The sequence below is a fragment of the Quercus robur genome, chromosome 6 (assembly GCF_932294415.1).
Source record: "Quercus robur chromosome 6, dhQueRobu3.1, whole genome shotgun sequence".
Taxonomy (NCBI): domain Eukaryota; kingdom Viridiplantae; phylum Streptophyta; class Magnoliopsida; order Fagales; family Fagaceae; genus Quercus; species Quercus robur.
The window spans coordinates 24,854,006-24,926,094 of record NC_065539.1 but is presented as its reverse complement, the minus strand read 5'-3'; the positions used below and the strand labels follow the sequence as shown (position 1 = coordinate 24,926,094).

Sequence of the window (72,089 nt, the reverse complement as noted above, 5' to 3'; positions counted from 1 at the left end):
CCCTTTGTTCACCTCCGATCTGTTACTCTCACTCTCAATCTCTCTTCATCACCACATTCTCCGCTCTCCTTGAACTTGATCTTCTTCCCTTTTTAGCTTTGATTTCCTGCTCGACCAATCCGATTCAGTTGTCACAGGTTTAATCACGAACTAGGAGCTTCAAGGCTGAAATATGCACTACGAGATGCTCAAGAGTTTCTCTACCGAGCTCCTTTCCACTCGGAGGAACTTCAATCCATTGTTCGAGAAGCGCCTGAAGCAGTTTGGGATCGGTGGGGCTTTGCCACAGAAGAGAGATCTGACCCGATTCGTCAAATGGCCTAAGATTGTTCAGATTCAGAGGAAGAAGAGGATCCTCAAGCAGAGGCTCGAGGTCCCTCCAGCTCTCAACTAGTTCACCAAAACCCTCAACAAGAACCTTGGTATGTATACTATTTGATTCTTACATTTTTTGTTTTTTTTTTTTACTGCTCCAATTATTTGAGATTTAAGGAATCATATTGTTGTAACATGATGGAGGTTTTATGTTTGGTTTGGCCACTTCGAATTAATTCATGAGATTTATGAGTTATTATATCATTGATTGGAGTTCTTCAATGTCTCTGTTTAAAATGGGCTTATTTTTAAGTGCTTCATAAGTACCATAGATTAGTTTAAATAATTTGGGGCATATATATATATATATATATATATATATATATATCCGTTCATATATTGTATGAGGCTTTTGGGGTTTGCTTTAATGGTTCATTGAGTCTGAGTTCTGAGGTCTTGCAAAAGGTGTGTCGTTTTAATGTATCAATTCCAGAAATTTTTAGTATTGAGAAAATTTCGCATGTATTCCTTATTTGATCTTCATGTTTATGCTGTAATATTAGGTGCAAATCCAATTTATTCTCTTCCAAAATGTACAGTTGAGCTTCTTCCTAACGATATTATCAACTATTCTACACAATAATGGTTTGAGCTACTTTTTTAGGTGTTGAAGATATTGGAGTTTCTTCTTCTTAGTTCGATGATTTTTCTGTTGCTCTCACGAGTACTAGTAAGGGTAGAGAACTAAAGGTATGCTAGAATGTGTGAGGGTGTTTTTTCTTTAGCACACAGGCCCAAGGATCCTGGGCCAAATGATTATAGTTTGGTGGACTGGGCTTTGGTTCACCGCAACTAAAGGGCTGTTTAAGAACCAAGTGGTGCACAGGGCATACTTTCTACAATACACATAAACTAGCAAACGAGGATATTTGTATTGAGCAACAATTAAAACAGCAAAAGTAAGGTAAAGCAATCAGTAAATGTACAAAGTAATGGTTAAGGATCCTCAAATTAATAAGAAATACTTCATTAAATTTTCTTTATTATGATTACAGTGTGCTCACTAAGACGTGATACAAGATTTAAATAAGCTCAAAAATTACAGACTTAGATGGCAATTCAAGTCTCTAAGACTTGTAAAGTTTGAATCTTTTTGAATTCGAGTATGTGCTATAGTGGCTATTTTTTGGATACCGGGAGATGGTTTACTAATTTCTTTGAGTTTTTCTCGACAGAGCTTTCTCAATGATTCTGTTGTAATTTCTCTTGCTTTCTTCACAATCCTTCCCCCCTTTTTATAGTGTTATTTTTAGGGTCCCGGGGAACTATTGATTCTCCTGTTTTGCCCCCTTGGGTACCAGAGCCCATTTTGTGCCCATCACCCAGAAGGTTGAGTTTTCCCTATTTCTCATTTTTTTTCTTCCTTTTGGTGCTGTTTCCCCGAAAGCCCATGGCTGACTATCTATTTCGGAGTGCACTGGTTTCTAATGTCACGTTCCTCATGGTTCAGATTTTGGCCGTCCTTCCTCTTTATCTTTTTCCTCAAATGGGCGGAATCCCACTCTACCGGTTCGAAAGTTCTTTGCTACTACTTTTGTTTTTATAGCCCTTCATTCTGGTTCCCCGAGGTACCGTCCACTTGCACTGTGAGAGGTCACTCCAGGCTTTCTTTTTTTTCTTGCTGGATCTCTGGTACCTGAGAAGGACGTATCTATCCTCTGTTTCTTGTGTTCTTTTGGCTTTTCCTTTGAGCTGTCTTAATCCTCTCTTGACTGTGCTACACGCCTCGGGGATCCCGAGGCTTTGGTAGCCTTTGGGGATCCTAACTCAGCTTTCTTTTTATGCTGGTTCTTCTCTAATCTTCTAACCTGGGCTTCTTTTCTTTTTCTTCTTTCTTTTCTCATAGGCTTTTGGGCTTGTCCTTTTTTTATGGTTTTTTGGGCTTCAAGCCTTTTGGGCTTACCACCTCTTTTCATTTTCTATGGCCCCTTGTGTTTATTTCTTTGGGCCTGGGTGCTATGATTTTTTGGACCTCAACAGAATGTTTTTATTTTTGGTAGTTAGTGGTATTAATGATGATTTGAAGAAAGCTATTCCCATATTGTTATAAAGATCACCTTTGTTCTGTTTAGTTGTTTTTTTGGTGGATTGACAAAATTGTAATGCATATGTTCATAAATAGTCTTTGCAATTTGCAATTATTAAATTTTGGCAACAAATGGTATTTGTAAATTTTACTACCAGATAAGTGTTGAGGTGTTGACCACAAATTATATTTGTAATTTTTGCCACCAGATAACTGTTGAGATTTTTGGTGCCAAAACTCAAGCAATTTTTGACAATGTTTTTGACAAAATGGTTGCTACAGCACAGCCAATACTCGGCTTTCGAAGAGTAAAAGGAGGTAAGATTTTCAATTTGATGTATATTTTATCATGGAAAAGCTCATTTCTTTTGTCTTTTGTTTTTATTTTCTAACTGCATATGGTCATCTATGAAGAGTTACAGTAGTCAAATAGAAGTGGCTCCCAATCATCTAATGACTATTTAACTATCCTTTGTTGTGGTTGACTAGTTTAGAGCAGCACTCCATGTACTTGTGGTTTTTATGGAGGGGCCTCCACATTCTCTAACCATGCAAGTAATCAAGGAGGTGATTAACTCTACCATAGTTGAATATGTAGAAAAGGTAGGTATGATATTTTATTTTATTTATATATTTATTTAAATTACATGATTTTTTACTTATTTTTCTTTTGTCTCCTTCATCTAGACAATGCTCTCTATTTACTTCAATATGTTAGCTTCATTAATGTGCTCGATAATAGTAGGTGAATGCTTTCAAATGCCTGCATTTGATGGTAGGAAATTGAAATCATGGTTTCAAATGCTCTCTTATTTTTTCCAACAAATAAATGATTTGTGGGTGTGCTGTTAATGCTACATATGGGCCAAGACAGAAGCAATTGTGTGTAAGTTCCATGCAAATGGTAGCATGTCCAAGGCCACAATTTTAATAGAACCCTTTATATATTTATAATATTTATTAAATCATATTATTTAACTTTCTTTTAATATATTTTTTTCAATCACTTAAAATTTATTTTTCTTGCCTTTTGAAAAGCAAAATTATTAATTGCTAGCTTTTGTTAAAATTTATTTATTAGCTTTTGTCAAAAATGATAATTTGGTTCATTTGTCAATGTGTTTATTTGGTTGAGGTATAGAGAGGTGTCATCATTTATTGTTCTGAAACACACTCTCTCTAGCCATGTGAGAGGGACAGATTGTTTAGGGCTAGTTTAGGAGTGCTGTAGCTTAGGGCTAATAGGTTGAGTGTTAAATCTCAACAAAGATGACCAGAGTAAGCCTTTCTTTGAGTTGGGAAATTTTGTTGGGTTGTTGTTTTTCTTTGAGGAAAATGAAAAACGGTAGAGATTTTAGTGTTTTTGGGTTGTTTTGGTTATAGTTGTGGTAAAAAGTTAACAGTTTTGGGTTGTTTGGTTTGTGAGAAAAGGTTGGGGGAAACGAAGTGATGCATTTTTGTGTTGTTGGCTGTTTTGCATTGTTAAGAAATTGAAAAGGGTATCAAAATTTATGTCTTTGATAAACAAAGTGATTTAGCTATGTTTTGGCATAGAAGTTAGGAATTTAACTTGAGAGAATTTCAGTAAGTTAAAGATTTTTTATTTTAAAGAGTGGGTTAACTTTGGAACTGTGTGATGTGCTTCAAATGGTTGATGACAGAATGGAGGAAAAGAAAAGGAATGGAATTTCTGGGTCGTGTGTGTTTTGCTGCAATTTGGGTCATGTTTGTTGCTTCAACCAATCCAAATAGTATGTGAGCTGGGTTGAGTGTTAAATCTTGAAAATGGGAAAATTAAGAAGAATTTATAAGGGGGAAAAAATAAATAAAAAGAAGCTTAAATGTCTGTAGAATATGCTATTTTGATGTTCCAAAATTGTTATGCATTAATGTGGTTCAGTTAATCTGCTAAATCTTCATTGGGGTTTTAGGAAATCTGAGGAGGATAAAATCTCTAACTTGATGAACTTTCATGCCTTATGCTGATTTGACTTCCTTGAACTTAAGTGTTGAAGAGAGACTACTACTTTTCCCAGAAGTGCATAATTTTAGAGAATCACAAGTTAAAGTTTTTCTTTTTTTACTTTTCTGAACACCCAGGCTAAGAAAAATGGTGGTAGGTTTATACGATCTTGTTGCTATGCGTTGCTAGTACACTACCTGCGTACTAGGTGTTGTTTCCTTTTCTTTCTTTTGGTGTTCTAGTGAAATTTACTTGTAAAAAAAGGTTTATATGATCATAGTTGTCACATTAGTTTTTTTTACTTATTGCTTTAGTCATGTTTCACTCGATTTGTTGTAGGTCCTGTTTAGGGCTAATAGGTTTATGAAATTCAAGGATTTTTTTTCCCCTAAGGATTTATTAGTGTTTTGTATTGTTTACATCATTTTTTCAGGGAAAAGTCCCACTGTTATCTCTTACTACACTGCATCATCTTCACATATTTATCTTTGTGTTAGTTGTTGGGCATGTGACAAAGGTTAGTTGTCCCTATTCTTATAATTATTTGTATATTGTTTTTTTTTTTTTTTTTTTTTGAATTATAACCAAGAATTTTTATTCTTTAACCTTGGATTCAATTTTCTTCTATAATATGTTTTAATGGCGTACATACGTCAATAGAAACATTGGGAGGATTCTATCTTTAAAAAGGAAAACCATCCAGAAGAAGGTAATGCTCAATTTCTCATTAAAAGTTAAAGTCTACATACTTTCCTATGTTATGTTTCCTTTCATCAGAAGACTAAAGATTCATGTTTTCATTATCACTTCTTTCTTATATTAAAATTTTTTGTGTCTTAAACGTGGAAAATGGAATGAGCAATCATCTTTCCTCATTGTCCCATCACTGATACCATTTTTATTATACATTAATCATGACATGCCACCTCAACAGTTTTGAAAATTCTTGTATTACTTGACTTATTGAAATTGAATAGGGTTGACATTTTATAAGCACTTTAAAATGTTTAGCACTGGATAAGTTATCTATGCTGGCCTAGGAATTGTGCTATGTGAAATTATAAGTCTAGGCTAAATATTATCATGTGCCTAATGTATGTGTGTATGAATCCCTTTTTCTTTTAACTTGTTCGAGAATATGTGTCCTTAAGATATATTTGTATGTATTTATGTGTGTTTTTTTTTAAATTTTTTTATGTGTTTATATATCCAATATTTTTTGGGGGGAATGTTTGTTTTGCTAAGAATGTATGAATTCTTGGTTGTAATTATGTTGAGATTAGAACTTTTACCATTTAGCTCCGATTGTATGTTTGAGGAATTTTAATTTTATGTCTTTGCGAAGGATCTTTTATTTTGGAGAATTATGGATGTAATAAAAGTTTATGAGAAATTTAGACTCAATGGAAATGGGCTGACTTGCAAGCAAAATTAAACAATGAGTTGCTAAATAACTTGGGCAACTTTATAGAGTTTTGAGTTTCATTTTTAAACCTCCAGGTTGGTTGGCCATGTACCTCCAATGCATTTTCCATCTAGCCAAAAAAAAAAAAAACTATAGCCGCGTTTTTAGAAAGCGGCTATAGCCAATTAAAAAAAAAAAAAAAAAAAAAAAAAAAAACCAAAAGGGTTATAGTTGCATTTTTAAGATGTGGCTATAGTTGTCCCCTCTAGCCACATTTGAAAAATGCGGCTAGAGTATGTCCTATAGCCGCGTTTGCAAACATGGCTATAGACCCTTCAGGACTATAGTTACAGGTTTTAGGTTACAACTGAAAAAGCAGCTTAAAAAAATGCGGCTATAGGATGTTTTTTTTTTTTTTTGTAGTGTACTCACAAAAAGGAAGATAGTGACTTTCTAAGGTTAGAGGCTGTGAGAGTGCTTTTTTCTTTAGCATACAGGCATAAGGATCCTGGGCCAAATAGTTGTAGTTTGGTGGACTGGGCTTGGTTCACCGCAGCTAAATGGGGGCTGATTACGAACCAAGTTGTGCGCAAGTCACATAAATCTCCTCAAGGCAAAAATGTGATTCCTCCTAAGCAATAAAATACCATTATAAGTGTTTTAGTATCATAAAATGACCCTTTACTCTTACAAAATAAATAAAATAAAAATTCATAACATTCACAAAGGAAAAAAGATTGAAATAGAATATTTAAGGCTTATCTTTTATCGTATAAACATTTAAAAGAATTTCTTCACTTGGTACCCTGGGCGTACTGTCGTGGGATCTCAGGGCGTATTAGGCTTGTAAGAACCCAGAATACTGATTCTCTGCACTATACAATCTTTCTCCATGCTTGTTATGCAATGGAGTTTTGTCCTTTCCCTTTACCTCTATAGGTCCTACACAAGAACAACTATACAATACACATATCTTCAAATAATTGTTAGTTTCTTAGATTAGGATATATATTTTAATACATATACATATATGTAAATGAATTTCATGAGAATGATTCAGCCACGAGGATCCTGGCCCCAATTCTCACAGATTTAGTGCTTTTGCACAAGACTTGTGGGATTTGGAACTCAAGTCCGAGTGGCTTTGCTTGGGCATTACCTTCCAAGATGGTTAGGTGAGAAGGATTTTTGTGGGAGAGAGAGATATCTGATGTGTGTATGTTTTGGTATATATTTCTTTGGAGGCTAAGTGTGTCCAAGGCCCAAGTTGAAGTGAGGACCCCGGTAAAAGGACTCAGCTTTTGGCTGAGTAAAAGGAAAAACTAACAAGCAAAAATATATGTATTGAGCAGCAAGAAACAGTAAAAGAAGATAATATAATAAATAAATACTCGAAGTAGTTGTTAGAAATCCTTAAATCAATATGAGATATTTCATTATTTTTCTTAATTGTGAATTACAAATGTGCACACTAAGACATGATACAAGGTTCAAATAAGCTCAAAAATTACAGACTTTGATGGCTATCCAAGCCTCTAAGACTTGCAAAGTTTGAATCCTTTTGAATCCAAGTATGTGCTATAGTGGTTGTTTCTGGGATACCGGGAGATATTTCACTGTTTTCCCTTGAATTTGACAGAGTTTTCTCAACGATTTTGTTGTGATTTTCTATTTCCGAATCCCTTTTACTTGTTGGCTGTCTTCCCCTTTTATAGTGTCATTTTAGGGTTTGGATACCTCTGATTCTCCCCCCTTGGCTCCCTAGGTACCAGAGCCATTGTTATGTCAGCCACTTAAATGGCTGGTTCTTTCTCTATTTCTGATAGTTTTCATCTTTTAGTGCTATTTCTCTAAAAGTCACTTGCTGACTTTCCATTCTGGGGCGTCCTTGGGCAGCTAACCTTCAATCCCTCTTTTTTTTAAGGTTTCTTACTTTTCAGACTCAGCTTTTGGTTGTCTTTCCTTGCTGTGATTTTTCCCAGGTGAGTGGAATCCATTTCTGCTGGGTTGAAGATTTTCCCAGCCACTTCCCCTTATAGTTCTTCATTCTGGATTCCCCGAGGTACCAGCCTTTTGTTCATGAATTGTCACTCTCCAAACTCTCTGGTTCTTAACTACACCACTGGGTGCTTGAGAAGGACATATCTGTTCTTCGTTTCTTGTAATTCGTGGTACCCCTCTTGAGCTGTCTCAATCCCACGTTAGCTGTGCTGCACGTCCCGAGGATCCCGAGCCTCTAGCAGCTTCTAGGTATCCCGGCCCAATTCTTTTATTGGACTTTGCTGGGTTTTTTAATGGCCTTTTTGCTAGAAATCTGAACATACATAGGGCCTTGATGTTGATTCTTCTTGCTGCTTGAATTGGGCCTTCTTAACTTCCTGAATTGGGCATTCTTTTGTTAAGACCCATGGTCTTTCCTTACTTTTCATGGAATGGGCTTTCTTGTGAAATTTTGGCCCTCAACAGAGGCTATGAGAACACCCCTTATTGGTTGAATGCACAATGAGTCATCTCAGAGACATGTGTACCAATCACAGTACTCCTGATGTCCCTCTCAATGTCCAAGACTTGTCTCCTAAGTAGTGGCAAAGCTACCTACTTACAGGTCCTAGTGCCACGTTGGCGTAGTTCTAATCCCCTAGTCAGTAGATAATATCATAGCTGTGAAAATGTTCAAAATAGAAAATGATGACTTGACACCTGTCCTTGTACTCAACCACATTCCTTAGAGTATAAAAGGAACATGTAGCTATGCTATTAGGGCAAGAACCCAAGTAGATATTTTGAGATGAAAGTGGAGAGTTGGTAGGAAAGAAAGACAACCTAATTGTAAACTGATCTTTTCACACATAATACAAGCAGAGCCAAGCAAGAATGTTACCTTCTTGCTCAAACCGTGGTTTTTTATCCCTTCTTTAGAGTTCTCCACATACATCTGGTGTCTCTTTAGCAATCAGTTTCTTCTTTTTGTTTAAATATGCATCTTTTTCATGTCCTATTATCACTTTCTTTTTCTTGTTTGAGTGTCATGTCAAAACTTGAATCTTTTCGAGCTTTCTCATATAGATGTACTGTTAGATAACTTATTTCACTTCTCTATATAAGCTTAAATCTAACTTGCACTATTAAATGTACTGGTCCCATTATTTATTTATTTATTGTTTTGTTTTGCTGAGAAGTAAGATTTGAGCTTTGAACCATTTATGTGAAGTAGTAAAAGTTGGGCTTTAAACTCATTTCATGAAGTGAGAAAAAATAATAGTCCATGAGTCTAATATATGATCTAGAGAAAATAAAGATTTTATGCCCGATTTGTGAATTTTTTTTTTTTTAAATACTGAGTATTTAACCTACATACGGAGAGAGGAGAGAAGGTCTTAAAAAAATTGATAATGGTGTATATCCAAAATATAGATAAGTAATGTGGGCATTGAATCCATTATGTGATATGGAGAAAATATTGGTAGTGAGCCTGTCCCTTGAAGTGAAGAGAGTTTATATGGTATGAGAGCCCAATCCAAAAAAATATATGAAATTCTTGGCAAGAAAGCCAACCTGTGTAGTTCGATCAAATTTGGGCATTTTTGGGCTTTAACGGAATTTAATGCAAGATCCATTATTCTTTAGTTGTGTTAAATAATGATGATGTCGTAGGGTCGTCCAATAAAATTGTGCCATGTGACATAAGGAAAAAAAAATATTTGACATTGAACATATTCTATATTTGATACGTTTCCAATTTATCAAATTAAATATTTATTGATGTATTATTGACTCTAGGCCTAGTCCTGTTGCCCTTTTTATCATAACGCCCACTTAAGTAGATTTACTATTATTCATTGAATAAGGAATTTCAACAAAATTTAAACACAAAACTTAATTAGTAATTTTTCATCTCAAGCTAGAAAATTGATTTTAAGTTTAAAAATTTATAATCTGAAATATTAAATAAATGTTATTTATAATATTTAAATATTAAAAAAATTCACTTAAATTTGTGGTTTAAGGCCTCAAATCATATTGGACTACTCATGTATTCATGAGAAATAAATTAATAATTTAGGAATTCAATAATTGTCCTTTTAGTGACCCATTAAAATAATAAACTTTACTACCGTGTATTCTTGATGTAATGATCTATACTTATAGAGTGGGGAGAGGTAAAGGTCGGAATTCAAGTTTATAAGAGGGAGTTTCACATACATATACACTTAGATTAGATTAAAGAGTAAAATTTATATTTTGTACAAAAAAATTTAATACTAATAATCAATTTTAAACCTATGCTGCTATGCATTCATGTTTATTTTGAATAACTTAAAATCGTTCATTCTCAAAAAAAAAAAAAAACATAATTTATTAAAAAAATCCTTGATTTTCATTTAGAAAAAGAGCAAAGCGAACAAACTAACTGTGGGTGGATCTTCCCCCACAAAAATTTGCTTTTGAGGGCAGTGCCCATCAAAGGTATTGTCCGCTTTGGGTGGCAGTTTTTAAGACTTGCTCCGACCGCACAGGTTTGTTACCTCGAAGGGCACGCCTCTACCACTACAACACGTGTTGTAATGGTACACTCTTGTCTTTAGCTAAGGCTTATAAAGCATGAGTGGGGCGCATCTTTCTTTGATGTAGGAGCAAGTCTCGAAAATTGCTCACGTCGCTTGCAAAGAACAAAGCCGTGCGGGTCCTTCAGCCCCAAAACGGACAAACTGACTGCGAGTGGATCTTCCCACACAATTGTGATGTCCAATCCTACTCCTTTATTTATTTTATTAGTATGTCTTTAATATAAAAAGGCACATTGACATCATAAATAAATAAATATATATATATATATATATATATATATATATTTGTAAATTTAGAATATATGAATTGAACAGGTAGCTCCTAAAAAAAAAGAAAAGAAAAATAAAAGAGAGAGATAGGACGTTTCCAATTCTTCCACCAAAATCTAGGAATTTCATTTCACAATAACCTCTTTTGCCAAATCAAAAGCTGCATGATTACACATTTACACCTGGTTCTTTTTTTTTTTTTTTTTTTTTATACAAGATAAAAATTCCACTTTAGCCTAATCTAAGTGTATATGTATGTGAAGCTCCCTCCTAGAGACTTGAACCCCAGTCCTTGCCCCCCACACCTTACAAGCACTTATACTTGTAGAGTGACCATCGCACTAAGGATGTGCGGTGGTCATTTACACCTAGTTCTAATATGCCAAAACCTGATTACACATTTACACCTAGTTCTAATGTGCACAACCTCGCTTAAAGATTAATGTTTCTCCTAGTTTTGTCATAGCATTGCAACATTAATCTTGAAGTATTTTACACCTAGGATGTGCGGTGGTCATTTACACCTAGTTCTAATATGCCAAAACCTGATTACACATTTACACCTAGTTCTAATGTGCACAACCTCGCTTAAAGATTAATGTTTCTCCTAGTTTTGTCATAGCATTGCAACATTAATCTTGAAGTATTTTATATTGTAATTGGCTTCCTTTGAATATTTTATAACATCTAATACTTTGTGTTGGTTATATATAACCAAAAAAATATTTTATTTATTTATTTATTTTAAATTTTGTTTTCTAGTAAGATTTTTATAATTCAACTGACACCTTTTAGTACATTCCATAAAGCGTCAACGATTTAAATCTCTCTCCTCCATTTTAACTATATAATTAAAAAAATTATAAATCTCTTTCAAAACTAGTAGTTAAAAATTTTGCCATTTTCATTCTAAATTTTTGAAAAGAGAAAACATGTTTTTTTTTTTTTTTTTTTTTGAGAAGATAAAGAGAAAACATGTTAAACCCTACAATTTAGGTATAAAAACATAGTGTTAATAGTTGCAAATCTAAAAAAAAAAAATTAGAAGAAGTTACAAATTAAAACTTAAAATTTCAAAAATAATAAATTAATTATTACAGTTTTAAATGCGACAAATAAAACTTGAGGTTACAAAGGTAATAAATTAAACAGTTAATTGACATCAAATTTCAAACACAATTCATTTTTAACTGAGATTTAATATGTTACTTTTGCAATGTTTAAGTTGTTACTTTTTTAAACCTTAGAATTTAATTTATTACTTTTGGAATTTAATTTATTACTTTTGAAAGTACATGGTTTATTTTAGATTTTAATCTATTTCTTTGGATACCACATTTTATTTGTTACAACCCTAAACTATAGGTTTAGAATGTAATTTAAGCAATTGTTTTTTATTTAGAAAAAAACACAAACACACACAAGGGAGAGGAAAGGGAGTTCTAACACTAAGGCATACCACAACTCCACTTAAAAAGTCATGGTAACTGTAGGGGCAAAGGTCCAAGATCATACAATGGGCCTTGGGTCCCGTATAAAAATTAGACCACGTCCGAAGAGAAGGTGTGGGTGCAAAAAGGGCTCCCGGCCCGATTCTTATGGTCCTAAAGATGTTTAAAAAGCGGTCCGAGGAGAAATGTCTCCTCGGTCGTATCAAATATGTCTCAAACATGCACTCTGCCTGCTAGAAGGATCCACCCCTACAAGCATTAGTAACAAGGATGAGTCCCACAAGCCCGTAAGGAGGAAAAAAGTGTAGGATGCCAAGGGAGAGGCTGTAGCTGCCATATTAAATGCATGACAGCTACTTTTCTAGCCGCATTAATGTGGAGAGGACTTGTGAATAGTGTTGCCTTGACTACCACAACTCACAGAAAGATGGGGGGGATGTCCGATGGGACAGGCACTCAAATGAAGGTCTGGATGATCAACAAATGTAAGGCCCTGATGACTTCAAGAGGGCTATATAAGAGAGGGGAGACCCCATGAAGTGGGGGACGGAGAAAAAAGGAACTAAGAATAGAAGAACAATGCTGGAACCATAGCCTTTGAGCAGAGACTGATATATATCCTTCACGTCTCCTCGGACTGAATATCTAATGGACATGAAGGGGGGTTTTCTTACTCTCGATTGTTGCATGGCCTAATTTTAGCTAGTATACACTTCGTTAAGGCCTAGTTCTGTAGCCCACTCTCTATAAATTCATTATTTCGGGCTCCTTGGGTGAGAACCCCACACCTGTTGGGCCTGGGCCCTGAATCGTGACCCTACAATTGGTGCCGTTTGTGGGAAGAACTTGTGCCTCAGCAAGTGAGACCGTTAGATATGGAAGGATCAGGTCTGTGCCAAACGGGACACGCAGACTCCCAACGGCAGGACAACTTCTTGAACCTCGAACGAGAAAGAGATCAAGACAAGCGACGAAAGGGTAGCGTAAATACCTCCCACACGAGCAGAAGTCGCTCGAAGGAGAAAGGTCACTCATCCCAAAAGCGGGACGATCATAGGGCTCTACAGCGAGAAATCGACGACTTGAAGAAGAGGTTACGCCGAGCGCAGCGAAGGCGTCCTTCCCCTAGTCCAAATACCAGCGATTAGAAGGACAATGAGTACAGGCGGAGATTGAGAACCCTGCCAAGTGAAACCTTCTCCTATAAGGAAGAGCAACCTCACAAACGCGGCCACAAAAGCCCGTCTTACAAGGGCCTAGCAAACAACGCCATGAGCAAGGCCCTGGACCGCATCTTTCAGTCACCCTTCACGCGCAGGATAGAGGGGGCTGAGCTCCCTCGGCGGTTCCACCAACCCACCTTTGCCATATATAATGGTCGGACGGACCCCGTAGAGCACGTAAGCTAGTTTAACTAGAGGATGGCAGTCCATTCCAGGGACGAGGTGTTGATGTGCAAAGTGTTTCCGTCCAATTTGGGACCCATGGCGATGAGATGGTTTGACAGCCTCAAGCCAAACTCCATAAATTCTTTTAAGCAGCTAACATAGGCTTTCGGTTCTCGCTTCATAACAAGCAGCAGGGTTCCTCGGCCCCTAGACTCCCTCCTATCCTTGTCCATGCGAGAAGGAAAGACCCTGAAGGCCTACTCAGATAGGTATTGGGAAATGTATAACGAGATAAAGGGAAATTACGATGACGTCGCCATCAGCACATATAAGATAGGCCTGCCGACAAAGCACGGTTTAAAAGAAGCACGGTTTAAAAAAATCCCTGACTGGGAAATCGGTCACCAGCATGTGCCAACTCATGGACCGAATCGATAAGTACAAGAGAGTCGAAGAGGACCAATAGACTGGAAAGGGCAAAGCGAAGGTTGTCTCTCAAGAGAGGAGGGACTTCAGGTCGGACCCCTTTAACAACAATTACCAGCCGAGAAGGGATTACTCGGAGCAATCTGGATCCACCGAGGCACAGACAGTCCATGTTGTGTTCCGAGAATCACTACATAAGATCCTAGAGAAAGTGAAGAACGAACTGTTCTTTCAATGGCCAAATAGGATGGCAGGCGACCCCGCGAAACGTAACCAGGATCTATATTGCGAATATCACCAAGAGCTGGGCCACACCACCGATGACTGCAAGAATCTGAAAAACCACTTGGACCGGCTGGTCCGAGAGGGAAAGCTGAGACACCTCTTGCATCATCCTAGTGGACGGCAGGAGCAGACGAGCGTCGAGGCAAGGCAAAGCATGTTGGGACCGCCCATTGGCACGATAAATGTCATTCTTGCCGCTCCAGGAAGAACCGGCTCCCATCCTTTCAGAGTGATGTCGGTGGCCCGACTCCCCGTTGAAACTGACGACCGGGAGTCTAAGAGGGCTAAAGGGATGGCCTCACCCATAGTTGGATTCTCAGATGAGGATAAAGTTGGAACCATCCAGCCCCACGACAATGCTCTAGTCGTCACACTTAGGATTGGGGATATGACTTGAAGAGGGTGCTAGTTGATCAGGGTAGTGCCGTGGAAGTAATGTACCCCGACTTGTACAAGGGGCTAAAGCTGAGATCAGAAGACCTGACAGCATACGACTCCCCTTTGGTGAGTTTCGAAGGGAAAACTGTCACTCCAAAAGGCCTGATTAGGCTGCCTATACAGACAGGCTCGGACATAGTGGAGGTGGACTTTATAGTGGTGAACGCATACTCGCCTTACACCGCCATTGTAGCCAGACCGTGGCTTCACGCCTTAGGAGCTTTATTGTCAACCTTACACCAAAAGGTGAAGTACCCGTCGGAGGGTCGGGTTAAAGAAGTGATAGGGGACTAAGTCGTAGCCCGGCAATGCATGGTGTCTGCCATCTCGCGACGACCGAGTACTGAACCCTCTACCACTGTCGAGGATGGCTTATAGCAATTAACAACCCCAGCTCTGGCCCCGGGAGATGAAGGACCCGCCGACAAGGCGAGTTGTGAGGATTTGGAAAAGTTCTTGTGGGCTTCGATCCGGAAAGATTTTTTCAGGTCGGCTCAGAACTGTCGCCCCAAGGGAAGGAAAAGCTGATTGACTTTCTCAAAGAATGTGGACGTGTTTGCATGGGACGCCTACGAGGCTCCTGGGGTCGATCCGAATTTCATTTGCCACCACCTTAATGTTAGCCCGGCCGTGACACCTAAGAAAAAACCTCCTCGGCGACCGTCGAAAGAGCATGCAGATGCGGTGAGGGAGGAAGTGATGAAATTGAAGAAAGTAGGGGCTATCAAAGAAGTTTTTTACCCCGAGTGGCTGGCCAACATAGTTGTGGTGAAGAAGAAGAGTGGGAAGTGGCGAGTCTGCATGGACTTCACAGACTTGAACAAGGCCTGCCCGAAGGATCCTTTCCCTATGCCTCGGATAGACCGATTGGTGGATTCGACCGTGGGACACCCTCGAATGAGCTTCTTAGACGCCTTTCAAGGCTACCATCAAATACCCCTAGCTGCCGACGACCAAGAAAAAACGGCTTTTGTCACTCCCGTTGGAAACTACCACTATAAGGTGATGCCCTTTGGCTTGAAGAACGCTGGGTCGACCTACCGGAGGATGATGACCAGAATGTTTGAACTACAGATGGGTAAGAGCATCGAAGTCTATATAGACGACATGGTGGTGAAGAGTAAGTTAGTATCCGATCACGTGAAGGACCTCAACGATGTCTTTAAAATTCTGAGAAAGTACAGGCTGCGCCTGAACTCGTCCAAGTGTTCATTCGGAGTGGGATCAGGGAAATTCTTAGGTTATATGGTGACCCATAGAGGTATTGAAGTCAGCCCCGACCAAATTAGAGCTATCCATAGCCTGCAGCCTCCTCGGAACCCCAAGGAGGTCAAAAATCTCACTGGCATGATCGCCGCCTTGAACTGTTTTATCTCTCGGTCAGCGGATAGGTGTAGGCCTTTCTTTCTCTTATTGAATAAGTGGAAAGGGTTCGAGTGGATAGAATAATATGCCCTGGCCTTCCAACAGCTCAAAGAGTATCTGTCTTGGCCGCCAATCATGTCCAGTCCCGAAGCCGACGAGGTTTTATTCGCCTATATTGCCGTGGCCCCTCATACGGTCAGCCTGGTGCTGATCCGGGTGGACAATGGCATAAAACGACCTGTCTACTACGTGAGCAAGTCGTTGCATGAGGTAGAAATCCGTTACCTCCCCCTGGAAAAGGCCATCCTGGCGATCGTACAAGCCACGAGGAAGTTCCCCCACTATTTCTAGGCACACACCGTTGTTGTATTAACTCAACTCTCGCTCAGGTCAATACTCAGGAGTGTCGATTACACAGGAAGAATAGCCAAGTGGGGGACCATTCTTGGGGCCTTCGACATTAGATACATGCCTCACAGCGTTGTGAAGGGCCGAGTCCTCGCGGACTTAGTAGCTGAGTTTGCTGAACCCTCACTAGAAGAAGGGGAAGAGATACAATCACGGACGAGAAATTGGTCGGCACAATCTCTCACCCAAGTCCCGCCTATTGGAAAGCATATGTAGACGGCGCGGAAAATCAAAGGGGCTCTGGGGTGGGGCTCATCCTGATTTCCCCCGAGGGGATTACCATCGAAAAATCGTTAAGACTGGGCTTCTCCGCCACGAATAACAAGGCAGAATATGAGGCCTTGTTGGAAGGAATGTCTATGATCCAGAAACTGGGCGGGAAATCCATAAACATGTTCTCGGACTCAAGACTTGTCGTAGGACAAGTAAATGGGGAATTAGAGGCGAGGGATGAAAAAATGCAAGAGTACCTAGTCCAAGTCAAGTGCTTGCAGGCGCGGTTCAACTATTTCAGCCTAATGCATGTATCCAGGAGCGGAAACACCCATGCTGACTCCCTTGCCACGCTTGCCACCTCCTCGGCGCAACCCCTCCCTTGAGTTATACTGGTAGAAGATCTATACAAGCCCTCGATGGTGAGAACCGAGTTGGTGCATGTTCACATCGTCAGGGCAGAACCTAGCTAGATGGATCCTCTCGTACTATTTTTAAAGGATGACATCTTACCCGAAGAGAAGAGCGAGGTCAACAAGATTAAAAGAAAGGCTTCTCGATTCTGGCTGTCCGAGGACTTGAAACTGTATAAGCGCTCATTTTCAGGACCGTACTTGCTATGCATACACCCAGATGCCACTGAGGTTATCCTAGAGGAATTGCACGAAGGAATTTGTGGAAGCCATACAGGGGGTAGGTCCTTGTCCCACAGGGCCATAACGCAAGGTTATTGGTGGCCGAGCATGCAGAAGGAGGCGCATGAATACGTGAAGAAGTGCGATCAATGCCAGAAGTTCGCCCCGAATATACATCAACCAGGCGGGGCCCTTAATCCGCTGTCTAGCCCTTAGCCATTCGTGTAGTGGGGCCTGGACATCGTAGGACCATTTCCTAAAGCAGTGGTGAATAAAAGGTTTCTTCTCGTCGGCACGGATTATTTCACAAAATGGGTCGAAGCTGAGCCACTGGCAAACATTAGAGACGTTGATGTTAAGAAATTTATTTGGAAGAACATCGTCACCAGGTTCGGAGTCCCTTACACTCTAATCTCGGACAATGGTCTCCAATTTGATAGTAAAGCTTTTAGAAGGTATTGCAGCGAGTTGGGAATTGCGAATAGGTACTCCACACCGGCTTACCCACAGGGGAATGGGCAGGCCGAAGCCGTCAACAAGGTCATAGTAAATGGGTTGAAGAAGAGATTAGATGGCACGAAAGGAAGGTGGGTAGAAGAATTGCCCCATGTCCTGTGGACGTACTGCACCACGCCACGCAGGTCCACAAGGGAGACTCCCTTTTCAATGACCTATGGAGCTGAGGTCGTCATTCCTCTAGAGACAAATTTCCCAACACTGAAGACCAGCACATTCTGTCCTAATGCTAACAACGGGTTGCTGGAAAAAAGCTTAGACCTCATTGAGGAAAGGAGGGAAAGAGCAATGGTCCAACTCGCCTACTATTAGCATAAGCTCAAGTAAGGTTATGATGCCAAGGTGAAGCTAAGACCCCTAGCACCTGGGGATCTAGTATTGAGGAAAGTCTTGGGCACTGCAAGAAATCCCACGTGGGGAAAACTTGGACCAAATTGGGAAGGCCCATATCGTATCACCTTGGTGGTCGGCATAAGGGCCTACTTTTTAGAAGATTTGGATGAACATGTAGTATCACGTCCTTGGAATGTAAATAACCTGAAAAGGTACTATTATTAATGAAAGTTCGTATTCTTGGTGCCATACCACTGTGCATTTTTATCTAAGTATTAAACAGAACCCAAGTCCTGCCTGACTCCTCGGACCACAGGCTCCCTTTTGATAGTAAAGCTTTTAGAAGGTATTGCAGCGAGTTGGGAATTGCGAATAGGTACTCCACACCGGCTTACCCACAGGGGAATGGGCAGGCCGAAGCCGTCAACAAGGTCATAGTAAATGGGTTGAAGAAGAGATTAGATGGCACGAAAGGAAGGTGGGTAGAAGAATTGCCCCATGTCCTGTGGACGTACTGCACCACGCCACGCAGGTCCACAAGGGAGACTCCCTTTTCAATGACCTATGGAGCTGAGGTCGTCATTCCTCTAGAGACAAATTTCCCAACACTGAAGACCAGCACATTCTGTCCTAATGCTAACAACGGGTTGCTGGAAAAAAGCTTAGACCTCATTGAGGAAAGGAGGGAAAGAGCAATGGTCCAACTCGCCTACTATTAGCATAAGCTCAAGTAAGGTTATGATGCCAAGGTGAAGCTAAGACCCCTAGCACCTGGGGATCTAGTATTGAGGAAAGTCTTGGGCACTGCAAGAAATCCCACGTGGGGAAAACTTGGACCAAATTGGGAAGGCCCATATCGTATCACCTTGGTGGTCGGCATAAGGGCCTACTTTTTAGAAGATTTGGATGAACATGTAGTATCACGTCCTTGGAATGTAAATAACCTGAAAAGGTACTATTATTAATGAAAGTTCGTATTCTTGGTGCCATACCACTGTGCATTTTTATCTAAGTATTAAACAGAACCCAAGTCCTGCCTGACTCCTCGGACCACAGGCTAGGGGGAAATTAACCACTACGCGGTTCTATCTAAGTGTTAAACAGAACCTAAGTCCTGCCTGGATCCTCGGACCACAGGCTAGGGGGAAATTAACCACTACGCGGTTCTATCTAAGTGTTAAACAGAACCCAAGTCCTGCCTGGCTCCTCGGACCACAGGCTAGGGGGAAATTAACCACTACGCAGTTCTATCTAAGTGTTAAACATAACCCAAGTCCTGCCTGGCTCCTCGGACCACAGGCTAGAGGGAAATTAACCACTACGCGGTTCTATCTAAGTGTTAAACAGAACCCAAGTCTTGCCTGACTCCTCGGACCATAGGCTAGGGGGAAATTAACCAATACGTGGTTCTATCTAAGTGTTAAACAGAACCTAAGTCTTGCCTGGCTCCTCGGACCACAGGCTAAGGGGAAATTAACTACTACGCCGTTCTATCTGAGTGTTAAACAGAACCCAAGTCCTGCGTGGCTCCTTGGACATAGGCTAGGGGAAAATTAACTACTACGCGGTTCTATCTAAGTGTTAAACAGAACCCAAGTCCTGCGTGCCTCCTCGGACCACAGGCTTGGGGGAAATTAACCTTGATGCAATTTTATCTAAGTGTTAAATAGAACCCAAGTCTGCATGGCTCCTTGGGCCACAGGCTTGGGGGAAATTAACTATCATTCTTTCATTCATACTTAGCCATATTGCTTAAATTTCGAGTAACGATTGGTCCTCAGAAGTTTAGTAACATAGCCGAAATTCATTCATAACAAAGGCAAAAAAGGAAGCAATAAAACAAGATTCAAAGAAGAAATCATATCATTCATTAGGCTTCGAAATGTATTTTCTTACAAACATTGGCAAAAACTAAGGAAATGAAAGATAAAAGAAAACAACTACAAGAAAAGTCCTACACTAATGTCCTAGGCTTTATCTTGGGCTGAGCTCTTTGTAGGGACCTCTGCCTTGGGATGATCACCTCCTGCCGTGGGCTTGGGTCCGGCCTCCTTGGCTTACGCGACAACGTCCCTTGTAGTCAGGGCGTCCTCAGGCGATTTGTCCTTAGCGGGTGGCTGCACCTCCTCGTTCCCCCCTTTGGCTTCAGGTATGAGGGAATTTGGAGTAGTGATCGGAGTAGAGAGGGGCTCCTCAGGAGGAACCGAACCCGGAATCTTGCGAATATCTTCAAGAAAGAAGATATTCTCAATCTTCCTAAGGTCGGAGTCCGCAGGAACTGCCGCCCGGTCCAAGGCTACCCCCCAGGACATGGTGATGTAGTCCCTGCAGACCACAGCCACCTCTTCGGTCAGCCTGGCCTCAGTATCTGCCACTTCGCGCTTGTAGGAGGTTGCCACCGCAGCCTCAGCCGCCTCCCTGGCCAGGCGAGCCGCCTATTTTGTCTGTATTAGCTCTGCCTTGAGGTCCGAGACCATTTGCTTCTCGATCGCGAGGTTTATTTCGAACAGATGAAGCTGTTGGCGCATGTCCTCGGCTTACTTGGTTGTAGTCTTAAGGCCCGCCTCAGCACTGTCTCGGGCCTCAAGTGCCTCTTTTATCTCCTTGTTCAAGCGGTCTTTTTCCAGCCTGAGGGCACCCGTAGCCTTCTCCGCGGCAGCTCAGTGTTTAGATCTTCTCGAGATTTCTTGGCCCACTCCTCAGCCACGAAGATTTGTTGAATGACTTGCACGGGAGTAACGGAAGAATCATAAAAAGAAAATAACGAATAGGCAAGTGTGGAATAAAGAAACTGAACAAGGAGGAGTCTTCGTTTTACCATGGCCAGATCTCTCTTCAGCGACATGAAGAGATCCGGTTGCCGAGTAGCCCGGAGCCCCTCCATGTCACGAGGCAGAAAGAGGAGCTGCTGCAGGGCCTTGGCGAGATAAGACGCCTGCCCTCGTTGGGACTCCTAGAGAGTTGTGTCCCACGAAATAGGGGCGCCTTCTAGCTCTAGGCGGGGGGACCAGGTGCGCTGTTCCCTCCTCATAGCCGCCTCATCTCGGCTATCAACGGACCTTGTCCTTTTTTCCTTGGGCTCTTTACCTTTCTTCTATTGTTTCGCCTTTTCAAGGCCGACCTCACCCTCTTCCAATTCTTCCACTGGCCTCTTCTGCCTCAAATTGGGAAGGGGTTGTAGCGCGGGGTCAGTGGAGGGAGGAAGAGGAGGGGGAAGCTTGGCTAGAACCTGCTCCTTGGGGGCATCCTTGGAAGACTGCCCCTTGTTTCTATTGGATAAAAGGCCCTTCAGACCGGACCTCGGCTTCAAGTCCATGTCTTCCTCTTCAACCTCTTGGCTAGTGTCAATCTGAGCAATTACCAGGGCAGGATTGTGAGCTGCCGAGAAACGATCAATGTCCGAGCTGGAATCTGAGAGCTCTACAGGCCTGGTTGACACCTCTCCCTTCTTGGCGAAGCGGAATTGGTCGATTTCAGCCTCAAGAGATGAATGCGAGGAGTCAACTCCTTCTCTTGGGGCGGCTACCTCTTGGAGAACGATCTGAACGGGCAGTTGGGCTGGTGGTAGGTCTCTCCGAGCAAGAAAGCCTGGTTTAGAAACGTCGATGCGGGCTAATCGGGGACTTCCAGCCTTTATGGCTTGACCTGCATCCACGAAAGCGTGAGAGAGGGGCTCGTAGTCCGAGATAAGGGGAGCAGCACGCAGTTGCCCGTCCTCACTCACAAAGATCTCGGATCTTAGGAGGAAGTTGAGGGTTTGGACATTGACCAAACTTATCCTCGGAGTTGTTTGTTCTTTGTCTGCAAAATACCCAAAGGGAGGGTTATGTCAGTCTGAGAAGGCAAATAATCAAAACCAAAACCGAAATAAGTGAGAGGAAAGCTCAAAACTAAGATCCCCGCCGAGGGATCTGACCCTACAGTGCCCCACCTGGTGTTCCCGCCCTAACTGGGCAGTGAAGACCATCGTGCCATGCTCTGGAGACGATCAAATGGTCATTCTTCAAGCCTTTGTTGGACTTGGGAAGGCAGGATATCAGCCTTATCTTATCGGACCTGGATTTCAGGTAATACGACTCATTGAGGCAATGGCATTCTTACAAATGAACTACATCGTGCCATGAAAGGCCGAGGTTTATCTGTTCGTTCAGAGCGTCTACGCACCCCAGGATCCGGAACATGTTCACGGCGCACTGTTGGGGCCAGCCTATGACCATGCAAATAATCCCTAGTTATCCTCCCCATGGGGATCGTCATTCCTCCTTCTATGAAAGCTATCATTGGAATGGCAACCTGCCCCGTCCCTCTCTTGATTAAGATCTGGTCCAAGGAGCAATATTCTAGACCTACTCCCGGCGGGATACGGTATTTGGCCTTAAAACCCTCCATACTGGCTGGAGAATCTACCAGTTTCTCAAACTTACCCATCCTACTAACCCTAGGTGATACGAAGAAGGTTTACTTAGGGAAGGAAGCCGGGAAAGGCAACAGAGAGGAAAGGCTAAGGAATACGGGAAATGAACACTTACAGAAGTGAAGATCCTAAACCTCTCGAGCTTGTGAAGAACTCGCCGGAAATCCTCACGGGAGTGGCTATGGAGTTTTGAATGTTTTGCAAAAGGAAATACTAGAGTGGTCTGGGATGTTTGAGTGCTTTTTCTAAAAAAAAAGGGGGAGTAATTCCCCTCAGAAGCCTTATATAGCAAGGAGGAACTGAACGGTCTTACTCCTGCCCAAAGGATTGGGGAAATGTCAACCGTTGATTAGGCGCCCCACCGTTGGATGCGGGGGACATAAAGCTGCCTGGCGCAATTAATAGCGCCTCGTGGGTTACGAAACGCAGGTAGCAGTAATGAGGCACGTGAGGCTGTATCTCCACATGCATGAGTCAAGAAATTATAGTAAGTAATCCCATGAGTATCAAAATCCCGCCTTTTCTTCTCGGATAAGAGGGAAAACCCGGAATTTTGAGGGGCTATTGTAGGGGCAAAGGCCCAAGATCATACAATGGGCCTTGGGTCCCGTATGAAAATTCGACCACGATCGAGGAGAAGGTGTGGGTGCAAAAAGGGCTCCCAGCCCGATTCTTATGGGCCTGAAGATGTTTAAAAGGCGGTCCAAGGAGAAATGTCTCCTCGGATGTACCAAATATGGCTCAAACATGCACTCTGCCTGCTAGAAGGATCCACCCCTACGAGCATTAGTAACAAGGATGAGTCCCATAAGCCCGTAAGGAGGAAGAAAGCGTAGGATGCCAAGGGAGAGGCTGCAGCTGCCACATTAAATGCATGACAGCTACTTTTCTAGCCGCATTAATGTGGAGAGGACTTGTGAACAGTGTTGCATTGACTACCACAACTCACAGAAAAGACGGGGGGGATGTTCGATGGGACAGACACTCAAATGAAGGTCCGGATGATCAACAAATGTAAGGCCCTGATGACTTCAAGAGGGCTATATAAGAGAGGGGAGACCCCATGAAGTGGGGGACGGAGAAAAAAGGAACTAAGAACAGAAGAACAGTGCTGGAACCATAGCCTTTGAGTAGGGACTGATATATATCCTCCACGTCTCCTCGGACTGAATATCTAATGGACGTGAAGGGGGATTTTCTTACTCTCGATTGTTGCATGGCCCAATTTTAGCTAGTATACACTTCGTTAAGGCCTAGTTCTATAGCCCACTCTCTATAAATTCATTGTTTCGGGCTCCTTGGGTTAGAACCCCACACCTGTTGGGCCAGGGCCCTGAATCGCGACCCTATAGTACTTTTAAGGGAAATTTAAGCACTTTTTTGTGCCATAAGACTTATTAATTTGTAGACATATATATAACCACTTTATCAAAAATGCTATAGTTACAATATATTATTGTAACTATAGCATCTTAAATTTTGTAAATAAAATATTTATAACAATGATATTGTTTAAAATTTATGCCGGTCAGTCCATACACATTGTTAATTATCCCCACCAAAAAAAAAAAAAAAAAAAGTTTTATTAGTTTCACATTTAAAGATAGAGTTAGATCAGTTTGTGATTCTTATAGCCATGTTATAGTAATCCATGTACTGTCAAAATAAATATAGATAAATTACTAACTCTTAAAAGTTTTCTATCAATACATGACCTGGCAAGGTACCCTTGAAAGAACTTTCTTGTTTCGCCGTTATCAACATAAACTTTCATTTCTCCAATAGTAGAACAATAAGAACATAAAATTTTCCTATATATGAAACTGGGAAACATAAGTGCGTTGTAATGAGCTAATTAATGTCTGAAGATGGGGGTTGCACGCGGTAGAGTGAGGCTTATATGAACAAGTATATATTAACGTACAGCAAGGTGAAAATTTAACCGATGTTCGATCATATAATTTAATCGGAATTCTGATGATGATTACCAAAAGAAGCGAGTCCTGCTCAGTGATTTCAGCTTCCTTCACTTTCTGTGCTACAGCCTGAGGAAAACGATTACGATACAGTGAGTTTCTAAAGCGAATGATCAATTAGAAATCCAAATAGGGAAATCAATGATGAGCTCAGTTTTCTGAGAAATGTGAAATGAAAATCATGGGGAAATCAATGAAAAAGTGTGGGTAAACCCAAAAAAAAAAAAAAATCAAAGACGAAATTAGGGCTTGTGATTTGTACCTAATTGGAGTTGAGAAACACAACGCCAAGAGAGATGAAGAGTGACAAAATCGAGATCATACCTAATCGGAGCTGTGCGATTACGTACCTAATCGATGATCGTCAAGCTCTATGGGATCGCCATGATCGTCGAGCTCTATGAGATTTCCATGCGCTCTGTGAGATTTCTATGCTTTCTCAGTTTCAGGCTTTCAACGAAAGAGTGATAATAGCTCTATGTGTTTGTTGGTTACGTTCTGGGCTATATTTTTAAATTTTGTTGGGCTTTTTTCAAGGGATGAAAATTTTGTTGTGGGCTTCTTTCAAGGGCTGAAAATTTTGCAATATTTTTTCAAGGGCTGTGGGCTGAAAAAACTGGCGTTTTTTTTTTTTTTTTTTCACACTTATTTCAAGGGTGTTTTAACTTATTTTGAGGGACCAAATAACCTTTGAAATAAAGTTTAGTAATATAGCCTACCGCATTTATATTTATAACCACATGCACCTCTTCCATATTTGCTGCTATTTCACATTGGCAAAGACTACTACATTAATGTTCCTATATACTCCCTTCGTCCCACTTTGTTTGTCCTGTTTGAAAAGTCAAACTTTTTAAGGGAACATCATTTATTGTCTTGTCTACCTTTTAAAAATGTATAAGTTTCCAAAATTACCTTTAAATAAATTTATCAAAAATTTGAATTATTAATAAAATAGGGGTATAATAGGAACATTAGTAAATTAATGACTTTTATTTTTAGAAACAGGACAATATTTTGGGACATCCTAAAATGGAATAGAGGACAAATAAAGTGGGACGGAGGGAGTATATATATATATATATATATATAGAAGAGAGAAAGAGGCAAATCAATGAAATCATATATATATATATATATATAAATAACTAATAATCAAAACGTTTGACTTTTCGTTGGTCACTCTTCATTCCGCCACATGTTTACATAAATTACTGACATGTTCACTTTAAAACACTAAACAATTGTATCTTTTCGGTGATTTGCTTATTTAGTTTCAATAGGTAACTACTTATTATTGTTTATATACGCTGTTTACTTTTTGTTTTCTTCTTTCCGTTTTTCTGTTTTTTGTTTTTTTCCCCTCTATGAGAACAAACCCAGCGAAGGTTGTGGACTAAAAACAGAGTACCCTTGATGCTACTGCTATTGGTAATTCTTTTCTTCACAATCATGCTATTGTTTTCTGTTTTTAATTTTTAATTTTTATAATAACAAACATTTATAACTAAGGCATTGAAATATTTTGTGCACACTATGTGTTTGAAAATTTTTTGCGTAGAGTAAACCAATTGCCGGTAAAGTGTTTTGCCTTTGTCATATTTGCTGTTTGCTCTATGTCTGAGATATTTTCCAACCATTGTATAAAGTTGTTTTGATGCTTGACAGTAGTGGTGGGATTAATTAAATTATATTATATTAAGATTTTTGTCTTCTTTGAATCTTTGTTTGACTGAGCATTAGTCTATATATTTGCTGGTCTGTGTGTATTGTGCCTGCGTTGCATTGTTTGGTTTTAAAATACAGTTGGCTTATAATATATTATATGATATTAAGTTTTTTTGTCTCTTACGATTTATTGCTTGGCTGGGCATTATTTAGATTCTGTAGTGTGTTCGTACTGTGCTACTCTTTTTCTGCAATTCGGTGATGAAGTCAAAGCAAATGTTTTATTTGCATCTCTTGGTAAGTGCCTAAGTGGTGATTGGTCATTGTAATACATACACGACAAAATGATAAGGCAATGGATAACTGCCTTAAAATTTTATGTTTCATATATTTTATGGATAGTTGAGGATATTTAAGATTTAATTCTTTATTTTATTTTAAACTTAAGTTTGATTTCTATTTTTCATTAAGTAATTTAATGTTTCATCTTTATATAAAATTGTTTTCCTGTGCATTGCACGGGTTAGCGACTAGTATATATATATATACACGAATCACCTCCAAATGTCACCATCCGTCACAAATGGCAACTCCACCATTGAAGTTGCTACTTTTAAGTTTGTAATGATCCAAATGTCACCCTTCACAAATGGCAACTCCTCCATTAAAGTTTCAACTTCAATTTTGTAGTTCCCACGTACTGATCCAAGTGTCACCCTTCTTCACAAATGGCAACTCATCGATTGTAAGTTCCAATTTTACTTTTGTAACCCCCAAACTGATCCAAGTGTCGCCCGTCTTCACAAATGGCAAATCCTCCATTGAAGCTGCAACTTTAATTTTTGTAACGCCCACACTGATTCAGATGTAACCCTATTTCGCAAATGGCTACCCCTCCATTGAACGTTACAACTTTAGTTGTTGTAACTCCCTCACTGATTCAAATTCGAATGCCACGTTTTTCGCACAAAAAGCAACTCCTCTGTTGAACTTGCAACCTCATTTTTGGAACTCTAACACTGATGGTAGCTATGATGTATCTTTTGAAACGGCCAAAATAAAATATTCATTGAAACAAATTTTTTGGATGGTTTTGCATGAGCCGTTTGTATACAAGAACTACACTTGGAGAGTTATTCTAGCGTTCTTGATCTTACGTGGATGTTTAATGATGATCTTTCTTAGTCGTCCCTCAACTTGGAGCAAAGTATATTAATTGAAGCCTTCCTATTCTTTTAATTTCAAATTCCATTATCTTTATAGGCATCTTTGGACATACACACGTGTGAGTAAATAATGAGACCAATAAGTAATTTTTTTTTTTTTTTTTGTTCAAGACCAATAAGTAATTAAAATAACATAATTCAACACTCAATAATTTAATCTTGGATAAATTTTGACTAAAAACTTAGTTGTTACCAATGACTAAAACTTTACGTAATATTTTTTTTCCTGTGAATTTTGATAATTCTACCATTAGATTATATTATTTTTTCTTATACCTCTATGCTTGCAAAATTTCCAGAAAATAAAAAATCAATAATTACTTCATCAATTAAATGTTTAAATTTCAAATTTTTATATTATAAATGATGGTGTAATGAAAGTGCACAAGTCTCATCTCATCCATACGGGTCGTCCGTGAGAAAAGAAGGAAAAAGTGAATGCATGAAGAAAAGTCGTCCCTAATAACCTTGTCCGTCCTTAATAAAGGATGGACGAGTTCATTGGGCTTTGAACGTGTTGAGCTTTGGACGACTTTGATTTCCACCGAGCGTAAGGGACGAGTTGAACTGATACGAGCCAAGTCCGCCACTGACCATTATGGAACACAGGCCCGAATAAGGTAACTTTCATGGCAGTTATGGAAGTTACCTCCGAATCCTCCAAACTCCTAGACAATAGGAACAGTTATTAAACAAATAACCGTTTCACGTATGCTATATAAGCATTCATCGATGAGAAGATAAGGTATTCAGACACTTTTCACAGAATACTCCCTTTTTACTTGGAATCACAAATCCACTAACTTTACCATCGGAGGACTTTTGGCCGGTCTCCATCGGTCTCCTCTAACTTAGTATTTTTTTTTTCAGGATCAAGCCCTAAGATCATCAGCGCCCGAGACTTTCAGCCTACTAATTTCTAAGGAATCATCAGTTGGCGCCATTTGTGGGGAAGTGATTGTTTTGCAGTTTTCTTTTCCATGACAAAAGGTTGAATGGTTCGGACCAAATCGAGGGCTACTAGCCCAGGCCATCAGGGAAGCAAAGACGCTTCAAGCAACCCCCATCGCGATCGCCAATCCAAGTCCACCACTGACCATTATGGAACACAGGCCCGAATAAGATAACTTCCATGGCAGTTATGGAAGTTACCTCCGAATCCTCTGAACTCCTTGACAATAGGAACGGTTATTAAACAAATAACTGTTTTACATATGCTATATAAGCATTCATCGATGAGAAGATAAAGTATTCAGACACCTTTCACAGAATACTCCCTTTTTACTTGGAATCACAAATCCACTGACTTTACCATCGGAGGATTTTTGGCCGGTCTCCACCAGTCTCCTCTGACTTAGTATTTGTTTTTTTAGGATCAAGCCCTAAGATCATTAGCGCCCGAGACTTTTAGCCTACTGATTTCCAAGGAATCATCAATAAAAATTATGAGTAATTTTATGAATAAAATAGTAAATAATATCCAATTAGTACGAAATTTGCCACGCGTGTTAAGAATATAAAGAAAATGCAATCTAACACAGTGGTTGCTCCATGTTTATGTCAGGATAGTCACATGACCACTCTGACTTGCAAAAAAAAAAAAAGTGTGTATATATATATACCCACACGTGAAAAAAAATTATATACTAAATTAACTTATTTTAACTACCTTAATAATAATATTGAACACCTTAACTTAAGAATTACAGGGATTTGGGTTCAACAAAAGTAAAAGTAATGCTACATTTACAATATTTCCATAATAATTTCATAACAAATCTTATGTGGTAAGTTATTACTGATTGGGCCCAATACTAACATCATTTTTTAATCACCAATAATAAATTGTCGCTTTGTCTTTAAAAAAAAAAAAAAAAAAACTTGTCGCATAAAATTTGTTGTAAAAATGTTGTGAATATATATCATTATTCCAAAAATAATTTTGGCCCCAAATATAATCTTTAATCTTTAAACCCAAAAAATGACTTAAATAACAATAATAAAACCCAAACAAAAACAAAATAAGGCCCAACTGTAGCAAGTGAAAAAATTATTCAACAAAAAGAAAACTCAAAAACAAAAAAAATAATAAATAAAAATCCCTAATCATTCAAATTTGTAACTCGTTCAACCTATTTAAAAAAAAAATCTCTAATTTTATTTTTCCTTAAAATGCCACCTAATGGAATACTATGCTCTTTTTGGTTTTGCAATTGCAACAATTTTGCTTTCCTTTGTGACTTGACTCGCAGTTGTAGCAAATATCATCTCTCTCTCTCTCCACTTTTCTCTTCTCTATTATCATTTCAAACTCTCATTCACTTTATTACTTTTATCTCAACATTTTTAATTTTCAATTTTTCCTTATCATTCCTTTTTTCTTTCTTTCTCTATTTGTTAATACTTAATAGAAAGAAATTGTGGTACTTCATTTTTTTTTTGTGACGTTGATATATTCAAGTTATCTCTTTATTAGATTTTATATTATTTAAGTTTTTCAATGACTACTCTAAACAAAATTCTAAGAGCTGTTACTAATTTAACGGTTAAATTTTTAAAATTTGTACCCACGTTAATTATTTTAGTATTTATTAGTTATAACTAAATTTGTAACCAAACTTTATCCTTTAACATTTTGAGTTAAGTGGTATCCTTATGTGTTATATTAATTACTCAATTTTGATCTTACTTACTACCCTTGAATTTTCTTCCTGTAATGAGATACTATAAGACAAAAAGAATTTTTATTTTGTTCCTCAATTTATTCCCTAAACTATAATATATATAAATAAATTGAGTAAGAAAATGATAAATTACCGTAATCTAGACTTGACACGTTGATAAATGTCAATATTGCATCTCAAAGGTAATGCATGGCTTCATAAGAAAAGAAAAAGAAAAAAGGATTATGCCATAACCCAAGATACAATGCTCCTTGGGCAACATTAAATCATTTGATATTTTCTTCTTCTCTTCTTCTTCTTCTTCTTCTTCTTTCTTTCTTTCTTTCTTTTTTTTTTTTTTTTTTTTTTTTTTTTTTTTTTTTTTTTTGAGATAGTTATAAAATATTGTTAACTCTGCGTCTTGATAAAAAAAAACTCTTGGCTTTTGATATTTACATACCTCTATCATTTAAATGACTTTTCTTCTATTTATTAGTAATTTTTAGTATTTTACACCTTTCATTAATGTTACCTGTAATAGATTTTACTTAATTATATTAATCACAATATCAGGCTTATTTAATAATATGTAGTTTCTTATATTCTTCATTATTTTCAAGAGGTTTATAAAGCTCTTTTTCTTTTTACTACCTTTGTATTATTAGTAGTTTAAATTTTTTTGTGTGCTATTACTTACTAATGTATAATCCGTGCATATCCACGGTATAATTAAAAACAACGGAATTACATATATATATATATATATATATATATGAATTCAAATTATACATTGTTTAAGTTATAGATATATACATGAGTTTCACTCTATTTTTCTTCTTTATTTATTTTATTTTATTTTTTGGATATACACATAAGTTTACTCTTTTTTATTGGGTTTTTTTTTTAAAATTTTTTTTATGGTTTATTTATATTAGATTCTTCGTTTTTTGCACAACATTAACTCACCTACAAATTAAAATATATATATAAAAAGGACACGTGGTGCAAAATTAGACTACAATTATAATCTAATTTGAAATCTAATTGGATTTTCTCTTAACTTTACTTATTAATATATATATATATACATAAATTAGTCATGTCAAAGTTAGTTCTAGTATGCAAAACCTCCCTTAAAAAAAAATCATATGATCTTTAAAATAACATTAATGCTACTTAATCATTTGAACCTATAATTAAATGATTAAATTTTTGACATCTCTATAGAAAATAGTCTTCAATCGATGGGAAAAGAAACTCTCCAGTGTTGTGAAGCTTCTAGTGTCATAACAGCCATTAAATGCATGTAAAAATTTAAATTTTACTTGTTATGGTCTTATAAATGGATGGTGTAACATGAGAAGATTGAAAAATTAACTATCACTTAGAAAACTATTAGATAATTAGAGAATTGTAATAACAATGCAAACTTAACAAATCCTCACATCTTTTTCGATAGGTACATTAACTTGGGAAAGAGATTAATATAAATATATATATATATATATATATATATATATATATTTATATAAAATATATATTTATATATCAAAAGAACATTCGACGTACTCTTGGTTAACAAAAAGAAAAAGGAAAGATTAGTCTAATATTTGGCATTACGAGTTCATAAGTAAGAGACAAAGTTAGGGTATGAATGGGAGCAGATAAAACATCAACAGACAATAATATATTAAATGATTTTTTTTCATATCATATTTATATACCTTCATCATTTTTTTCTATTTAATTGTATTTGTAATAAAATTTTCTTATATATCCTTTTATAGTAATATGTTGTTTCTTAAATTCTTTATTAAATAATAGTAGTTGGTTAAATGCCCATAAAGTTTTTTTTTTCTTTTATTAATTATGTAGTAGGGTTATCAATAGTTAAGTATCCCCAACACTTTCTCTAAAAAAAAGAAGTATCCCAGACACTTATATGATCTAATGTTCTTCAAAATCTCCGTAATGCTACTTAATTATCTGAAACTATTAGAACAATTATTAAGTCTTTAAATTCCTCACCATCTTTAGAGAAAATAGTTTTCACTTAGGCTTTAATTATTAATTTAGTTGTAATTTTTTATGTAAAATTTTCGGCTTAAAATATTTTTTAGGATTTTTTTCCAAGTTTTTAATTGCATATTTTTAATTTATGAGATTTGATGTGACGTAAAATAAAAACTTTTCCTTTTTCTTTAAAAAAATTAAAAAAAAATTTATTAACAACTTATAAAACATATGTTACCATTTTTTTCCCTGATCAGAAAACATATATTATTGATACATAACAATAAATTATGCTTAAAAAAAATTGTAAGGCATGTATGTTGACTGTAGTTTTACCAATAAAACATATACTTCCGCATATGACACTATCTTTATTTTTATTTATTTATTAATAATTTTGGAGAGGGAAATGTGAACCTTGAATGTCTACTTTGAAAATAGTAGATACTAACCAACTAAATTACAAGGCTCTTGACTTCATTATCCTAGTTAAAACATAAGTAATCTTTTAACACTTATATATCACTATAATACTACTACCATCCAGGTTATAATTCAAAACCATCCAAAACACTTAATATTTTTTCATAACACATAACCATGATAGTACTCTCATTCAAGTTTCAATATATAACGGTTTCTCAAAAAAAAAAAAAAAAAATCAATATATGACCATATAAATTAGTAAACATTGTTCCATAATACTAAAACCATCCAAGTTTTATAAAATACATCCAAAATAGTAGCATTGTTCCGTAATACATAACCATAATACTACCACTGACATTGTTTCATATAATACATAGCCATAAAGTCTAGTGACCCCCATATTTGTTGAAAATTTTCTCCAACTTCTCAGTTTAGCATTTTTAGCAATTTTTTTTATAATAAAAAAAAACTCATTTTCTTTAATAAAAAAATATTGCTTATGATTAGGATGATCTTGTTAAAGAAAGAACAAAACATCAATAAATAGGACAAAATAATATAACTCATCAAAGTATAAATTTCATACCATCACTTCCTCATCTATACGCCATATATATTACTAACATTTATCAAGTTATGACTATTATGTGTCACTTCCTCATCTACACGCCATATATATTAACATTTATCAAGTTATCGCTATTATATGTCACATGTCATGTGTCAAGACATTTAGGTATGAAATACTTTATTGCATTCTTAAATTACTCCTAAAATAATTGGGAGTTTAACATGCACTTTAAATTTGCCTTACATATGTGAGCTCAAAACAATGTGGTTTCATATAGGCATGAAAGAAAATTATTAAGTATTCTTGAAGTAAAGTAAAGTGATACTCCCTTCTCTTATGTAAATGGTGAATCACACCATAAATCTAATTAATTAGATTCATTATTACGTGAGAGAGTGAGTACCACATCCTTGTTGTACTCCCGAAATATTGAATTATAACTCTATGTATGGGAGGGGAAAGCAAATAAAATCAACTTCATCATGACGTCATATCGAAGGAAAAAGTAATGGCGTTTCGTTTAGGTTTATAGATTTCTCCGCACTTAGCTTTCTGTTTTCTCAACTCATCCACCTAAAGCATCTCACTCTTTCTTACTCTCTTTTCATTTGCATTGAAGTTCTTCGCACTCATCTTCTTTTGAACCAACTATTAGACGAGCCTCTCTCTCTCTCTCTCTCTCTCTCATATCAAAAAATCTTGGTTGATTTTTTGAATAGAAATATATTCAATCTTTTGTTTGTCTAAGTATCGAACATTAATTATGAAAAGTTTTAAAGCCTGATTATTTTAAAAATTGTGTCAAGAATTGAGTTTTGGAGGAGATTTGAGAGTAATGGCATCGAGCACTTTAAACGGAGAGCATTGAGCAGCAATTAAGCTACCATTATTGCCATATCCAATATGATTTTCCAAGTTTTCATATTTCAACAAATTATTAATATAAAACCTAATAGCATTGCTTTATATTACATGACTCTTTTTTACTTAATTACTGTCAATTATTAATGCACACTCTTGGCGTGATAGTTACTCCACAAGTACAAAGTTCTTGTAGAGTGGAGTGGAGTGGAGGGGAGGGAGGGGGGGGGGGGGACGAAAGGGGCAAGGGCTGGGGTTCATCTAGGAGGGAACTTCACACACATATATATTTAGATTAGGCCTATAGTATAATTTATATCTTGTATATACATGTGTGTGTATAATTACTGTCAATCCTACATTTGCACCATTTAAGATTGATTTAATCTCTTTTTCTTTTGTTTGAGCACGTACAATTGGATCTATTGAATAGCTCGAATACTCGGTTATTGTTTTTGGGGGACATATAACTTAAACAGTTAAACTAGGATCCATTTTCAGATATGTTTTTGGTAATAATCAAAATGGGGTAGTAATGCATATATATTCTAATCTCTTTCTATATATATATATATATATATATATATATATATATATATATGTATGTATATTTTTTTTTTATAAAAGAAATAAGTTGTTTTTTTTATATCATATTTAATCTCTATGATTAATTTCAATTTTCAAAGGTTCAATTGCAGAAGTTATCGTTTGTGAAAAGGTGCGCTCAAATTTGGCCTAATTCATTGTCTCTTGGTTTGGCAAGCTCCATGGTTTAATAGTTCTCTATAATAAATTTCAAAATCCCAATGCCTTCAACAAAATTTCTTTCCTTAAGTTGTCCTCAAACCTTTTCTCTCTAAGATGTACATAGAACTTCTTTTCCACCGATATATCCCAATCAGGGTTAGGTCTAAACTACCAACAACATCATGGGAAAACGTACTTTGAATTTTGATCTCCCAAATTCCACCAATTTCTCATTGATAAGTCATAACATTGGTTTTTGGCACCAAATGAAATGTGTTGCTTCAAATTAAGATCTGGAAATGAAGCTTTTAGGGGTTAAGAATGATCTAGTAGTAATGGTATCATTTGTAGTGTTTCATGCCTTTGGTTCAAATTCACGGAAAATTATTAGGTACTCCCGGAGTACCATAAATGCGTAGTCCCTCATTTCACATGAATGGTGGATCCCACCATGAATTTAATTAGTGGGATCCACCATTCATGTGAGAGAAGAGAGTACGCATTTATTGTAGTCCGGGAGTACATAATAATTTCCCCAAATTCACCCACCTAGAGGCCCTACTAACTACTATCTATCTCAAGAAATAATGGAGCATTTACTTATTTAAATTTTATTCCCTTTTCTTTTTGGTTCATGTGGTTCAGAAGCTTTTAAACTGAAGACTTAGTTAAGAAAGTAAGGTTGATAGAATTTTAAAGGTTTATAGAATTTTTCCCATAAGTGATTATGATTTCAAAGGTTATCAACACATTGATTTATTACTACAATAGGAATATTGTCGGATCATGTTCTAGGAATCTCCAATGATGGCTAAGAGTTCTAATTAATGGTGATTATGTGGAGGTATAGTGTGGAGTTGTAGACCAAAAAAACACAATGAATTAAACAAAAAAAAAAAAAAAAAACCAAAAATTTAATAAGTTATATATATTTTTTATTAATATAAGTTAAAATAATAGATTTTTGAGATAATATCTTTGTTATGGTTATCAATTATGACAAATTTTCCATTGTTATGGTTATCAATTATGACAAATTTTTTATACATGAATATTGTTAATGTATAAGTTATTTTAATTTGAGTAAGTGACACTTATGGTTGTTTTGATTGAGGGGGAAGGAGGGGGAATAGAGGGGAGTAGAGTAGAGTTGGCTGAAAATAGATTTTCAGCCAACTCTACTATTTTCAGTCAATTCTACTTTATTCAGCCAATTTTATTCTACTCCCCTCTACTCCCTCTCTTTCCAATGCTTAATCCAAACGGGTCCTAAAGGCGACACTAAAGACAAAAGGCTGCTTGAGCAAGGAAGCTGCTAATTCAAACGCAAATTCCATGTTGTCGTATTGGTTTGCTTCTCCAAAGCCCCCTTTGCAGGTCTTGGGTTTCTTGGTTTGTAGGTGTTTTTGAGCTACAACTTTGACAATCAACAAGCACCTACTCCTATCAAAATGAAAAGTAGCAAGCGGAGCTTGAAGAAGTGAGCTCCAATCAAAGTCAGTAAGGTAACCACACGTATAGAGATACTACTTGCTAGGGTTGTGAAGTAACTGAGATTTCGCCAGAATGCTGTTGACATGCTTACAGTGATCCAGCCACCATATTTCTATTGACAAATTGTATAATTGTTTGTTGTAAGGGAAATGTTAATGAATGTTCTAAGAGCATTAGTTTAAAAATTATTTTAAGAAACATTTTATGGAAAAATGATAAAGCAATTGATTATGTTGACAACTTTTTATATTTCCTATAAAAATAATGTTAAAACTTTCTAATATGTTTGAGCTTGGTGAGAGAATGTAATTAAGTGTGTGTGTGTTTAGTAGTTAATTTGTTTCTCAAAAAAAAAAAAAAATTCTAATATGATTTATTAACAATTACTTTAAGGAAAACCATTAACATGAACCTTGTTGTAATGCTAGCTACTATTACACCATTGTCGAACAAGTTGATGATTGTAGCTCCATTGGCCAAGTATTAGACTAGATGCAATAGCTGAAGTACTGACTACGTAAATGATACGCCACCCCTAAACCCCTTATTGTATAACATGGTCATGCATACACCCCTTTTCTCCTCATTAGACAATGTTGAAATTCTGTCCAAATTTCTAGTTTTCTGATTTTCCATTGAAAAGTCATGAATTTCTAGATATTATCAAAATGCAGAAATTTTGTTCAAGAAATATTTATGAATTTTAAATTTTAGTTCAACACCTTATTTTCCAAGATAAACAATAAATATTAATACCTAATTATCCATTATAATAATTGTAAGGACACAAAATCTTTAACGGCCCAACAACGATGGTGGGCTCGCACATGGAAAGTCCCTCACAATAATATTTGTAGAGAGTGGGCTTGAAAGGCCAGCGTTGGATCACAGGGCGACATTTCGGGCCGGACTATAGGTGAACCAATATGAGAAAGAGCTTTGGGCTGGATATTCAGGCCCTTCAATCTTGTATCCAGGAGGATTTGGCTCCTCGGATCATGTCCGAGGAGCGATGGTGCTGTCCCCGGTTACCCGTCGGTGGGTTTTTATGTGGTGTCCGGCGTATATTATCCAGGCATTCTCTTTCATCAAATCTTTCTCAAGAAGCTAGATGGGAGAGCCTCTCTTTTGGTCACATAACATTCTCTTTTATACTAGCCTACGTTCGTTGTCCTTCGTCCACGTGTAGGATCGATCTTTCCAGGACAGATATCTGTCCCATCAGTCTAATCCCAAAATTGCTGGAGATGATCCATAAAGCCTAAGATCCCGGCTCTGTTAGGGGCAGTGTCATGTCAGGGAAGGGTATTAAAGACAACTTCCCCAGGATATTTTCTGATCTTTCTAGCTTACTCGTGTTCCATTTCTATCCATGAAGTTTTGGACTTGCCGAGGACGAAACCGTCCTCGGCTGTGTCTTCGGGCCACTTTTTATGTTTCCTAGTTTCGAGCTTGGGCCCTGGCCTCCCTCAGTTTAGGACCGGTGGGCTTCCCATAAGCGCGTGGGCCGGACCCATAAACTATTGGACCCCACAATAATCATATGCATGTTGATGTGCATTTCTTACAATGAGCTCAAACTAACGAGACTATTAACATTAATCTATATATATAATAATAGGTGAAACTGAGAGAAAATACAATTAAATTCTAAATTGAAGTTTAATTTTGTGCCACCTGTCTTATCTAATTTTAAATTTATGTGTCAAATAAATTATTAGGTGCAAAAATCAAAGAGTCTAAATTCAATTAGATTCTAAATTGAATTTTAATTGAAGTTCAATTCTGTGCCATGTGCCCCATCTAATTTTTTAATTTTTGTGGCAAGTGAATTATTAGGTGCAAAAACTAAAGAGTTTAGATCTAATTAAATTCTAAATCATGTCTAATTTTGCGCCATGTGTCTTATCTAATTTTTTAATTTTTGTGTCAAGTGAATCATTAGGTGCAAAAATCAAAGAGTCTAAATTCAATTAGATTCTAAATTGAATTTTAATTGAAGTTCAATTTTGTGCCATGTGCCTCATCTAATTTTTTAATTTTTATAGCAAGTGAATTATTGGGTGCAAAAAACTGAAGAACCTAGATCTCATTAGATTCCAAATCATATATATATATATATATATATATATATATATATATATAATTGTGATGGTTTTAAATGTACCTGTGCATATGCACAGAGTTACATGCTAGTTAATTATAATTATTTATCTGGTAAACCAATCATTTCTAATTACTCATAATCACACGTGGTTAACCCTAACTATGTAAATGCCTATTATCCGTTAAAATCTTGATGTGTCTTGATCTTGCAATACCTAATTGGATCAAACTTAATATTTTTAAAAATTAGGTACACCATTTTTGTGTAATATTCTTATACTTTTTTTGGTCAAATTTTAAAATATGGAAAACATAAAAAATTGGTTACGTATATTTACAATTGATAGAACATGTAATTTTGTTTTATAACATGAAGATTGGGAATAATAATATTAAGCTACTACTTTTTTTCACTCATAATTATTATTAGAGAGAATATACAAGCTCTTCAAATTTTTAAGGCTACATTACAGATTAACTCTTTGCTTTGGCCAATAGCAAATCATTCATGTAACTTTGTTTTTCTCCATTTTAGTCTTCCAACTTTGGTTTGAGTTCACTAAATTCCTTTCATTTAGTTTTGTTTAAATTTTGTTTTTAAAGTCCATGCAGTTCTAATTTTTCTTCCAATTTTATTCTCAGTTCTTTTTCCCCTTCTTTCTCCTGAGCAAGAGACCTGAACCCGACCCGAATGTCTACTTGACCCACCCAAAGCCCTTTTATTCGGGTTGGGTTGGGTGGGTCCCTGCTCACCCCTACTTACATCCCCTGGATTTTTGTTTTAGCTAATTTAATTTTGACACTATAGCAAATTAACCCCCTTAATTTTGTCTTTCACCAATTTAATACATAAACTTTGATATTGTAGCAATAATACCCCCACCCCCCCCCCTTAACATTTTTTTTTTTTACAAAAAATTTATAATTCAACTTATTTTTGCAACAAATCATTATTTTAAAAAAAATGAAAATGAAGGGCTCTCATTGCAACAATATAAAAGTTTAGGGGGGTCTATTGGTTATAGTCTAAAGTATATGTATTAAATAGGCTAAAATAAAATTTAAGGGGGGTCTATTTCTTACAATATTAAAGTTTAAGTTTTAAATTGGTTAAAATAAAAGTTTAGAACTGCACAAAAAATAAAAGTTTAGAAGTGTAAGTACAAGTACCCAAAGTTCAAGGGTGTTAAAGGCATTTTACCCTGCTTTGGACTAAAAAATCATTTAAAATTAATTACCAAATTGTATCAGCAATTTGGAATTAAATATTATTCCATATTTGGTGGAAATGAGGTCATAAATGACCCATTACTAAGATTAAATGCATAAATACTAAATGTAAATAAAACAGTGCTGTAAGGGCACTTTTAATGTAATAGTTATTTTTATGATTGAGAAATGTTACATTCACAACATTTTTATAACATTTTCATAGTAAATCATAGGGGGTTAGTTGTTATTGGTTCAAATTTGAATCTAACACTAAGATTATTTTTTTACCCCAACAATAACAACCAGTAACAACCTGCTACTTATGATTTGTTGTAAAAATGTTGTGAAAATGTTGTGGATATATCATTTCTCTTTTATAATTTTTTTATAAAAGATATTCATATGATTTAGTTGTTTCAGTAGTTTTGTTATGTTTTTATTATAGGAAATAATCATTCCTTATGAATATCTATTCTCTAAAAGGGTTGTAAACTTGTAATAATTATTCCTTAGTAATTATAATAATTTCTAAAATCAAATACTTAAAAAAAAAATTTGTATGCATATAACAATTATGAAAATAAAAAATCATAAAAAATAACTCATCTTTCTCTCAAATTAAAAAAAAAAAAAAAATTCTAGAAAATACAAATGTATGATTATGATATTTCCTAAAATAGATCTTAAGTTTTATTCCAATGTTACAACTCATAATCAAACTTATGTATTTAGGGCACATTTGGTAGACTGTAACCGTAATTACATAGGTATAGAAATAGGAAATACAAGAAATACAACATACTGTAATGTAATATTTATTACTATTTATTTGTTTGGTGACAACATAATAATAGAATCTTGAAGATAATGAAATGGAAATATTTTAAATCAAACTTAAAGATATATTTTAGGAAATATCTTAGTAAAAATGCAAAACTGACCCTTTAACTTTCACCTTTTGTCGTTTCAGTCTTCTAACTTTTAGTTTTGTCATTTCAGTATTCTAAGTTTCAATTTTTGTCAATGTTGTCTTCCATTAGAACTCAGTTATCTTTTTCCGTTAAGTGACTCTCTAACTTTTAGCTCTTTTTTTATAATAATTTTTATAATTAAAAGAAAATTAAAAAAAGCTAAAAAAAAAAAAAAAAAAAAAACAAGTAACCTGAGGAATCAAAACCTTGAACATGTCGAAGAAGTCCAATTCACGAACCTGAATCTGAGTCCCAAATGAAACATAGCCAACAAGGGCGTTCTCGGGCAACAAGCCAATGGCATGCCGCACGCCTCAAAGCCAATTTGACATAGCCCATCTCCTCCTCGATCATGCAAATATCGAGCACGAAAACGAAAACCGGGGAGAGTGTATTGATCGGTGGTGTGTTGAGCGTAGACTTCGCCGAGGAGATTGGTATTGGAGATCATGGAATAGTGAGGAGGGAAATGGTTGCGTTGGTAACAAAAGGGGCAGATCTAGATCTTGGCGGCGAAGACGACGCAAGTGTAAGGGTTGAGGACAGAGGCATAGGTTTTGCACAGATCTTGCGTTCGCCATTTCTGAATGTTTTTTTCCTTTCTTTTTTTTTTTTCTTTTTTTTTACAGCTTTTTTTTTTAGTTTTCTTTTAACTATGAAAATTATTATTAAAAAAAAAAAAAGTCAAAATGGTGTAGTTTTGATCACTTAACAGAAAAAGATAATTGAGTTCTAACGGAAGACCACATTGACAAAAATTGAAACTTAGAGGACTAAAATGACAAAACTGAAAGTTAAAAGACTGAAATGACAAAAGCTGAAAGTTAGGGGATCAATTTTGCATTTTTGCCTATTTTTTTAATTTGTAAGAGAGATTAGTTATTTTTTATGGTTTTTTCAACTCATAATTATTATTCAATGTACCAAACATGTCCTAAGTGGTAATGTCTACTTTTCTTTATGAAAAGAAACAAGATTCAAATCTTCCCTCCCTAATTGTTTGATTAATGACCTGGATGATAATTACACATAATATGAAGTCATTAATCAAAGATTCTTTCCTTAATCTCAGGTCATGTACCATTTATAAATAACACATCCTAGCCCATTGCAAGTACATAGAAATTGAAGCAATCCAAGCACTAAGGAAAACCTTGAGCTCTTAGTTTGTTTGTACCATTTTCAATGGAGAGTAAAGCAGTAGTTTTGATTGTAGGAGCTGGCCCTTCTGGCATTGCAACTGCAGCTTGCTTGACCCATCATTCCATTCCCTATGTGCTCCTTGAAAGAGAAGATTGCCATAATTCTCTTTGGAAGAAAGGAACCTATGATCGACTAGGTCTCCATCTAGCTAAAGAATTTTGCTCCTTACCATTTAAGCCACATCCACCAAATACCCCTTCTTTCATGTCCAAGGAATGTTTTGTTCGATACATAGATGAATATGTGTCCCAGTTTGACATCAACCCTCGCTACCACCGCTCTGTTGAGTCGGCTTCCTATGACAATTCTGAAAACAAATGGAGGGTTGAAGCTAAGAACACCATAGAAGGGAAGACGGAGGTTTATGTTGCTGAGTTTTTAGTGGTTGCTACCGGTGAGAATAGCGAGGGCTATATACCTGATGTGACTGGTTTGGATAGCTTTAAGGGAGAGATTGTACATTCCAAACAGTACAAATCAGGTCTGAAATATCAAGACCAAGATGTCTTGGTGGTTGGCTGTGGTAATTCCGGAATGGAGATTGCTTATGACCTCTCAAACTGCTATAGTCGCCCCTCCATTGTTGTCAGAGACCCGGTATATATGATCTCTCTCTCTCTCTCTCTCATTCATGCAGTGCCAATTCTACTATAATCTAGAATCAATTTGCTTCTACAAAAATTCTCTCACAAACTCTCTTTTGTGTTAACTTTTAAATATTTGTATAAAAAATTAAGACAGCACCTTTCATCATGGTAAATTAAAGAGTATTTAATGCATACCATACGTAATTAAATTATATTTTATTTTTATTAAATTGACTTGTATATTTTTAAACATGTCAAAGTTTTTTTTTTTTTTTTGGTAAAAATGTAAAGACTTATTTGATGTTAATATTTTTGTTTACGTAAGAAAATATGTTAAATCAAAATTACAAACATCCATGTATAAGCAATAAATTAATATTATATATATGAGATAGGTTTAAAGAAGTTACACATTTTTTAAGACCATTGATTTCTATAAGATTTAATGATTAAAAATAATCAATTGCCACATCAGCAAAATTTATTTTAGGCCTTTTTTTTTTTTTTTTTCTCCCACCTTATTTATTACAACCATTGATTTTTCTCTCCTTATTTATTTATTCATGCTGTCAACATGAGAAATTTTTTTTGATAATATAGGCAGTATGTGTATGTAGTTCACTATGCATTATTTTTCCATCCTTTTCAAAGTTGTAATTGTATATATACATCATCCACTTCAATTTTCAAGTATTCTTATTTTTATTTTACCTTGTCTTGATAAATTTAAAAGCATCTTCAACAAAATAAAGTGGAAATATATTTTGTCTTGTAGTGATAAATTTAAAAAGCATTTTTCAACAAAATAGAGGGGAAATATATTTTGTCAAGACCAACAAAAGTAGGAGTTGCAGTTTCTATTATAGCATAATTTGTGGAAGGAAATACTTCATAAACAGAGTAGCTGTAATATATTGCTCCTGGATTGTGGTTATATTACCCTAATTGTAAAATCAGGACATCATCAATAATTTGCTTATTTATTCATTAACCCACTGCTTAGAATTTTGACATCCAAATCAGATCTTTCAAACTCTTGAATGACAACTATTCAATGTTAGAGACAGTAAATCTTCAGGAAAAGTTTCAGATGATGGCACCAATGCCCCGGCCCGGCTACCCCTTGCTTTAAATAAATCCCAGTAACATCAATATATATATATATATATATATATATATATATATGTACGTATGGCTATATGCAACGCAAGTGACGGGATGGAGCACTGTGATATTATGTCACAAGTCTCCATAGCAAGAAGGGTGGAATAAAAGAAAATTATATCGGATTAATCTGGAGAAAAAAAAAATGTACTCATGTTGTAATAAAAAGGGTGAGAGAAAGAAAGAAAGAAATAAATAAATAGGGAGAGAGAAATCAATTGTTGTAATAAATAGGGTGAGAGAAAGAAAAATACCCTAAAATAAATTTTGCTGATGTGATAGTTGACTATTTTTAACCATTAGATCTCATAGAAATCAATGGTCCAAAAAATGTGTAACTCTTGTGAAGTTACACTAAGGATGAAAAAAACACTCATAGTCATATATTTATTGTTCCCTAGAAATTAGTAACTAAGTTATTAATTCTTCTTATTAAAAATAGAAAAATAAAAAACAGTATTAATTTTCTGCTATCCATCATTATGTTCATCTTCTCTCCCTCTCTCACATGGTCTTGAAAAGGAGTAAAGTAGCTAACATTCGTATGACACAGTGATTGAAAAGGAGTAAAGTAATGTTGCAGGGAGAGGTCACTTGTGATGTTACTTTGGAGAAAATTGTTTTTATACCCTGTGAAATTATTTTTCAACTAGACCAGAAAAACACTCAAAAATACATAGACGATTTACAATTAATAAAAAATGATTACAAGATTAGACCATACAAATAGCTTCGCCTTGTTTGAAAAATATGATTTTCTACAGGCGTTTTTATTATTTATTATTTTTATTATTATTATTATTTTTTTAAGATTATACAAACGATTGAAAGAAATCCAAGGAAACAATGACTTGGATTTTTCTTTATCCCCCAGCTTTGTGTGCTTTACGGCCTGAACTATTTTTGTCCATACACCATAACACTATTATTATTATCATCTGCTAAAATAGAATTAAAGTATTTGAGCAGAAGCGTTCTTTAGGAAGAAAGGTAACATGCTAATTAAGGTGGCCTGTATAATAATAATAATAATAATAATAATAATAATGAATATTTGGGGTTAGCCTAACAACTTTGTGTTTCTTGTTCTAGAGCGATTTGCCTTAGATCTTAGTTGGGTATACAATTTAACCATTGTATAATTAAAGGTTGCTTGAAAGTACATAGAACACTAAGACTGCGTGAGAGAGGGAGAGAAAAATTCTGACTCTACTACTAGTTGAATGCAAGAGTAAATGCTTCTTTTCTTGTTCTCAGTTAAAATAGATACCATTATTGCCTTCTCAAAAAAAAAAAAAAAATCATTATTGCAATCTATTATATATACTGACGTTCTTCCATCTTGTTCAGGCAGTAGGAGGTCATTTTGAGCTTATAAAGCATTTCTATGCAACAGAAATATCAGGACAACTCTGCTATTTTTTAGGTTTAGGAAAATGATGGGTTCCTCCCTCCATACAGCAGGGCAGCCCAAATTGAGCCTAAATAGTAGAACTGCCACTTTTCTCCCTACAACATAAAGAGAGCTAATTTCATCTTTTTTGTCTTCAAACCAACCAACTTAGACCAGTTTTTGTCTTGCATGCATGCTTAATTTATGGGATACCTCTCTCTCTCTCTCTCTCTCTCTCTCTCTCTCTCACTCCGTGAGTTGAGGTTGATGAGATCATGAGATCAAAAATAGACTGATGATGATAAATGCAGATTTTGCCTTCCGTCTTTGTACATATAGGTGGATTAAACGTTTTTTGAGCAACTAATTGAATACAACTTAATAAGCAGGTTAAGATAGTAGGGCATAGGAAGCTGTGATAGCGTGTAGGGAAAAGAGACAGAGAAGAGAGAAGAGATGAGAGTTTTAGAAGAAATTATTCCTTACACCCATGGTTTTACACCAAGAGGTATATAATGAGATCACTCTCTTACAGCATGTGAAATCCATACATGCTATGTGAGAGAGGGATCATGAAACCGTTTCATAAAATATTTTTTACGTTACACATTTCTCTCTCACTAATCTTGGGATCCATATACAAGACTCATGGAGGTTTTTTTTTTGGTAGAAAGACTCATGGAGTTCACCTTTATATGAAACTACCTAAAGAGTTTTACAAATATTATTCTTAGAATATGAGTATTAATAATTCTTGAACTTTTGATTTAAACAATTATCCCATGGTGGGACCCACGTGTGGGGCTCACCTCTTATGTGAAAAGGAGGGAGCATTGTTAATAGATTACCTAAAAAAAAATTTCTTGTTTGTATTGTTGGTAAAAAGCTAACGGATTAATTCATGTTATGTCCATGTAATAATAATTAATAAGGAAAAATCAAATAATTAAATGATAGAAAAAACGTGATTAAATTCATAAGAATATTAAAGGAAAAATATCAACAACAGCTTTTTGAGTTGTTAGAAGCCTAATTTCCAGCAAATTAATTATTCAAATAGAGAGTTAAATAAAGATCAAAAAATTGGATGGTGATATTTGTAGAAACCCAAGCCTATCCAAAAAGTACGTACGCTATGGGAATGAAAAAACCTAGACATGATTACATTACGATTTTAATGGAATTACTTATTCATGACTATTCTACTATTGCAATTGGTTGCAGTTTCATGTGCTGACCAGAGAAGCTGTGCATCGAGGAATGTCTTTAATGAAATATCTCCCTGTTCACGTTGTGGATGCTTTGACCATGATACATGCAGCTTTCCTTTTCGGCAATCTGTCCAAGTATGGCATCCATCGCCCAAATATAGGCCCCTTCTTTCAAAAATCGTCAACCGGAAGGTCTCCTGTTATTGATGTTGGAACAATAAAAAAGATCAAACAAGGAGAGGTTCAGGTACGTACCTTCATTTAATATTATTATAATAATTAGTAACTTAATTAAAATGACAACTACTTTATAATGTTTTTGCTACTACTGATCAATACATTTTTTTATCTAACAACTAAATCTGTTAACATATTAAGAATAGTACAAATTTGATTGTTGATAAAGATAGAAATAATTAAACATGCATGATGATGATAATTGATGAAGCATGGTTGGGTAAGGGAGTGGGATTGTGATTCTAGGGTTTCATTAAGATGGTGAAGCATGATATATCAAGGAGTAATAAGAGATGTTAGTTAAGCTATAATGATAATCCCAAAGCTATAATAGAAGGAGAAGGGATTTAAATCTTAGCTATTTCTATTTAAAATACCAGAAGATATTAATTGAACTATAAGATTCTTAGGCCTCGTTTGTTATGTAAGTTTAAACACATGTTTTCAGTTTTTAAACAACATTACACATATTCCACACACTTTTTCACTCACATGTATTTCTAAAAAAACTGAAAACTATTATTTAAACACAAGTACCAAACGGGCCCTTAGTTTTTCTTTTTTTATAGTTTCATACTCTTTATACTATTGTCTAGAAATGGCTCCACAGCCCCACCCAAAACTTCTTTATTTTTATTTATTTATTTTTTCTTTTCATTTATGTATATCTTTTATAGATCAAGTTTTATTGAACAAAATATAAAGAAAAATATTTCCCTTTATATCAATGTCTTTTTTAAGGGTATATCAATATTTTCTAAATATTCAAAAGTTTTAAAAAAGAGGGAAAAAAGAAAAAGAAAATTGCAAAAATTTTAATTCAAGAGAAAAAAAAAGGTTAAAATTTGTTTTTGATATTTTTAAAAAATGTTAGGACTTTGAATTTTTTTTTATAAATTTGAGAATAAGTATGAAATTTGAAAATAATTATATAATAAAATTAGTCGCTAATTCGTGCGATGCACGGGAATAACTGTTGGATGATTTTAGGGATAAAAAAAGTCATAACTTTTCATATTAGATATATTGAAATGTGTCTATTGGAAGGTCATAATTCTTTATATTGGATATATATTAAAGGTGTCTATTGAATGAAAATGTGCATATTGAATGAAAATGTGCCTATTGAATAAAAATGTGTCCATTGACTGAAAATATGCATACTGAATGAAAATGTGCATATTGAAGAGTCATAAACATTTTGGTATGAATAGTAGTTCATATTCATTTGGTAATTTTTTCTCAACTTCTTCTTTTTCGTCTTTCTTAGAAACACAAGAAACTTGTGGATTTTTTTCAAAATTGCTATTTGTAGAACACTAGAACCCAATAAACTTGGTTGTGTCATGGGGAGAATTTTGTGCCCATACACTATTGCACATATAAAAAGCCAAAAAATTATAATTGGACTAAGAACCAGTTATATATAAACTATAAATTTATATGGTGCGAAAATCTAATTCAAACTCAAAATAAATTTCTACTAAAACATAAAAATATTTTTATTACAGTAGTCAACGATGAAACAATAAGAAGAATAAATTGTGAAGTGCAAATATGCCAAACACACATTAAATGCCACATGTTTGATTTTAACTGCCATTATACTTTGATTTTACTACCAAAGTCTGGCCATTCCAAGCATGGTAATACAAACTTATACAAATTAGAACAAAAGTAATAAAATTGCCAACAACACAGAATAGTTAATAGGGTATATATTAATATTGAAGACAACGTTTCAACCAATAACAATACACAATACCATTCTTAGAGGAAAATATTAACATAAAACAAATGCGCAGGATTCAATTTTTTACAATGGCCAACAATTCAAGTATCAGTATAAAGAGGTATCTACTTTTTGATTATAGTGCCGAAGTCATGGCCATTTCATAAATTATAATACAATCTCGCTCTATATTATGGCCATAAGAAAATACTAAAACAACCTGTAATACTGCTTTAAACCAAATCTCCATTGCAACTACCTGATTCAAACCCAATTGTTAAAATTTGAATGGAGATGAGGAAATACAAAACAATAACTCCAATAACCAAATATGCTTAAATAAATAATCAAAGCCATTAAGCCAAAAAAATGCGAATTCAAACTCATTTTACAAAGTCAAACCGTGCACAAATAACATTATATATGTTGAGTAACTTTGGCACACAAAGTAAGGCAAAATGTATGTAACCGAATAGTATAACACCATCTTCTCAAAAAAAAGAATAGTATAACACCATGATCAATACTTAGAGCAATTTCTCAATCACAGTTGACCGAATTAGTTTCTAACCTTTTCATCAAGGGAATAGAGCGCCAATAATGTTGTTTTCTTATTTCTGTACTCCTCTGGCAGCAAAGAAACCGGGAGAAATAAGAGAGAGTTAAAAGATATAGTAACGGTAGTAAAATTGTATTGAAACGGTTTGTTTAATCCACCAAATGAAAAGACATAATTTTTCAGTGTTTTAAAATGTAAACATGTCACAAATTTATATAGTCATATGACGTAATAAGGAATGGTCAACAAAAAGTTAAACGTTTCGACTGTTAGTTATTATATAGATTCATCGAGTGATATTTTTCTAAAGCTTAAAAATCCTAACAAATAGATTAAAGATAATGGATGTTATATCTTTTTTTGCTTAATCTAACATAAAATCACTAATTTATATTCACGTGAATGGTATTATATTGTATGTGTAGTGTGCTTGTCCATAACGCATATAAAACAACGTATATTGTGCTTGTCCGTAACTGCTTTCCATTCTATACTAATTTCGCCACTGAGCAGACGATGAGTAATAGCCACTATATTAAATAACTAGCCTCAACATCTATGCATTAATGGAGGATTGAAGTTGGTTTTGTATGTATCATTTTGTTTGTTTTAAATGGCTGATAATAACTAATTTGAGATTATCATAATAGTCAAGAATATTCATTTAACTGTTGGAACTAAACTTGGTTGGTTTGGGCCTAAGGGATGTTTTTTTTTAATATGTTGCGGCACATAATTCTGACATGCAATCTATTGTTATCTTTGACACAGGTTGTCCCTGGTATAGTGAGAATCAATGAAGACAGTGTGGAGTTCATGGATGGCACTGAGAGGAAGTTCGCTGCGATTGTGTTTGCAACTGGTTATAAAAGCTCAGCTAATAATTGGCTTAAGGTACGTAGTTTGTTTTAACAATTTACTCAAAGACGAAGCTAAACTTCAAGAAATTTTGTACTTAATTATTGACTAAAATAATGTGTTTATAGGATTATAAATATGCTCTGAATGAAGAAGGAATGCCAAAAAATCCATTCCCAGCTCACTTTAAGGGAGAGAAAGGCCTGTATTGTGCTGGGTTGTCAAAGAGGGGACTGTTTGGAGTAGCGAGGGATGCAGAGACCATAGCTGATGATATCAACAAGATTCTAAGTGCCAGAAACTGGAAGCTCTACCTATAAGTCCTACACCAAGTACTACTGTGTGTCAAACTTAAATAAGCCCTCTGGTAGCATGTGTTCCAGAACTTTGTTTAATCTTCAATTACGTTTTCATCTTGTAATATATTTGTCCTGAAATGGGACCTATGAACTCAACTTTATGTCTAAAGTTGAATATATATTTTATTTTAATAAGTTGGCGGTGGCTGCCAACTATTATAAGAAAGTTCGATAAGCTAATGTGAGTGAATTTTCTATAAGACAAGACTTAGGCATTATTAAATCATTTTAGAAAACTTTTGATTGAAAAATGAAAAAATGACTAATTTTTTTAATGATTTTTTCAATTTCTCATAAAAAAATTCCTAAATTTGATGATTAATATGTGTCCTTAGGACATATATTAATGGGTCTTTTTGAAATCAAGCCAGAGGTTTTTTCAAATTTGGCTGTCTTTTAGGAAACTAGTTTCCTTGGATTAAAGTTTTAAAAGTGAGATGTATAGCTGATATGACTTTTGTAAATGTCGGCGTAGTCCTAGATTAGCCAATCTTAACATTCAAAGAAGCTGAAATCTTACAGAGCTTCTGTTGAGAACTTGAGATCATACGCAATGAATATGGTTATTTGACAGTAAAGACTAAAGAGTCTAAGCGGCATTCATTTCTGTGTTCCTTGTTTACTTTCCTTTTTGTCAACAACAAAGAGTGAAATTTTTAGGTATAGATCTAATTCTTTGCTCGCAGGTCACCCAACATCAAGGTTTTTATTTTATATTATTTTAAATTGACGAGTACCTTGTAATTCATGGCTTTCTCAAGTTTGAATACCCCCCACCCCCACCCCCCCCCCCCCCCCCCCCCCTATTTTTTTTTTTTTTTTTTTTTTTTTTGTAACTAATTAAAAGAGGTCTGCTATCATATGCACGTATAACTTGCTACTAAAAACTAAAAAAATATGTATTCGAGATGCCATCATTTGTAACTCAATACTAAAAAATACGTGTTTTTGTCAAGAGTTTTGTAATTCAATTGATGCATTATAATGTTTTTAATAAAGATGTTCAGGTTCAAATTTCTCCACTCAACTATCAAATTACGAAAAGAAAAAAAAAAAAAAAGTACTTTTTGAAATACTAAACTTGAGAATTACCGACTAGTAATTTATGTTAAACATATTATCGGCATTGCCCACAAAATGATAAAAACAATGACATTTGAGTTATGTATGTTAGATCTAAATCAATCAATAAATAAATAATAAAAGGTTGATCATGCCTAGGAAAGTACTTACTCCAAACGTTTTTCCTTTTGAGAAACGTTTTAGCTTTTTTTTTTTTTTTTTTTTTGAGAAACACGAATTTTTAGCATGATTGGCTACATTTTGTTACCTTTTCTATTATACAAACTTTAATACAAGTGCTCTATTGTTACTGCTGAGTCGCTGAACCTAAAATTTGGTGAAAAAATATTGTAACAACTCTTATTAAAAAAAAAAAAAAAGTAAAAATATTTAAAAACTCTAATAGAAAGGGAAAAAAGAAAAAAAAAATCTTGGCTTGTTTGTTACTAAGGAAAAAAGAAAAGAAAAGAACTTCATGGAATGTCTGAAACCGAAATAGTCTCTCTATGTGACTTGTACATTCCTAGATATGGATAGTGACAGTCATAGTGACAGTCCTACCACTCTGTATCTCTCGGTGTGGGTTTCGGCGATGGGTTTAATAAAGGTGAGTCAATATATATAATGCAATATTAGAGAGACTTTTGATTCATTTTCCCATCACCCAAACTAGGGTTTAGGGTTTATCTAGCTTAGATGCGATTTTGTTGTTGTTATTGGTTCTTTGAATTTCTGATAGTTGAAAATAGTTTTGCTGAATTTCCTTCTGCACACTGTATTATTCACTCACTGCAGGTTTGAGATTCCTCTTGTTATAACTTCCGTATATTTCGTTTTACGCACAATGTCAATGTCTTTGTAAACTCCTCTCAAGTAGTAACAATGGCTGGAGTAAGGGTTACCCTTTTGAGATTGCTGCATAATTCGGCCAATCCCTTTTCAAAAATGCGATCTTTTCGATCATACAACAACTCTGACATGAGAATTTCTTCATCATTGCAAGCTTTTGTGAAAGAATCACAGTCCCCTGAAACTTTGACAAATACCCATTTTAAAACACTGGGTTCTCAGTCTCTTCTTTATACCCAATGTTACAAGACCAAACCCATTACTGCATTTTCACCTACCTTGTCGAATTTGCACCTCCTACATAATAGCCCTCTTATTTTGATCAGCCCCTTTTCAAATTATCGGTCATATTCATGGTCTTCTGGTAGCAAAGCTGATAAAGCTGGAGTTCCCACTGCTTCTGGTGCAAGTGGAGTGGATGGTAGTGGTAATGATGTTTTTGGAAGTGATTTTGTTGATAAGGTTAAAGATGCTTGGCAGACTGCAGTTGATGCGGGAACTTATACTGCGCAAAAGGCTAAAGAAGCTTCTGATGAACTGATCCCCTATACTCATCAATTACTTGATTCACATCCCTATCTGAAAGATGTAATTATTCCATTTGGTGGTACTTTTGCTGGTACTATATTGGCTTGGTCGGTTATGCCTAGGCTTTTGAGGAGATTTCACAAGTATGCTACGCAAAGTCCTGCTGCTTCACCAACTGGAAGCGTCTCTTGGGAGCAAGTTCCATACGAAAGAACTATTTGGGGTGCTTTGGAGGATCCAGTGCGATATCTAATTACCTTTATGGCATTTTCACAAATGTTAGTGGTTCCAGGTTCAAGATATGTCTTCTAATCGTATTTTCATTTGCATTTTGTATCATGTGTTTTGTTTTGTAGCACAATCATGATGACTTTGATGTTCAGGGTTGTAATGGTCGCACCAACCACTATGGCATCACAGTACCTTGGACAGGCATGGAGGGGTGCAGTTATTCTTTCATTTGTATGGTTTTTGCATCGATGGAAGTCGAATGTGTTTACTCGTATGTTGGCAACTCAGAGTGCAGTGGGTATTGATAGGGACAAGTTGCTGGCTTTTGACAACCTTTCATCTGTTGGTCTATTTGTGATTGGTATAATGGCTTTAGCTGAGGCTTGTGGGGTTGCTGTGCAATCTGTTCTGACTGTTGGTGGCATAGGAGGTGAGTGTTAGCTGTCTATATGCTATGTTCTTTGTTTCCAATTCATATATGATAATTTGCAGGATCTTATAGTAAATATAATAAATCAGCATAAAATAAACTTAAGTTTTGGTTACTATAACCTTTATGTCTCTCTCTCTCTCTCTTTCTCTCTCTCTCTCTCTATATATATATAGTTATAAGTACTATAGTCTGTAACCTTTATGTCTCTTATACTTGATCAACTGTTGTTTTGGAAATGCTACAGCTTGCTAATATGCACATTATAATCTTCTGGTTTTCAGACAATAGTTTGAAGTGACACGTGTCCAGAGGCTTTGGAACCCTTGACCTTAAAACCTCTGCCCTATTCTTAAAGGGAGGAGGTGCCATTTGAGCTGGAACTCATTGGCATTTGGCGACTCTATTTCTTTCTATGTCTCTGATGTGTTGCAGGCATTACTGCATTGTAATTGGATGTGCCTCTTCTCTTATGCGTCTCTCTGTTGCGAAATTTGGCAGTTAATAACTGACAATTCACTAAATTTGGAAAAGAAAACCATTTTTTGGAATGGTAGTAGTTGTAGTTGAAAACCATTTTTTGGAATGGTAGTAGTTCTTGTTCTTGAGTCTTTGCAAGTGTTGCTTAAAATAATTAATACCTTATGCAATTATGCAGGAGTTGCTACTGCTTTTGCTGCCAGAGATATCCTTGGGAATGTACTCAGTGGGTTAGCTTTGCAGTTTTCAAAGCCATTTTCACTTGGAGATAAAATAAAAGTATTATCTTGAATTCTTCTTTATTGCACATAGAATTCATTGATCTCATTCAATTTCTTTCAGAAGGAAAAACTGTTTTCTCAAGCATACCCTGTCTGTCATTTTATTAAGAAAACATGCACTGACTCCAATTGAACTTTCTTAATTTGCAGAACCGACTTGAACATAGATTTAAATCTAGTTATCCACTTAAATGCTCTGTCTCTGCTTAAAAACATAAGTTCCCTGGATGTCCTGATTCAAAATTTCAAAATTTGATACCTGAATTTATTTATTTAGAGGTTTTTGTTTGGTGAATGCTTTCCAACTCTGTTTTTGATGCATCAGAGTATAAGAGAGAATAGTTTGACAATTATTACTAAATGGCTCATCACATGATTAATGAGGATATATAGTTTTTGCCTGGCCACAGTTCAACCCATGATTTTAATTATTCATTTGGTCATCACATCTTTCATAGAATGCAAATGTGTAATCTTTCGGCAATCTGTATAATGTTTTTTTGGTCATTTGTCTGTGGAGTGGAAGAGAATCTATATTTTTGGAACATTTGTTATAACAACCTTGGGCAAGTCTGTATATATTTGAGTGATATATCTAATTTTATCTTTTCACTTATTTGATATATACATTTTCCTTCTCATTTGGAGTTGTTGACAAATTTACGTTTTGCAGGCTGGTAATGTAGAAGGTCAAGTGGTGGACATGGGACTCACTACCACATCACTATTAAATGCTGAAAAGTTTCCAGTCATAGTTCCAAATTCTCTTTTTTCCAGTCAGGTGGGTGCTTTTTCTTGTTTTCCTTCTTTCTTCTTTCTCTGCAACTTGTCAAGTGCATTATCATTACACTGCACTTATGCATGGACACACATAAAACTGAAAGCTATAAATCGTGATGATCTTAGGCATTGTTGAATCATATAATCGGTCCATATACTGATCAATGCCTTCTAGTGCTAATGGATCCATGATTTGGACCTGACACTTAAATTGAGGGACTTCAAGTTCCCTCATATTAACCAAGTTTAGTCCATTTCTACTTGTATTTTTGATGCATGGTACACTATTCTTTTGAGCATTTATCCTTTCAACCGGTGGGTATTCTCCGGGAAGATGGACCTTGAATGCCTGCTAGAATTTGATACACAATCTAGCTCGCGATCAATTGACCAATTTGCAAATTACTTCGCCATTACTGTTGGAAGTTGTTCCTTTGGTGTTTTTTTCTGAGTTAAAAGATCATGAATTCTATCAGTATTATTTTCTGGAAATGACTTTCCTAAGTCACCGTATTGTTATGATGACTGCTGTTCTTAAAGAAGGTTCCTTAGATAGCGAATCACCTATTGTTAAAAAATTTATAAAACAACCCCTGCAAAGTATTAACAGTTAAAGAAGTAATCAATGCTGATGCAGTTGGTGATTGCAAGAGTATAAAAAAGGAGATCTATTGATTCGGTAATATCTTATATAGCATCATGTGGTTATGTGACTTGCTTCTCCGGATTCTTTGCCACTCATGGGTACTACCACAGATATGCCAATAAATTGTTGTCCTATGTTTATTAATTATCTAGATAGCGCCCTTTTGCATACATTCTTTTTGCAATACTTCATTATGGCTAAATTCTCTAATGATCGTTATGATATGCATACAATTATTTGGGTATCTTGTCTATAAATATTTGATGGTCCATTTTCAATCTAAATTGCATTTGTTCCTGAATCATGTGCGTGCACTCAGTCTTAGATGTTTTGCACAGTGATATACCCTTTACGTGAAAAAAAAAAAAAGGTGATGTATCCTCTCTCTCTCTCTCTCTCTCTCTCACACACACACACACACACACAAACACAACACATACAGACAAGCCCTTGCATGGATGCTCATACATGCCTATCAAATGGCTGTTATTTATTATTATTGTTTAGACAGTGTTCTTATTTATCTGCTCCAGTATATCATCATTTACCATAACTTTTGGCTATGAGAATGTTAGTATCTGTCTTGTAAAATTTGTAGGTGATTGTGAACAAGTCACGTGCCCAATGGCGTGCCATGGTCACCAAGATCCCCTTGCAAGTTGATGATTTGGACAAGATTCCCCTTATAACAAATGATGTAAAGAGTATGCTAAGATTGAACTCGAAAGTTTTCCTGGGTATGGAGGCCCCTTATTGTTTTCTCTCTCGAATTGAAAGTTCTTTCGCTGAATTAACCCTTGGATGCAATCTCAAACATATGGTAAATTTTTACACCCTCACCATTTCACTTTGTTGGTAAATGAATTATGGTACTAGAAAGCTTTTGTTTGTCCCTTTTAATAATGAAAATTACTTTTAACGCATGTCCAAAGTTCCACATAACTTGATGAATTAGAAATCAAACAACATACAAGCAAAAGAAAAAGGAAAACAGTTTGAATCTTTCTTTCAGATTAGATATGACGTAGGCTTTTCAGATAAAACCATAATGTTCTCACTCTATTAATTTTGTTCTGCTTTAGTATCTAGCTAGGAGTTTTTAATACCATATTTATGTTACACATCAGAATGCATGGCTAAATCAGGTTGTTTCTAACTAATTGTCGCATTTGAAGTTGTTGTATTAGCATGAGTAGCTGAGCTTGATTTATGTTCAGATAGCTGTTGTCAAATTCCAAATTATGCAACATATCAATTCAGCCTTTGGTTTATTTTGTCTGATGAATATGGAAATAGAAAAGTTTCATCTTGCATTATTTGGCACTTTGGTTCTTTGAATTAAACGAACTGTTTATTTTTCTCTTAATCTTTTAGGTATTCATTTATTGAAAAACTGCAAATTTAGTTCAATTTTTTAGGGGGCCTTTTTGGCTAGGCACAAATTTTAAATAATGTATTTGGGAAATAAGGAAATGACAATGAACTCCAAACTTTTGAAGAAAGTGACTGTTCCCTCGCTAACTTTTGTGATAAACGTAATAGATATGACGAATTTTGATGCCAGAGCAAAATTGGTGAAATTGGCAACTAAGTTCCTTGAATACATTGAGGATTTTGATGCCTAGAAGTTAATAATAAGTTGGCCTTTGTGGTATTTATATTTCAATCTAAATTTTGTTTCAAAATTTTTATTTGACTTTGGAGTATGTGGAATGCATCTTGTATTTTTTATTTTATTTTATCAGTAAGTTAATAGCTTTATTAATAGAAAAAGAAGATAGAAAGGCCAAGCACTAAGTACACAGGGAGTATACTAAGGACACACAAGAAAAAGAAAACAAAAGAAACTGGCAGCACGATAACTTAGACCATATATAAGCTGCAGATTTGCATCTAGTATTAATATTGTTTAGTAAATTGTGTCTTGGATTGTCTTAGACTCTACATGGTAAGTTGTCTTGGAAACTATCTAGTATTTATTATGTGTCTTTGGAAGCCATCTACATGGTAAGTTGTCTTAGTACTCCCCCATGGGTTTTTTGGAAGTTCAAGGGGGTTGCGGCAAGGTGATCCTCTGTCCCCTTTGTTATTTGTGTTGGTTATGGAAGCCATCGGTAAAATGTTGGATAAGGCTGTCCATGAAGGTCGTTTGTCAGGTTTTAATGTAGGTGTTTCTGCTGGAAGATCTTTGATGGTTTCCCATCTCCTTTTCGTTGATGATACTCTAATTTTTTGTGATGCTAATATTGATCAAATGCTGATTCTCCATATGGTGCTCATTTGGTTTGAGACTGTGTTTGGTCTGAAGGTAAATTTAGGTAAGTCTGAGTTGGTGGTTGTGGGAACAGTTCATAACATGGATTTTTTGGTGGCTGTTTTAGGCTGCAAGTAAGGGTTTCTCCCAATGAAATATTTGGGTCTCCCTTTGGGGGCAAAATTTAAGGACAAGTCAATTTGGAACCCAATTCTAGAGAAGATGGAAAGAAAATTAGCAAGTTGGAAAAAATTATATTTATCCAAGGGAGGTAGAGTCACTTTAATTAAAAGCACTCTTTTTAATCTTCCCACTTACTCTCTTTCTTTATTCCCTATTCCTACTTCGGTGGCCAACCAAATTGCTAGACTCCAGCGAGATTTTTTGTGGGGTGGCCTTGGAGATGAGCCTAAATTTCATCTGGTTGACTGGTCTACGGTGTGTACTCCGCTTGCTTAAGGTGGGTTGGGGATTAGGAACTTGAGAACTTTCAATGTAGCTTTATTAGGGAAGTGGTTATGGAGATTTGGGCATGAAAGGGATGCTCTTTGGCGTCAAGTGATAGAGGTGAAGTATGGTTGTGATTGGGGTAGTTGGTGTTCTAGCTCTTCCTCTGGTCCATATGGAGTCAGTTTGTGGAAAAATATTAGAAGGGGGTGGCACTCTTTATCTTGGTTCTTTATGTTTGAAATTGGAGATGGTTCAAAAGTGCAGTTTTGGCTAGATAATTGGTGTGGTTCTTCTTCTCTCGCTGACTGCTATCCTGAATTATTTAGGATTTGTCGTAGCAAAGAGGCAAGTGTGGCAGATCTAATAAGGTTCACCAATAGTGTCCTCCATTGGGAGATTCATTTTTGTAGGGATGTGCATAATCGGGAATTGGAAGCTTTTAGGAGCTTTATCAATACCATTTATTGCACTCCTATAAGGGGGTTGGGGGAGGATAAGAGATGTTGGCTGCCTTGTAAGAGTAAGGGGTTCACGGTTAGTGCATACTATCATCTTCTAGTTGGCCATAGTGAGCAGTTTTTCCCTGGGAAAAGCATTTGGAAGCAGAAGATTCCCTCTAGAGTGGCTTTCTTTGTTTGGACCGCTGCCTTGGGGAAATTTCTGACAATTGACAATTTAAGGAAAAGAAAGGTTTGCATTTTGGATTGGTGTTATATGTGCAAATGTAATTGTGAAACTGTTGACCATCTTTTCCTTCATTGCCCGGTTGCTTTGGAGTTGTGGGATATGGTGTTTGGTTTATTTGGAGTTTATTGGGTTATGCCAATGTCTGTCATTGGGCTATTTGCTTGCTGGCAAGGTCGATTTGGTCACCATCGTAATGGAGATATTTGGATGGTTGTTCCTCATTGTTTGATGCGGTGCATTTGGAAGGAGAGAAATAGTAAGTGTTTTGAAGACATTGAGCGTTCCATGCCTGACATCAAGCTTCTATTTTTTAGAACTTTATTGGACTGGTTCTTTGTGTGGAGGAACCATCTTTTTTCTTCTATTTTGGATTTACTTGATTTTTGTAATGTTCGTTCTTGATTAGTTCAACCCTGTATACCCCCTGTGTACTTGGGTGTCTCTTTTTTTTTTTTTTTTTTTTTTTTTTTTATCAATGAATCTTTATTACTTATCAAAAAAACAAAAAAATTATGTGTCTTTGACTTCCAATCTTTGTATTCTTTTTATACATATCACTTATCAAAAGGTATTTTCTTATAAAATATCAATGAAAATATGACTAAGGTAGGCTATCTCTTACAAAAAAAACTTTGATTATTCCTAGAATTACTCCCTTGTTTTGCCTTTTTAGGGTTTATCTTCTGTTTTACAGCAAAGCCATCAACTTTGCTGCCTTATTAGGACTGAATGAGTAGGTAGTAGAGCATTAATCAATCCATGGATTTAGGTTGAAAGATATTAAACTTCAACTTTAAGTCTATATTTCTAAGACTTGATGAAGTAGATGTTTGTATGGGAATTTCTAAAAGGAATCTCTTTATTTCTAGGGCTTTCTAAGAAGAGTAAGAAGTGAAAAGAATTAGAATCCTATTGTTCAAGTTTCTGACAAAAAGGTATTTTCAATTTTTTTTTTCCATCTCTTGACTTAGAGATTGATTGGGATTCACCTCCTATCTATGACAAGGAGATTCTAGATGATCTTATGTCTCAATCTTTTATAGTCTATAAAAACGTTTCAATTGTTCAAGAATCTCTAGAGCTAAAAGGGTGAAATTGGCAATTGAGTTGCTTGAATACATTGGGGATTTTTTTTTTTTGGAGAATGAATACATTGAGGATTTTGATACCTAGAAATCAATAATAAGTTGGCCTTTGTGGTATTAGTGTTGCTATTTTAAGTTTTGATTTGAAAATTGTGTTTGACTATCTAGTTAGTGAAGTATGTGAGAATGTGTCTAGTATTCGTATTATTTATTAAGTTGTGTCTTGGTGTGTCTTAGACTACTTCGTAAGCAGTCTTGGAAACTATTTTCTATTTATTGTGTGTTTTCGACTAGTCAATCTTTGTAATCCTGTATAAATATTAATGATAACTATTCAAGTTATTTTTGAGAGAGGTCAGTTCAAGAAAAGTTTAAATGCAACCTTTATCTTCTTAATTCCCAAAATGTCAGATGCAGCAAAGGTGAAAGATTTTCGGCCTATTAGTTTGATAGGGACGGTTTACAAAATTATTGCTAAAGTATTGGTTAATAGGTTGAAAGAGGTGACCGGGGATGTTATTTCGGAGTCTCAAAATGCTTTCGTTAAGAATAGGTAGATTCTAAACTCATGTCTCGTTGCAAATGAATGTTTGGACAGTAGGTTGAGATCAGGAATTCTGGGGGTGTTATGCAAGTTGGATGTGGAGAAGGCTTACGATCATGTGAACTAGGGTTTCCTAATGTATATGCTTGAGCGGCTTGGGTTCCTAGAAAAATGGAGAAAATGGATTTTTTACTGTTTATCCACGGTCAAATTCTCAGTTCTGATTAATGGAGCTCCATGTGGTTTCTTTGAGAATTATATAGGCTTATGACAAGGTGATCCTTTGTCTTCATTATTATTTGTTGTTGTTATGGAGGCAGTTAGCAAAATGATGGATAAGGCAATGACGGAAGGTCGATTGTTCGGATTTAGTGTGGGTACCTCCACAGGTGATCACTTATAGGTATCTCATCTTCTCTTTGCAGATGATACGTTGGTTATGTGCGATGCTGATTTCGATCAGATGCTGTTCTTACGCTTGATTTTGTCATGGTTTGAGATTGTATCGGGATTGAAAATTAATTTGGATAAGTCTGAACTAGTTCCTGTGGGAGTGGTTCTAGGTTTTGAGATGCTAGTAGATGAGTTGGGTTGTAAGCAGGGCTCACTTCCTATGAAATATTTAGGCCTTCCATTGGGTGCAAAATGGAAAGATAGAGCAGTTTGGAATCCCATCATCGAGAAGGTGGAAAGGAGGTTAGCAGGATGGAAAAGATTGTATCTATCCAAAGGGGGGAGACTTACTCTCATAAAAAGTACTCTATCCAATTTACCTATTTATCTCCTTTCTCTTTTTCCAATTCCAACAGATATAGCATATCGTATAGAACAACTTCAATGAAATTTTCTTTGGGGTGGTCTGGGAGATGTTTCTAAACATTACTTGGTGAATTGGTCCAAGGTATGCTCTCCTATCCAGTCTGGGGGTCTAGCAATTCAAAACTTGAGATACTTTAATGAAGCATTATTGGGAAAATGGTTGTGGAGATATGGGTATGAGAGAGAAGCGCTATGGAGAAGGGTTGGCTAAATATGGAGCTGAGGAGGGAGATTGGTGCTCTAATTCTGTTCCAGGCTCCTATGGGGTGAGTTTATGGAAAACTATTAGTAGTGGTTGGTCCACTTTTTCTTGCTACATTCAGTTTCAGATTGGAAATGGGACTAGAGTGAAATTTTGGCATGATGTCTGGTGTGAGGATAATCCTTTGAGTATGTGTTTTCCAGATTTATTCAAAATCAGTAATGATAAGGAGGCTTATGTGGCTGATCTCATGTAGTTTCCTAATGGGGTTCTTTTTTGGGACTTAGAATTCCTACGAGAAACTCATGATAGGGAATCAGATTCTTTGTTTGTTTTTTGGAATGTTATATATGGAGTCTCATTGAGAGGTATTGGTGAGGATAAGATATGTTGGACACCTGCTAAGAGCAAGGGTTTTGAGGTAAGTAGTTACTATCAGGCTTTGTTGGGTGTATGAACTCAATCCTTCCCTTGGAGAAGTATTTGGAAGCAAAAGGTTCCTTCCAGAGTTGCATTTTTTGTTTGGACTGTAGCTTTAGGAACGATCTTGACTATTGATAATTTACGTAAGAAGAAGGTGTTGATTCTAGATTGGTGTTATATGTGCAAAAGTAATGGAGAATTGGTAGATCATCTTTTACTACATTGTCCTATTGTTTATGAGTTGTGGTCTATGGTGTTCACCTTGTTTGGTATCCACTAGGCAATGCCAAAGACTGTAGTTAAGCTCCTTGCTTGTTGGCAAGGAAATTTTGGTCATTATCGTAATGGTGTTATTTGGATGGCTGTCCCTCATTGTTTGATATGATGCATTTGGCGGGAGAGAAACAATTGGTGTTTTGAAGATTCTGAAAGCACTATAGCTGATTTAAAACTTTTCTTCTTTAAAACTCTATCGGATTGGATGTCTATCATAAGAAGTCATTCTATTTTTTCGGTCTATGATTTGATAGATGCTTGTAATTTATGTATTTGATTATGTTGGTCCCTAACTGTATACTTCCTGTATACTTGGGTGACTCATTGAGTAGTAAGTTCTTGAATAAAATTTCCTTTACTTATCAAAAAAAATATATATATATTAATGATAATATTGAAAATATGAGGAAGATAGACCATACTAGTGATAGACTATCTTTTACAGAAAACTTTACTGGAAAATTACATTTTAAACAATACAGTCTAGGGCTTGTAACAAATTAAACTCTTATATTTCACAAAGTAACAAATTAAACTCTTATGTTTCACAAAGTAACAAATTAAACCCTATAGTTTCGAAAGTAACAAATTAAACCCGAAGTTTTAAAAAAATTGTCAGGGTGCAGCCTAGTGGTTAAAGGCTTAGAATGAATTGTAACCCAAACATTATGGGTTTGATCCCTACTAGAACTTTTCCTAGATTACCTGATGCATGGTTTTGGCAAGTAGGGTCGTGTATTCGTGGTTTACTCCCCAGGGATGGGTCCAGAGGGCCTAGCCTTAGTAAGGTTCCACATCATCAAAAAAAAAAAAAAAGTTTTAAAAATTAACAAATTAAAACTTACCCATTTAAGCGAAATCTCATTGTGTTTGGAATTTAATATGGATTGAGGGTTTAATTTGTTACTTTTGAAAATATTGGGTTTAATTTTTAATTTTTGGAAGCTCAGGGTTTAATTTATTACTTTTGAAAATGTACAGTTTAATTTGTTACTCTTAAAACTATTGGGTTCCCTAAACTATAGGGGTTAAAATATGATTTACCCAAACTTTAATTATTTCTGGGATTACTTAATTTTTAACCTTTTGGGCTTTATCAAAGAAATGTTAGTTTGCCTTTTAGTTATCTATTTTTCCAAAAACTAGGTCAACTGAGCTGCTTAATCGGGTTACTAAAAAAAAAAAATGCTTAATCAGGCAATTTAAGGTCAAAGTAAGTATTTAATCATGTTTGTTATGCTAATCACAAATTCTGTAAAACTTTGAGGGTCACTATTGTTTCCTTACACCTCCTGGAGGTTGGTGCAATTTTCCTTATGTTTGTTCTATAATCATCTTGCCTTGAATATTTGATTACTGTTCCTAATGTTTGGATCATCTCCCTTCCTAAGAATTTTACTGTGTTTTGGTATTTGTTTATTTATGAATGTCGCTTATTTACTAATAAAAAATGTTTGTGTATAGAGCAAAGATGAATTGCACTCTACGGAACAGGATCTTCTTCTGCAGTCTGTCCAGATAATTAAGAAGCACGGTGCTAGACTGGGTAGCACCTGGCAGGATACAACCAGTCAGTGATATGGCAAATTTAAAAAAAAAAAAAAAGAATCTTTTATGCGGGTATTGGATTGTTGTTTCTCTATCTGCTAACTTTACTCGGAAAATGTGAATATTTACAGAAATGAATCATGCAGTTTAAGATATGAAAAAATGAGTTGTGATGCAATGTCCAGTTTTCTCCCCTTTTTTGGGTCTAGATGTAATGCTTCATATCATGATTTTATGCTTTTGTGTAAAAAAAAGAGAGCTGTTCGTTTATAAAATGAAATGTGAAACTGGATTATATTCTTGTAAAGACATGGTGCTCGCACTTTCTTTGGTGTGATGCTTGCTCAAAGTCGACAAAATTGGAAGTTCAATTTATTATATTTTTTTCATTATTTGTTTTAAATTTGAGTGTTCCCCATCCCTTCCCAATAACAATTGGTAACAAGTTGTTTCTTGCAATGGTAAATCACCATTTAGATACATACAGTCAATAGAATCATTTTTACACGGTATTTTTTCATCTTTCTTCTTCCCCCCCCCCCCCCCCCCCCTTTTTTTTTTTCAATCTTTTAACAATATATCTTTTGGGACTAAGGCATGGTGGTGGATGTTGTTATTGTTGTAATATTGACAATATATCATCTTTACTCCTGATTTTGAAAATTTAAGTACAGAAATAGCATTGCAGGTCCCATGTTCTTGGGTAATTTTGACGACTCAATGAGGCTTGCAATTTTCAATTATCCAATTGATCATTGATTAATAAAATATTTGTTGAAAGATTGAATATGAAACTTCCATATTCAGAAAGGAAAGCTCTCAGTTTGTGACTCTTCCGTTGGTTGTGATTTTTCATCTAATGTTTCTCAAAAAACCATTTTTTACGGATATGTCTATGTCCCAAAAAAAAAAAAAAAATCTCTCCACAATTCTCTTGAGTGTTCACTCCCTGAGTCCCATCCTTCTACCTAAAAGTCTTCCATTCAAAGGTTGGCTAACAATGGTAATCAAGGTTGTTAGGATCTTGAGCTGGATCATAGGATCATACAAAATTGCAATCCCACGCCAAACTTACACGATTCAATTACAGATACATTAATTGGGCCTTTTCTTGTTATTAGTCCTTTATTGTGAACTCATGCAAAATGAAAAGGATTTGCTACCTGGTTCATAAAGTTCACAAAATGAAAAGGATGTGAAGCTTTTAAAGTAAACCCCTTTTCCTTCCATTACCAATGGCTATTTTTGCTGAAGTTGTAAGCTGGAGCTCTAAAAATCCTCATTCGTAAAGAATTGTTGCTACAACAACACTGTTAATCTGTTACCGTGCTATCATCTTAAGTATTTTATTTAGCTTTTTTTTTTTTTTTTTTAAATAAAAAAAAATATTAATGGTGAAAATATAGATCAAAATGAGCTTTGTTTGATGACAATTTACCGTTCGTTTAAATGTCCAGCGGCAATGTTTTCAAATATCTATTGTTAACAGGTATACAAATTATATTTTTAAAAAAAAGAAAAAAAAAATCATTCAAGTGGACACGCTTTAGTTGTTTTCCAAGCTATGTTATTATGGGTTTTGCTTTGCCACCAAATGAAAACTTGATCAAATTTAGCTTAGATAACTTATAACTCAGAGAGAGAGAGGAGTATACATAAGTTCAGATTGTTAATGCTGTTTTGGTTTACTAATTTATTTCCAAGCCTTTTTAGTTTTATTATTCTTTTCCTTTTTCTCTTTAATAATTCTTAAACTTGTCTTTCTCTTTCCTATGGATGATGGGTAACAAGTTATAAATTTTAAGTTTTTTTTTTTTTTGGGGTAGAAGTTTATTGGTAAGTTGTGTCAAATTTAATTTATTTTCTTTTATAAATAACTTGTGTCAAATTTAATTTTCTTTCAATGATTCTTTTTTATCTTTTACAAAAAATAAAATCTTAAATTTTTCTGTTTGATCCTACGATTTGATCCCACCCTCTCAACGATTCTAATAATTGCAATAGTAGTCTCTTTTTTTTTGAAAGGTGCAATAGTAGTCTCAGTTGAAGTATAACAAAGAGCCCAATAATTGATGGGATGTGTGCCTCTCCTTTTGACCATTCTCGATAAATTTAGCTAGAATCATACATAGTAATAAAAGAAAAAGGTAATCAATGAAGGGTTTCTAAATTTCCGAGTACTTTGATATAATAATAAGTAGGAATTTTTTTGGCCAAAGTTAGGGGATTGAGTTTTAAGGTGTAATTATAAGGTAACTTTAAAATAAATACTTATTTATATATTTTATTTATTTTGAGTTTAAATATAATAAGGAAGTTTTATAAATCCCTCTTTTTCCAAAAATTATCTTTAATGTTTGTCTTATTGGGAGTGTGCCCCTCAACGTGCTTGTGAGAGGCGTGCTTCATAAGATAGGTACATAAGATATTGTCTTCTCTTTTACACCCTCCAATAAAATGATGAAATGTAGGATTTTTTTTTTCTTTTCAAATATTACAATAAGCAATAATACAATTAAATTCTTTATTTGCTAAAACTTTTATGTAAAGAAAGAAAAAAAAATTTTGTTATAGCATCCAATTAGTGGAATTTTTGGAGCATCCAGTTATTTCTCTTGCAGAAAGAGTTAGTGGAATTTGTTTTTTATTTATTTATTATTTCTTTCTTATTTTGAGAGAACAGATGGGATCCAAGTCACAGTCCTTCTATCCTTGTTACTCTGTAGAAAATTATGTTCTGTTGCTAGACCTCAAGCTCAACATGGTGTATATTAGAGTTGAGCAAGAAGGCTTGAACAAGCAATAATCTCCAAACTTTAAAGTCATAACTTAACAATACATACTAACTACGAATGGATCACACACTAGTAGAGTTGAGCAAGAAAGCTTGTGATTTCCTCTCATATATAGTAGTAGTTATTGGTGGAAGAAGCATCAGCTGAGAAGATCATCACCCCATTAACTTCAAATCCATTTTCCTTCAAAAGATCCAAGGCTTCAAAAAATGCATCCCCTTGAATTTCTCTTCCATTAACTTCATAGCTAGGCAACAACTTATTCCTATCAAATTGCTCAGCTCGAAGCCTAAAGGCTTCCAAGTACCCTTTTGGGGTGCTAACCTTATCAGTATAGAATTGGTGGTTAACATAGTCGATGACACTTCCATAATTCTTGAAGAGCTCGATATAGGGTATAGCAGTGATGTAAAAGGGTGCAATGGTAGCTATGGATATAGCACTTTGGTTCTTCAACATGGTAATGAGCTCCCCCTATGCAGTAAGCAAAAGTTGAGTTGTGTTTTGGGAGGTTTTCATAGTCAATGTCAATGCCATCAAGATGGTATTTGATTGCTATGGATCGGAGGGATGAGAAAGCATTTGATAGTCAATGTAAAAGGGTGCAATGGTAGCTATGGATATAGCACTTTGGTTCTTCAACATGGTAATGAGCTCCCCTATGCAGTAAGCAAAAGTTGAGTTGTGTTTTGGGAGGTTTTCATAGTCAATGACAATGCCATCAAGATGGTATTTGATTGCTATGGATCGGAGGGATGAGAAAGCATTTGATATCCAAATTTGGGGTTCTACTGGATCATACCAGCGAATGACTTTTTGGCCAAGGCTCCAGTTTGAGAGGCTAGCTAAGGTTTTTACGTTGGAATGTTTGGCCTTGATGGCTGCAACCGAGGCTGGGGTTAATGTGTCTACCCAATATGGTGAGAATATGCCATTTTGAGTCTGGCCTGATGGGTTGCATCGATTGCAAAGCCAAGTATAAAATGGAAGTCGATGCCATCTTCAATTGGAACAGGATCAAACGTAATTGGAGTACCTGTGGCTCCTATGTACTCCATCATCACCTTCACATCTAAATCATAGAAAATGACTTAGAATATGTAAGGAGAATTAAGTAAAATTTAGTACAATTCTGACAATATTAAGTATAAACTCTTACGTAATAGTACAATGGATTAAATATTACACCTCATGAAACAAAGGATGTTACTTGTTGTTGGTATCAACTTCTTATTGATTTAAGTGCAGAAATGAACTCCTTTGAAAACGAAACAATATCATCTGAGTTTAAGATAGTTTTTGAAACTGGTAACTCTTACAATTTGGATTTTAAAAAGCAAGCAATAGCATGGTTTTCAAGGAACCACGTTGTAAAGGATTATTTTCCAATGGTCATATCTAGAAGATCCTTTAGTTAGTTTTAGAAGCCTTATTCTATGAAAAAGTTTTGTGTATCCTTATCTACTTACCGCAAATTTGTAGCATGCTCAAGGTGATTACAGCAACTTGGAGGAGAAAGATATGAAGCCAGATCATCCTTGTGTTGTTTGTGGAATTGAATTGTGAAGACCAAGAAATTCTTTTTTTTTATTTTTTTGATAAGTAGTGAGGACCAAGAAATCAATTCTAATTTATATAGTTTCTCTACTTGCTAGTGCCTAGTAAGCCGGCCTAAGTCTGATTTTAGAAGTCGGAAAGACTACGGATCTTTCATGTGTAGACAACTTATGTAGGTTAGAATATGTCAACTGTCAACGCTAACTTATTTGCCTGTTTTTGACACCAACAATGTTTTTGCTAACGCTTCAATATTTCCTAGGAATTAGCATCATCTTTTCTAGCCGTCCACAATTCTATGACCAAGATTGAGATTATGCTAGGAAGATTGTCAAAATGTCTAAAACTAGGACGTGGCCACGACAAATTGGCAGTCTCAACTCTCAAGGAGTCAAGAAGATGCCTTCTATGAAAATAAGACTAGAGTCATAACATGTTTTCTAATAAAATTCACAACTGTGAAGTCATTAATGGTGAATGATAAAGTTGTGATAAAATAGTGAGCCTTTATAACAAGTAATAAACCTATCAACTCATAAACTTTTCAAAATTTATTATGAAAATGTTGTGTTTATAATATTACTCTTTCAACGACAATTTGAGTGTTCATTGCCTCATAAAATAGCCTTTAAAATTTTTTATCAGTAATTTAATTTTGTAGAAAAGTATATGACTTTATTAATTAGTTTGCATTACGTTTAAAGAAACAATATTGAATTATGAAACTAACCTTGCGAGACTTTGTTTCATATTTCTTGTGAGTACACAACTTGCACCAATCGGTTTTTGTCCGCTTTGGGGAGCCATGGTTGCTCCAGAAGCTTATAAACCATGAGTGGGAGGGTTCTCCAACCGATGTGGGACTAAGGGTGTCAAGCCTCAAAGAAGGTGAAAATCCCAAAAGACCACACTCGGGGCCGAGGACAAAACCGTGAGGGACTGGCTCCCCAAAGCGGACAAAAACCGATTGGTGCGAGTTGTGTACTCACATTTCTTATATAGAAAATGCTAGAATTTCATTTTCATTTAACATTCTATATTATCTACTAGCTTATTTTGCTTAAATCACATTTTGTTTCACCCTTTTACAAATAAACAAAAAATTGGCGTTGCAAACTTTCTAATGGTAACTTATTTAAAACCAAACCAATGTTGGGAAGGCCATCAACTAAAAACACGAAGTGGGATGATTCATTGGTAAACTTTTTTTTTAAAGAGAGTTTCATCATATACGTCTACTCTTGATGATTGCTCTTTATCATCAAATCAAGACACAAATCAGTTTTGGTGTAGGCAGGGATCGAACCTCAGATTTCTTATTCAACTATCAGAGATTTTATCAGTTAAGCTAACTGGAACTCACAAAACTTTTTTGATGAACGATTCATCGGTTAACTTGGACTCTAGGCATAAAGGATCAACGGGTACAACCTTTGCATTTAAAATTGCTCCAAAAACTACGCACTAGATAATCCGAAAAACTATTATTTTCTTAAACTGTGTAAATTCTCTATGAGTTGGTCAAGTTAGTTTATTTATTTATTTAAGGAGCCTAAATTCTGACGATTTGGTCGGTTTTAGGAATTTTTTCTAGGGTGGTTATTAAGAAATTTAAATTATACAAAATATAATAAAAAGAGAACTTGAATATATTAACTTTACCAAAAAAAAAAAAATCAATCAAGTGTGCATTTGACAACACTTATTTTATTATTCAGCTTATTTTTACTACTATTCATTGCCCTACTGCACTTTTTGGTATTATTTATAGGTCTCATTGTATTATTTTAGTTAATTTTTACCTTTATCTACAGTACTTTCAGCAAAAAATTTTCAGTTTCAGCAAAATAAGCGGATCCCAAACAGACTCCAAATATATGAATTTTTACTATTTTCTTCTACAAACAAAATTTAAAAGCAAAAAGAGACTGTTAAGAAATTAAGTGAAAACTGAAAATGCTAACATTAAAGTGAAAAAGTGAAAAAGAGTCTGAAATGATAATAGAGAAGAGAAAAATTACTATTTTTTATGTTATTTGAGTTCATTTTTATTGTAATTTGAACACTTATTTATTTTTCTGTTTAAGGGGTTAAGGATTATGTTCAGGGTCAACCTTTTATTTTTTAGGCAAGTCTGTATGGTCCTGTGATTACCTGGCTGCTACTATGTGCAACTGCTCCTGGTACTCAGCCACTCAAGTTTTTACGGGTCATAACTATCTACTCGTTAAGTCAAATTGCACAACTTGATAAAATTGAAAAGTAGACTTCACAAGCTTTTCAATGACACTAATATCATTCAAAATAGAGATTATAAAGGGCACTAACTTTACCCCAAGAAATTGGACAATCGAAAAGGGAGAAATGGGGTAACTTGGGCAATGGGCAAGCTGAAAACAGCTTGTGCAACCTTTAGGCTGCACAAATTAGCCCAGGGATCAAAAGATTCAAAACATGCGAAGGGTGTCATTTTACTAGATTAAGGAAATTCTGTGTCCGTTTGGCATGATTAATTTTGTTAACTTATTTTAGTATTCAGCTTATTTTTTGTACTATTTAAGGGATACTGCACTTTTTAGTACTGTTCATGGGTTCCACTGTATATTTCAACTAACTTTTACCTTTATCTACATTACTTTCAACAAAAAAATTTTTGTTTCAGCAAAATAAGCGAATCTCAAACAAATCCTCTATGGATAAAATTGGACTGAGGAATTAATTAGATAGTAATGTGAAAGTTTAATTACTAAAATGAAAAAAAAAAAAAAAAGATATATTTTAGAAATAAAAATAACAATTCACCCAAGTTTAAAGGATGAAATTTGGATTTTTGTTAATTGATTGTATGGAAAGGCTTGTACCTCAATTAGCACCTCCTAGTTTTATTTTCAATGGAGATGCTGAAATCTCCCTCCCTATTTGTAATTATCATTTAAAAAAAAAAAATGCAAAAATACAATTTTGGATCTTACATTTTGGGGTTATTATCAATTAGGTCCCTACACTTCTTACATTTTTTTTGTAGCATTCATTTTAATCTTTTTAATTTTCAAGTCGCAATCAATTTGATCTCTATTGTTAAATCATAGCTTTTTTTGCATTTTCTTGGCAACCAGACACAAAAACACGTATCAAATTTACCAATATTCCACTCCAGTAGACTCACATATTGTTAAGGTACAATTTTTTTCACTCATGCCACGTGCTCTAATCCTATTTAATCATATTTATTTATTCACCAAAAAATCCCAAAATATTACCTATAAATTATTTTGGGTCTCCATCGATAAACCATCACAAAAGCCTAAAAACTCATATCTTATCCAATTTTATTATCATTATTTAACTAAGCCCAATTTACATTGGCACTATTAAGAGGCCAAGCTAACTACTTGGCACTATTTAGTAAAAAGCCCAAGGTTATCAATATTTGGCAGAATACTATATCACAAGTATTTCACTTAAAGTCCAATGATGAACAAAGCTTTAAGTTCTTAAACCCATTATTATAATATTACAAGCCCATGGAATCTGATGATGCACAAAAATCATCAGTGAGTTGATCGTCCATGCACGTGCCAATGGGTGTACCTGAAGAACAAAAGAGAAGAACCAATCAAAGGGCATTGGTGGGGTACTAGCCAAAAACCCTACGAAGGCTAAGTTAGTGATAGAAGAGTCTCCAAGAACTCAAGAGTGCAACAGTTAGGAAGAATTCACGTACCTCAAGAAGAGTAAGGGAACCGCCCCGAATCCTTTGATACGAGGGAATTTCCTTGTAGAGAGAAGGGTCCCAAGATACTCGGGATCACATTTCCATATATGAAAGATCTGATTGCGTGGTAGGGCCTTTGGTCATAATGTGTAAGTAATTTCCATGTCAGGATGTGTGAGTGGGCCCCACGCAAGCCAACCTTAGGGGGACAAGTCGTCGAGATCAGGGGTTGCCTGACTAATCGGCCTATGGGTTGGTCGTTCCCTTAGGATTAGTCATCTCCTTTTGGGATTAGTCAACTCCCTTTAGTGTTGTTAGAAAGGTTTAGCACCCCCATGTTTTTTCAATTGAAAATTATCCTCATCAGAATCTATCTTATAAAACCCATGGTGACTATTTATGTTACGAAACACTATTCATTTTTCCAAAACCCATGGCAAACATATATCAAGCCCATGGAGAATTATAAATTTGTGTTACTAATATAAAAACCCAAGGAAAGTTATGATTATTTATCTTAAACCCATGACATTTATTTATTATAAACCTATGGTAACTATTTATGTTACAAAACACTATTCATTTTTCCAAAACTCATGGCAAACATATATCAAGCTCATTGAGAATTATGAATTTGTGTTACTAATATAAAAGCTCACGGAAAGTTATGATTATTTATTTTAGACCTATGACATTTATTTATTTCATACTATATTATAAACTCATGG

General features: G+C 35.4%; 2 protein-coding genes and 1 pseudogene across 4 annotated transcripts; 2 read left to right on the top strand and 1 right to left on the bottom strand.

Moving 5' to 3' along the window:
- The first annotated feature begins 36,795 nt into the window (after positions 1–36,795).
- On the top strand, positions 36,796–49,811 carry LOC126733351 (probable indole-3-pyruvate monooxygenase YUCCA10). 2 transcript variants are annotated; one of them, XM_050436604.1, is made up of 5 exons: positions 36,796–36,808; positions 41,618–42,216; positions 45,988–46,221; positions 49,274–49,396; positions 49,489–49,811. In XM_050436604.1, the coding sequence occupies exons 1-5, from the start codon at positions 36,796–36,798 to the stop codon at positions 49,678–49,680; spliced, it is 1,161 nt and encodes a 386-aa protein (XP_050292561.1). In that variant the 3' UTR covers positions 49,681–49,811. The 2 variants fall into 2 exon arrangements, with proteins under 2 accessions (XP_050292561.1, XP_050292560.1); XM_050436603.1 differs by lacking the exon at positions 36,796–36,808 and having other exon boundaries at positions 41,602–42,216.
- A 1,398-nt stretch (positions 49,812–51,209) lies between these two features.
- LOC126733349 (mechanosensitive ion channel protein 1, mitochondrial) lies at positions 51,210–63,683 on the top strand. Of its 2 annotated transcripts, XM_050436596.1 has the most exons (7): positions 51,210–51,388; positions 51,577–52,436; positions 52,542–52,819; positions 53,478–53,578; positions 54,254–54,361; positions 55,605–55,826; positions 63,211–63,683. In XM_050436596.1, exons 2-7 carry the CDS (start codon positions 51,664–51,666, stop codon positions 63,322–63,324), a joined length of 1,596 nt encoding a protein of 531 aa, XP_050292553.1. In that variant the 5' UTR covers positions 51,210–51,388; positions 51,577–51,663; the 3' UTR covers positions 63,325–63,683. The 2 variants fall into 2 exon arrangements, with proteins under 2 accessions (XP_050292553.1, XP_050292554.1); XM_050436597.1 differs by lacking the exon at positions 51,210–51,388 and having other exon boundaries at positions 51,423–52,436.
- Positions 63,684–66,151: 2,468 nt separating this feature from the next.
- Positions 66,152–67,150, bottom strand: LOC126690033 (chitinase 1-like; annotated as a pseudogene).
- Between the last annotated feature and the right edge of the window lie 4,939 nt (positions 67,151–72,089).

Coding starts and splice junctions, on each gene's coding strand:
- LOC126733349 (XM_050436596.1), top strand. CDS start 51,664: ATGGCTGGAGTAAGGGTTACCCTTTTGAGATTGCTGCATAATTCGGCC. Junction 52,437..52,541: donor TTTATGGCATTTTCACAAAT/GTTAGTGGTTCC, acceptor TTTGATGTTCAG/GGTTGTAATGGTCGCACCAA. Junction 52,820..53,477: donor GACTGTTGGTGGCATAGGAG/GTGAGTGTTAGC, acceptor GCAATTATGCAG/GAGTTGCTACTGCTTTTGCT.
- LOC126733351 (XM_050436603.1), top strand. CDS start 41,602: ATGGAGAGTAAAGCAGTAGTTTTGATTGTAGGAGCTGGCCCTTCTGGC. Junction 46,222..49,273: donor TCAAACAAGGAGAGGTTCAG/GTACGTACCTTC, acceptor TCTTTGACACAG/GTTGTCCCTGGTATAGTGAG. Junction 49,397..49,488: donor CAGCTAATAATTGGCTTAAG/GTACGTAGTTTG, acceptor ATGTGTTTATAG/GATTATAAATATGCTCTGAA.